The sequence below is a fragment of the Geotrypetes seraphini genome, chromosome 1, assembly GCF_902459505.1.
Source record: "Geotrypetes seraphini chromosome 1, aGeoSer1.1, whole genome shotgun sequence".
Taxonomy (NCBI): Eukaryota; Metazoa; Chordata; class Amphibia; order Gymnophiona; family Dermophiidae; genus Geotrypetes; species Geotrypetes seraphini.
Genome location: NC_047084.1, coordinates 468,718,527 through 468,790,615, shown reverse-complemented (window position 1 = coordinate 468,790,615; position 72,089 = coordinate 468,718,527). Strand labels below are relative to the sequence as shown.

The following is a 72,089-nucleotide window of genomic DNA, read 5'->3' as shown; positions in this document are numbered from 1 at the left end:
ATTTAAAAATAAAACTTGACTCACATCCATTCTACTAAAACTTGTAACTAAAGAGAGAGGTAAACATAGAGACTTAGCTAAGATTTGTGGTCTAATACTGAAATTGTAGGAGTGCTGCTCTGTAGGATTAAGGGGCATTAGAAAAGTTCTGTGAGTTATCTGAAACTGGAATGGCAGGTGATGCTGAAGGACAGAATTGAGGTGCCTTGGCAGAGTTAAGTTTTAAAAATAAAGGTGTAATATTGAGGGGTTTTGCTGGATGAAATTGTATAGTTAAAATATCTTTTATTCACAAATAGGAACTAGAAAAGTGAGAAAATCTCACAGTCTGAATGGCAGGATTTTGAAAAATCAGTTTTGGATTGAGTGATTTGCACAGGATCACAATGAAGTGCAGTAGGAATTGAACCCAGTTCTCCAGGATCTCAGTCTACTGCCCTAACCATTAGGCTACTCTTCCACTGTCTGCAGCTCTGAACATTGCCAGTAAGAGGAGAGTTTAGATACATTACATTACATTAGAGACTTCTATTCCGCCATTACCTTGCAGTTCAAGGCGGATTACAAAAGAGTTATAGAAGGAGGGTTACAAAAGAAGATTATTGGTCATTTCTAGTGAAGGTGGATTACAAAAGAGTTATGGGAGGAGGGTTACAAAAGATGATCACTGGTCATTTCTAGTGAAGGTAAAGAGTAGATCAGGTAGTATTGGTAAGTCAGGAAGAAAATGGGAAGAAGGAAAGGTACTCGTGATGTTTTTCAGGGATTTCTTGAAGAGTATAGTCTTTATTTTTTTCTGAACATCTTGTAGTCTGGGGTTGTTATCAGTAGACTGGAGATTTTGTTATCTAGTTTTTTTCCTTTTTAACTTCTTTGATTGGAGGGTGTGTGAATGGGGTGTGTGTTTTTCTGTGCCTGGTTGAGGTAATTTGGATGAGGCGGTTGTTCAGGTAGGTTTGGAAGTTTCTGTTTATAGTTTTGAATAGTATACAGTAGAATTTAAATAGTATTCTTTCTTAAATTGGTAGCCAGTGTGAGTCAAGGAATGCCTCTGTAATGTAGTTGTGTTTCCTCAATGAGTAGACGAGCCTCAGAGCTGTATTTTGAATTGTTTGTAATTGTTTTGTCATTGTTGCAGGACAGGGGAGGTAGAGGATGTTGCAACAGTCTAGAAGACCTAGGATTAGAGATTGTACTATGAGATGAAATTGTGTTCTTTTGAAGAATTTTTGGACTTGTCTTAGGTTTCTCATAACAGCAAAATATTTCTATATTGTTTTATTTATTTGTGGTTGCATGGAGCAGCATCTCTCTATCATCATTCCTAGTAGTGTTAGGGTAGTTTGAATGGGGTAATTAATTGAGTTTATTTCTATATTGGTTATGGTTGGGACTTTATTTTTTTCGAGGAGGATGAATTTTGTTTTGTCTGGATTAAGTTTCAGTTTGTGATCTTTCATCCAAGTCGCTACTGTTTCTAGTGTTCGGTGTAGTGTGTCTGTCATGGAGGGTTTTGGTTGATCAAAAGGTATGAGGATGGTATTGTCATCTGCATAGCTATAGGAGGTTAAGCCTAGTTTGTCCAAGTATACACCGAGGGAGGCAGTATAGAGGTTGAAGAGAGTAGGGGATAGAGGTTATCCTTGTGGTACGCTGCAGGGGTTGGACCAAGGTTCTGATTTTTCTTTATCTGATTTTACTCTGTATGTTCTGGATTTTAGGAAACCTTCCAACTATGAGTATACTTTATCTGAGATACCTATTGTGTCCAATATTTGCAGTAGGATGCTATGGTCTACTAGGTCAAATGCTGCAGTCATGCTGCAGCATTTTTTTTCCTGTGCTGAGGTGTCTAGCTGTGTCAATAAGGGAGCCTAGTAATGTCTCTGTGCTGAAGTTGGTTCTGAAGCCAGATTGCATGGGGTGTAGTATGTTATGGTCTTCCAGATAGTTGGTGAGGAGTTTGGCTACAAGTCCTTCTGTTAGTTTGACATATAGAGGTATTGAGGCAATGGGTCTGTAGTTGGATGGTTGGTCTGTTGGTCCTTTTGTGTCTTTTTGGATTGGGGTGATGATGATTTCGCTGAGGTCAATTCGAAAAAGGCCGTCTGTGAGCATGGTTTATATCCATTGTAGGAGTAATGTACATAATTTTGTGCTGGAGGTTGTTAGGAGATATGGTGGGCAGTGGTTGAGGTCACACAATGTGTGGCTGTACTTTTTGTAGAGTTTGTTGAGTTCGGACCATTGTATATTGGGGAATTGGGACCAAGTTCTGTCTGCAGCAATTGATTCTTTTACTATGGGAAGTATTTTGAATTCAATTAGGTTGATTGGGGTACAGTTGAGGGAAGTTCTGGCATTTGTAATTTTATTCATGAAGTGTTCTGCTAAGGTGGTGGCTGGGGGGGATATTGTTGATGGTCAGGTAGGGTTTGGTGTCAGTTAGATCTTTTAATATTTGGAATAGTTTTTTGGTATCTTGGGTTTCCGTGCCTATTAGGTTGGTGTAGTGTACTTTTCTCTTATCCTTTAGTTGTAGTTTGTATTGATTGTTAATTTTTTTCCAGGCGGTTTTCGTGTGATCTAGGTTAGTTTTTCCTCTATTTTCTTTCTAGTCATCTGTATTGTCTTTTGAGTAGGAGTAATTTGTTGTCAAACCATTGGTTTGATCGTCTGCTGGTTCTAATTTTGGTTTGTAGTGGGGCTAGTTCATCCAGGGTTTTAGTGCTCAATTTGCTCCAGTGTGAAATGAAGTCCTTGGGGTTGTATTCCTGGATTGTTTCATCTATTTTTTTTCCAGAATTTGGTGGGTTCAATGTGTTTACATGAGGTGTAAGTTACTTTTTTGGATTTTGGTGGTGGCTTTGTTTTTGATTCAGATGATGTTGAAGGTCTATGTAAAGTGGTCTGACCAGAGGGATGGGGACCAAGTTCCATTAGATGTTTTAATTTCTGAAGTAGATGGTTGATGGGGCAAGAAGGCTGCGATGTCAAATTGGTGTCCTTTCTCATGAGTAGTTTGTGGGTAGTTGGTATGAAGGATGGAGAAGATATACTGTAGTTGGGGATAGAGAGAGCAAGACAGGCTAAAGTAGGGAAGAAAAAAATGTATAGGTATGGACAAGAGGCATGGGAGGGGAGGTGATGAAGTGAAAGTACAGAATCAACAAAGATAAGGAAAAACATCAGAAGTGGGGTGATGGGCAACTGGAGTATGAAAACAGCCAGAGTTAGAGAGAATGAGAAAGTGTATGAAAGAAAGAAAGGAAGAAATATGAAATCAGGATGTGGTACAAAAAGAAGAAAAGGCCAAGCAGCAACAGAGATCCAGAGAGAGGTAAACATGCTGGATAGTGAGCATGTTTGTATTAACAGTGTAGAAAAATATCATGGCAGGAAAGTAGAAGTGGCTTTTGTAATCAGTGGATGTTGACGGAAATAGATTTTCTGTGTGGCTTCAGTAGCAGAGCATGACACCTAAGATTATTGTCACTGCTTGGCTGAGCCAGGGTGGGGTGAAGGGTTATATCCAACACAAAAATTGCCTTTTGTTCAAATAATTCATAGTGTTGCCTCCTGCAAAAGGATCTCACCCAGAATGACCTTGAACTAAAACAAATTTTCTTTAAAGCACTGTATATCCACACTTTGATTGAAGTTCATGGAGTTAAGAGGTAAGAAAATTTTGGAAGTTCGATATTTCAAACATTTTAAATGTATGTCATCAACATTAACAGAGAACAATGATGATCTTTGCTCTCTTATTATTAAGACACTGAAAGGGCAATTTTGAAACTGTTCCCTTCAGGACAAAATTTACTTCCCGATTCTATACAAAGTGTTAAAAGTTGTGGGTGCCAATTTCAGCATGCGGCCAATGTGCATATACAAATTAACTGAATAATGAGCCAAATGGTGCCAATTATTGGGATCTATATGAGCAATTATTTGCGCTAATTGGTTTTAATAAAAATTTTATATGTGATACAAAGCACATAAGTGCTCCTTTTTATATATATTTTCCTATATAAAATTAGCATTTTTGGTTTGCATATTGAAAAGAAGACAAAACAGATATAAAAAACTTAAAAGGGGTTCAATGATGAATTACACTACCCCATTAATGTTTACCCCCCTGGGTGTATGAGGACCCATATATCTGTATTAAGAATGAACATATATGTAGGATGAATAAGTTTGCTCTCAATTTATGAATCTAAATTCCAAGTATAGCATAGCGTTGAGTGGGGTTTTACAGTGCCAAGTTTTTAGGTGTCATATATAGAATTTAGTCCTTGTTGTCTGGTACATCTAAGAGGAAGCATTTGTATATTTTCATTATGAAACTTATTGTGGGTATAAAGTCCCTAGGAATATTTACAGCTTCTCTCTGTGGGTATTAGAGAATGACAAGGGGAAAACAATTATCACTGGTCCTGCCCCATCCCCGTGAGCTTGTCCCCGTCCCTGCCCCATCCCCATGAGCTCAGTCCCCATCCCTGCCCCATTCCTGCAAGCTCAGTCCCCGTGCCTGACCCATCCCCACGAGCTCAGTCCTCGTCTCCGCCCCGCAAGCTCGGTCCCTGTCCTGCAAACTGTCAGATCCCATCCGCAGAAGCCTCTAATAGTTATGATTTTATACTGAAATTATTTTATTAAAGTATAAAAAGAGACAATATTCTGTACAATTGTCATTTATAAACACAAATAATACAGAGCAAGGATCAACAAAGCATCTGTCTCCCTTCCCTTTCACAAATATCCCGTCCATTATTGTGAAAACTGATCAAACCAAATTATTACACAATGCTACATAGAAAAATCAAGCTAACAGAATACTTCAGTCACACATGGCAGGAATAGTGTTAGGGAAGTGCAACTAGGGCAACTGCCCCCTAGTCAGAGAGAGCCCTAAGCCAGCTGGAAGCTAAAGAAGCACAGCCTGGGCTTTGAAGTCCCCAGTTATGTCTAATACCAGCTCTAGCAGGATACATATTTCAAATCTGAAATTTTCTAATCACAAAATATAAAATAAATTAATTTTTTTCTATCTTTTGTTGTCTGGTAATTTTATTCTTCAATCACATTGATCTCAGGCTTTGGTTTTGGGTTCCTTCTGTCTTCATCGTGGCATGTTTGGCTCCTGAAGGTAAAATAGGCGCAAGAGGAGCTGGGGAGGAGATGCCGAGTCTGACATGGGCACAATTTTTTTTACCACAGGAGTAAGACTTTTCACCACTCCCACGGGGCAGTGAAAAGTCTTATCCCTATTCCTGCGATAAACCAGTTTCAAATGTCTCTATTCCTGCAGATTTACTGCGGTGATCATGGTTTACCATGTTAAACGGTTCCCGTGTCATTCTCTAGTGGGTATAAATTTTCAATTATCAATAATATGTATTGATTTGAAAATACACTATATAAGCATCATTTTGCAATCAAAAGTATACATATTTCTCTAAGACACATATATTTTTAGCTGCACTAAGGAAGATCTATTTTCATAAAGTCAGTTTAGAATGATAATTGCTAGTAATTTAAATGTCTTTTGAAACTGTCTTTTCATTTTAAACAGTATACAGAATTTGGACAACATAGTAGCCTTGATTCTATAAATGGCGCCTAAAACATAGATACTGGGTTAGGTGCTGTTTGTAGAATCATGCCTAGGGGTGCCTAAACTGGTCTTAGGTGCTAGTAGGCGCCTGCTATTTATACCAAAGTTTTCTTAGCCTAAATATCACTATCTAAGTTCTGTTTAGATGCTAAACAATAAAACACTTCAAAGATCTGCCCAAGATCTGCCCATAATCCACCCCTGGAGTTGCCAGATTTTCCAATCGGAAAATCCAGACCCCCCCCTAGACCCGCTCCCCACGGCCCACCCAGTTCTGCCCATCACGGCCCTGTAACACACTAATCACGCCCCAGTCCTGCCCTCACCCGCACTCCGCTGCCTGCTCTTGTCGGGCAGAGAGGAAATCCAAGCATGTGCAGATGCCACATGTGACATCATCACATAATGCATGCGTGGACTTCCTCCCTGCCCGATGCAATTTGAGGAGGCTTTTCAAAACCTGGATAAAGTGCCGGGTTTTGAAAAGCTATCCAGACCCCCGGATATGTCCTCAAAAGGAGAACATGTCCAGGGAAATATGGACGTCTGGTAACCCTATCAGCCTCTAACCAAGCCCACTTTCTGGTAGGCTTCTTTTACAAAGGCAAGGTAGAGGTGTCTACCGTGGGCCAGTGAGGTAAATGCTCCGATGCTCATTGGAATTCTCTTCAGTGTTGGAGCAATTATATACAGTAGTCATTATATGCAATAGTCATACAGTCAATACATTCCCTTAGAAATTTAAAAGAGAAAGAGATGCAATGTATAACTACATCAAGAGATGTGTCCAGGACAAAGAAAGTAGTTCACTGCCAACCAGTAGCTATTTGAAAATATATTTTATTTGAAGACTAAATCCTATACAATGACGTAGATCTGATTCAAACAGAAGTAGATATTTAACCTGCGGAGGTCAGCAATTTTTAATCTTCTTATAGCCATAGACTGAATTAACCCCAGATATTTGGTTCTAGGCTATTTCTAGGCTCTGGCCTTGAATACCTGGGTGAGTGTGATCACTCGGAAGTAAACAGCACCAGTTGATATTCAGATTGGTGCCCAGTTAACTAGGTATAAAACGTTAGAATAACCATTGTACTACCCTATCTTTATCCACTTAGCAGGTTAACAGACTGAATATCTCTGCTAACAGGTTAAACTCCAACTTTACTCATGCTCACTTTGGCACTGTTACAAGCAATATGCAGTAGCACTAAACACTTAACTGCTGCTGAATATTACTAAATGGTCATCTCAGCAGGATTTAACCAGACAGGAGAATCTCCTTCCCAATTAAAATCTTTTCAATATGAAGTTTTTAATTATTAACCCACTTGCTCAACATGTTTTGGCACCTCTGTGCCTGCATCAGAATTAGTATTAGCAATGCAGCCTACCTTCAGTGAAAGCACTAAGAATTCTTAAGGTTGCTAACAAAGACCTCTGTAAGCTTATTGTACACTTGAAATGCTGCCTCTAGTTAGTAGTGAGCTGCTCTTTGAAAATTATCTAACAGATAGTACCTGCAAGCAATCAGTTATTTATTTACTAGTATTTTAGCCCGTTACATTAACGGGTGCTAGAATATGTCTGTCTGTCTGTCTTTATTTCCATCTCTCTCTGTCTGTCCTGCTGGCTGTCTTTCTTTCTGTCTGTCCCTGTCCCTGGACCCCTTTGTCTGTCTGTCTTTCTGTGTCTCTCCCTGTCCCTGTGTCTTTCTTCTTTTCTTTCTGTCTCCCTTCCTCCCGCTGGTGTTAGACTATATGTCTGTGTTTCTTTCTGTTTCTCTCCATACTCTCACTCATCTTGTCATCTCCCTTTTGACCTCATACAAATGGCTCACCACTTTCAGAATACCCCTCCCTCTATCCACTGGTCAGGCTATATCTCCCTGTCCCTTTCTCTTCATCCCCTAGCATCTTCTTATCCCAGCTTCTCTGCCCTCCCATGGATTATTATTTCCTCCATTTGCTGTTGTTCTTCTTCCTTCCCCCCTTGATGCTGAACAATAAGATGGAGGGAAAAAAGAGATGCTGCATCTCTCTCCCCTTTCCACCCCCAGACCTAACATTTCTCCCTCCCTTCCATCCCTAGGTCCACCATCTCTCCCCAATAGTCCTCCCTTCAAGTATCTCTTTCCCCAGATCCAACTTCTCTCCCTTCAGACCATTACCTACCATCTCTCTCTCTCCTCTGTTCCTGGCCCCACAAGCTGTCCCCCATGCCCAGTATGGCACTTCTTTTAATACTCTCCCCCTTTGTACTTTTATAAAAATAAAAAAAAAGTTAGTCCAGGGAATTTCCTCGGACCAGAATGTTCTCCCTCTTCTCTCCATTCCATTCCGATATTGCCTTCACCTTCTGTCTCGCTGAAAAATCCGCTGGCCTCAGCTGTGATTCAGGAACGTTGGCCGTGGCTCCCCTTCCTGCTTTCAATCTGCCGCGGTTCTCTCCCCCCTCCCCCCCACCCGGCGGAATGTTTCTGAATCGCTGCCGAGGCTGGTGTATTTTTCAGTAAAACAGAAGGCGAGGGCGACATCAGACCGGTCCCTTTCTTCCTATCTCCTTCCCTACTTCCCTGTGCAGCAGCCACAGCATTCCCTCTCCTTCCATTAACCGCGAGAGGAGCCCGCATGGACCTAACAGCCCGAGCCCCCAGCAGTGTAACTTCCCGGCGGCTCCTCTCACGATCGCCGCCTTCTCTGACACAGGAGTGGCTCGTGAGAGGAGCCGCTGCAGCGTCTTTGAAGTTGAAAAAAACTTTGATCCGTCTCCGTGCTCGGCCATGGTGGGCTACAGCTGCCAGTGAAAGTTACATCAGAAGGAGGGACTCAGCCAGAAGAAGGTTCTGGAACAGCTCTGTGTGCTATATGCTGGGTGGAGTGGAGCTGGAAGGAGGGGAGAGATACCAGTCCTACACTTGGGCGCTGAAGGGAGGGGATTGAGGTATTGGTGCAAATGGTCACACATAACATTAAGTGCAATTCCCAGGTGTATACACTAGTCTATAAATCACACCTACCTTTCCCCACTTTTACAAAACTGTGCAAGAGGTATTTAGTGCCGGCTGGTGTGCTGAATGCTCTGTGCTGCTCCGACGTTCAAAGGAACTCTGTGCTTGTCAGAGCAATGCAGAGCATTCAGCGCTCTGGCCGGTGCTAAAACCCACTTGCATGGTTTTGTAAAAGGGGGGTTTAAGTGTGATTTATAGAATAGCATCTTTGTGGCTAGATTTTTTAGGCACCATAAATAGAATTTACCATAAGGGGGGCATTCATCAAGGGGCGCTAATCAATTTAGTATGCATTAAATGCTAAGATACCCTTAAGAATATAATGGGTATCAGCATTTAGCGTGTGCTCCTTGTTGAATTCTCCTCAAAGCGTTAAGCATGTTCGCGCATGCTAACTGCTAAAGATGCCCATAGGAATACAAAGGGCATTTTTAGCAATTGCACATGGTATTGCGTTAGTGCACACTAACCTGCTTAATACCCTTTTCATGAAACCATCTGTCTAAAATATCCATGGGTCAAAACAGGCACATAAACATATGTGTTGTAGAACAAAAACATGAACATTTATGTGCATGAACATAGATGTGTATGTTGGTCATTTTTCAGGGGAAATATCAATGCAGAAATGGTGGTATATCAAATTTTAATAAATATAAACATAAGCATAAGTGGGTTATGTTATCCTTGCTTATTAGTAACTAGTTCTCATTGCATATAACATAGGGCAGTGTTTTTCAACCGCTGTTCCGCGGCACACTAGTGTGCCGCGAGATGTTGCCTGGTGTGCCGCAGGGCCGCCGGGCCCGGAGCTGACAGGGGGCCCGAGGCAGGGGCGCCAGTAGCTCGCCAAGGCAAAGTGAGTCGATCACCCAGGATTCACTTTGTCTTGGCGATCTAATCTATCGAGCCGATAAGTCTTCTTCTCCCCGACGTCAATTCTGCAGTCGGAGAGGAAGTTCGGGCCAGCCAATCGCTGCCTGGCTGGGCGGAACTTCCTCTCCGATTGCAGAATTGACGTCAGGGAGAGCATGCGTCGGCGTCGGCTTTGGGGCCTGTTATCCATTGGTGGGTCCTGTTCCCCGAAGGCAGCGGCAGTGGCAGTGGCTTGGGGAATGGCAGGGAGAAAGAAAGAAAGGGGGCAGGCAGGGAAACAGAAGGAAAGAAGAAAAGAAAGAAAGAAAGGTCATGGAGAGAGGAAGAAAAAGTTGGGGGAGGGAATGAGGTGTGGAGGAGAGAAAGCATACAGGCTGATAGAAGGGAAGAAAGATTGGATGCACAGTCAGAAGAAGAAAGTGCAACCAGAAATCACCAGACAAGGTAGGAAAAATTATTTTATTTTAAATTTAGCAAAGTGGAGGCAGTATTACCACAGTTTTCAAAGGAATTTGCCCAAATAACTTAATAGTTAACTGGGTAAATTCCCAGACATGAAAACTTCCCTTCACTTACTATGCACAGTTCTGAATTTATATCTGCTGTCTATATTTTACAATATGGTCACCTTTTACTAAACCGCAATAGTGGTTTTTAGCGCAGGGAGCCTATGAGCGTCAAGAGCAGCGCTGGACATTCAGCGCAGCTCCCTGCGCTAAAAACTGCTATTGTGGTTTAATAAAAAGGATGGAGGGTATATTTGTCTATTTTTGTATGCTATAAAAACCAAATACAGAGAGAGACTGAGAGCTGTTGACGAAGAGCTACGTGTGTGTCTTTCTTCGATTTCAGCCAGAATATCAGCTTTGTGTTCAGCCAAACAGGCCCAGGTTTCGCACTGAATAAAGTATTTTATAATTTTTATAATTTTTATTTCATAATAAAGTAATTATAAAATACTTTCTTTGTGTTTATTTGATTCCTATTCAAGAGAATTACTTTATATATAGTCAATATAGGCAGAGAGTTAAATTTTTTAACATTTTCTAATGGTGGTGTGCCTCGTGATTTTTTTCATGAAACAAGTGTGCCTTTGCCCAAAAAAGGTTGAAAAACACTGACATAGGGCATATGCTAAAATAGCCAGGTTTTGGTAAAATAACCCATCTCAATGCTAGCTTTCCCTGGGGAGTGTGTGGCATAGTAGTTAGAGCTTCAGCCTCAGCACCCTGAGGTTGTGGGTTCAAATCCCTCACTGCTCCCTGTGACCCTGGACAAGTCACTTACTTCCTCCATTGCTCCAGGTACACTAGATAGAGTTTGAGCCTGCTGGGACAGATAGGGGAATATGATAAAGTACCTGAATATAAAACCACTTAGGATATAAGTGGTATATAAAATAATAATTGATAACTTTCCCTATTAGGGAGGACGTTATCAATATGTAGTGGCACATCTTTGCACTGAAGAATATGTTGTAAGATACAAATTTTTATGGGGTTCCTATCACATACCATGATTGTTCCTGATGATCTTGCCATTTGAGAAGTACACAGAGATATCATCTACTGCTCCCTTCCTTCAAAGGAATTAAATTGGCCAGGAAACTCAGTCAATTTTTCGCTTATAAACTGGTAGAAATGTGAAATGGGCTTCCTGACTGTCAGATTGATAAGTCAGTTACAACAATTTCGTAAAGTCCTAAAAACTTTATTATTTACACAATACTTGAACAGTTTACCTAAAGATTCAACAAATTGATTAGATTAGAAATCCCTATATGCAATGGAACAATTACTACAGCAGCAGCTGCTACCATGACTTTGTAAAAGGAGCCCAAAACAAGGGAAGGGGTATAAATGATTGGATAGATTAGTGACTTATGTTCTTTCTCCTTCTTATGATCATCCTGTCTTCCTTATCTTTAGGCGCTAAAATTTAGAACTGAGAAGAGGACTCTTTATTTCTTGCCCTTATGGTATGTTCCCTAATATTATTATGTTTGGTTTCTTTCGTAAGGGGATATAAATGGACCAGAGGAACCAGACAGCTGTGAGAGAATTTCTTCTTCTGGGCCTTACAGAACGAGGGGAGCTAAGAGGTTTCCTCTTTCTAGTGTTTCTGGTCATGTACCTGATCAACATATTATGGAATGGAACTATGATCTTATTGATCGGTGGGAATTCCCAGCTTCATACCCCCATGTATTTCTTCCTTTGTAACTTGTCCTTTGTGGACATGTGTTTCACTTCTGTCACTGTCCCCAAAATGTTGTGCAATCTCATCTCTGACAAGAAAACCATCTCTTACCCTGAGTGTATCACCCAGCTCTATTTCTTCATTGTCTTCACTACTGCTGAATGTGTTCTCCTGTCCATCATGGCATATGACCGCTATATTGCCATATGCAAACCACTGCATTATTACACAATCATGAACAAGAATGTATGTATAAGCATGTCAGCTGCTTTATTCATCACCAGCTTTCTCAATGCCTTGTTACACACATTGTTGATATCACAGCTCTCGTTTTGTAATTCTAATAAAATCCAAAACTTCTACTGTGACCTCACAACACTTATACAACTGTCATGCTCAGACACTACCGTCAGTGAGCTGATGATCTTCACAGAGGGCTCACTAATGGTTATGTTGCCCTTCTTGATCATTCTGATCTCATATTTCCGCATCATTATTGCCATCCTGAAGATCCAGTCCACTGGAGGAAGGCACAAGACATTCTCTACCTGCTCCTCCCATCTCATTGTGGTGATTCTCTATTATGGGACACTTATTTTTATGTATTTTAGGCCTTCTTCCACATATTCCTTGGAAAAGGACAGGATCACCAGTGTGGTGTATAATGTGCTGTCTCCCATGCTCAACCCGTTCATCTACAGCCTGAGGAACAGTGATGTGAAGATGGCACTAAGGAGAGTTCTACAGAGAACAATATTTTTTAGAGATAGACACTGAATAGACAGTTCTGTAATTACAGGCCCATGTTTTTGCACCCCTTGTTCTTATAATTGTAGAGTTATTTGGTATGTATGTGCTGAAGAACCCTACGCACTATTCTATAAGAATGTACACAAATGCTATAACTTCAAGGTGCTACGTGGAGCATAGTTAAGGCAGCCATTTGTGTTCACTACTTGCAGAATGCTATAGATGAGTGTTGATGATTAAGCTAGTATTCTATCATAGCATCTTGACAAATAGATGCCATTATAGAGTTGGCTCTCGGTATGTGCTTTTGTGATGCCAGTTATAGAACTGCCCCCTGAATTTTCAACCAAGTGTATAAATTAAATAAACTATTTTCCATTCTGCCTGACATTTCTGCCGCCTTCGACTCAGTGGACCACCATCTGCTCCTATCCAAACCATCTGAAATTGGAATAACAGGGATTGTGATGAATTAGTTTACCGACTTTCTACAGAACAGAGAATACACAGTTAAAAAGGGAGGGGAGTTCTCCATTCCCTGGAAAGCATTCTGCGGAGTCCCACAGGGCTCCCCGATATCTCCCATCCTTTTCAACCTATTTAGAAGCTCACTAGGAAACATCAAGTTACAAGAGAAAACATTATTATTCTATGCAGATGACATTCTTCTTCTCATCCCCTTAACAAACAACCATCCAAATGCAGTGGAGAAAATCTCAAACAACATAGCTAGAATCCATACCTGGGCAACTACAAACAAACTTAAACTAAATGCCTCCAAAACCAAAGCCATCTGCTTCCACACAGCTCAACAGAACGCCCCGTCTAGCATCAACCTTCAATCTGGTACCACCCTCGCAGTGGAGAAATCCTCTAAAGTGTTTGGCTTCATCCTGGATGGCACACTCACGATGGAACCTCAAATCTCCAGCCTCCAGAAAAAGCCCATCTTTACCATGCACCAACTAATACTCATCAAGCCATACTTCCATCAACATTATTTCGCTCAGATCAGCTAGCTGATGGTACTACCCCAGCTAGATTACTGCAACTCTGCCTACATGGGAATCAACACCACTCTAATTCACAAACTGCAGCTCATTCAGAACACAATTATTAGACTAATCTTCAACATAAAGAAATACAACTCGATCTCAGCCCTCTTCAAAATAATTGCACTGGCTACCTATCTTATCGCGGATACTATTCAAAATATCCTGCATCCAACACCACATTATCCATGGAAACTCAGCCACACCCCTCATCCAACTATTCTCAGAGGCCTGATCCACCTCTGGTAGGATCATAAACAGAATACAACTAAATCTGCCTTCTACAAAAAATCTCCACTACAGGGACATGTTCCACTCCATGTTTACCTTCATGGGTGCAAATGCATGAAATAACCTAGCAGTCATAATTAGAAAAGAAACCAGCCATACATCATTCCGGAAGAAGTTGAAAACCCTCCTCTTGAGAGGGAAAATCAAGATGGCATCAGAAGCGGATGCCTGAGAGGGGAGCTCTGTTACCTTGGCTGGTCAACATTGCCTGATATCTTCCCCAGTCAGGAAACATGGAGAAGAGAGAGGGAGCCCTCCATTCTAACCCTCCAGCGGCGGTAGCTCAGCAGCATTTGGTCCAAAATTTTCCCTCTCGGACGACTCAGTTATACCTATACTGATTTTTCGAGTAAACCTGTGTAGGCAGGAAGGGCGTCATTGAGCCTGGAGCAGCGGATAATACCACCCCAACCCGGAAGCACACTGGTGGAAGGAGAGCTGGGACTGACGAGTTCCAGGATGGAATCTTCTGATCCCGGCTTAGGAGGGAGCCCAGCACTTGCCTCGTCAGGAGAAGGAGTGCAGGGAGAAATCCAACAAAGACCCAGCACCAGTGTAGAGGTGAGAGGTGCTTCAGGAGGGTCCATCTTATAATTTGGGGTGTTGGAAAAGCCCACAAAAATAGATTTGGAGGCACTATGGCAAGCCATATCAGTTATGGATGCTAATCTAAAGTTATCCTTTTCTACATTATTGACTGACTATGGGACTATCTTTTCCAAAGTGGAACAACAGGGATTGAAAGAAAAAGTAGAGAAGCTGGAGACAAAACTCTCTGAAATGAAACAGGTGGAGGGGCATAATCTAAAGGGACGTCTATGTCCGTTTACGTCCATCTCACAAGTCGTCCAAAGTAAAAATCAGCTTAAGACACATTTTCGAAAGATACGTCCAACTTTTTTTTCGTTTCGAAAATCGTCTAATTATATGTCCTGCCGATCTGATCGTCCAAGCCACTAAATTGTCCATCTGTATACCACATTTTTGTCCAACTTTCCATCCAAGTCCAAAATGCCTAGAACAAGTCTTGTTGGACGTGGGAGGGGTCTGCAAAGTGATGGACTGCACACCCAGACATGCCACCTAAATAGTGGCGTACCTTACAGGTGATGATGGTCTGGAGGCTGAATTTTAAAGTTGTGATTAAAATTTTTATGGGGGTCGGAGGGGGGTCGTTGATCACTGGGGTAGTGTATAGGGGTCTGTTTTATGTGTTTTTAGTGCTTATCTGGTGAATTTAAGTGGGTTTTTGTGACTTAGACCATGTTTTACAATGTTCAAGTTCCATCTAGGCTCTGTTGTAAAACTTTCGGTTATACATGCTGTACGACTAAGTCTAAGCCAGCCCACATCCTGCCCAACTTCTGCCCTCGACACTTCTCCCGAAACGCCCCATTTAGCTTTGGTCGTTCAGCAGCACTATGAAGGCCTAGGTCATTTAGAAATACGTCCAAAACCCGGTTTTATTATCGGCACTTGGACGTTTTTGAGAAATGTTCGTCCAAGTGCAGACTTAGGCCGGTTTTTGGATGTTTTTCTCTTTTGATTATGAGCCCCATAGAGTTTGAATTGGTGAAGGAAAGATCTTATATTTCAAGGAAAATGGAGAGTTTTGAAAATCAATTGAGAAAAAAGTAACCCAAGACTTTAAAATTTTCCTAAATCCCCTGTGATCTCTCCTATAGAGATTGTTAGAAAATACCTCAAAGAAGTACTATGTATTCCACCAGAAAATTTACCTTTTATTGTCAGAGTTAATTACCTTCAGATGAAAAATCCTCTAGGAGTTTCTACTCCTAATGAGAATCAAGGATATAAAGGGGTGGATATGGATTTAACTTTTTTGGAGAGCTCGCTGGAGGTTGTAACGGAAAGGAGAACCCTGTTAGTTAAATTAGCTTTGGTAAGTGATAGGGTATATATACTAAGGGGCTCATAATCGAAAGAGAAAAATGTCCAAAAACCAGCCTAAGTCGGCACTTGGTTGAACATTTCTCAAAAACGTCCAAGTGCCGATAATAAAACCGGGTTTTGGACGTATTTCTAAACGACTTAGGCCTTCATAATGCCGCTGAACGACCAAATCTAAAAGGGGCATTTTGGGAGGCGTGTCAAGGGTGGGAGTTCGGTAGGACATGGGCCGGCTTAGACTTAGTCGTACAGCATGTATAGCCAAAAGTTTTACAACAGAGCCTAGACGGAACTTGGACATGGTCTAAGTCACAAAAACCCACCTAAACTCACCAGATAAGCACTGAATACACATAAAACAGACCCCCCATACACTATCCCAGTGATCAACGACACCCCCCACTCCTATAAAAATTTTAATCACAACTTTAAAATTCAGCCTCCAGACCATCATCACCTGGCCGCCTGGCATAGGAAAGCCTAGTCGTCCAGAACAGAGGCAGCTTAAATCATCTTGGGGGTGGGTTAGGGACCCATAGAGAGGAGGACCCATGCCCATAAGCCCCTGTAATCACTACATTGATACTTAAACATGTGCACTGTCCTATATACCCCCAAAACCCTTTTGTACTGGCATATAAGTGGCTCCTTCAGCCATAAGGACTATTGGGGTGGTAGATACGTGGGTCTAGGGGATTCTGGAGGTGGTTTGAGGGGCTCACCATGACCTATAAGGGAGCTTTAGGGAGGAGAAGCCATGGCACCCTTTTTGTGAAGTTCACAGCAGTGCCCTGTAAGGTATCCCACTATTTAGGTGACATGTCTGGGTATGCAGTCCATCACTTTGCAGACCCTTCCCACGTCTAACAGGGCTTGTTCTAGGTGTTTTGGACTTGGATGGAAAGTTGGACGAAAATGTGGTATAAAGATAGATTTAGTGGCTTGGACGAACAGATCGGCAGGACATATAATTAGACGATTTTCGAAACGAAAAAAAAGTTGGATGTATCTTTAAAAAATGTATCTTAAGCTGTTTTTTACTTTGGACGACTTGGAGATGGACGTAAACGGACTTAGACGTCCCTTTCGATTATGCCCCTCCACGATTGTATTTCCGGCACTTAAATGATCAGTTTTTGGGTTCTAAAATTTGTATATTTCCAGATATGTCTCAAAAATCCCAGAAGCGGAGAAAGGAATTCTTGACATTGAGGCCAAGAATCCTGGCCTTGGGAGGAATATTTTTGTTAAAATTTCCAGTAAAATGTTTTGTTACCTATCAAACTAAGAATTTTCTTTTTTTTAACCCAAACAGCTGGTAGAATTTATTGAATCAAAGGAAAGAGGAGTACCCGTAACAAATGATGTATAACTTGCTTTACGGCTTTAGGTAATGAAGAGTATTTCTGCTTCCCTATAATGTAAGCTAATTTCATTAAGGGTTAATTAACTGTTGATTTTCTTTAATATTAATATTGTGGACTAAATAACCAAATAGATTGTTTCCTTATTATGATTATGTTTCTAATGTGAAGTATTTGATCTTTTTTCAAGTTGTATTATGTTTGATTGTAAAAGTAAGAAGTTATAAATAAAAAAAAGAAAAGAAAACCCTCCTCTTTGACAGCTAAACCAACACACCTCCCTCAGCCTTATCTTATTCTGGACATAGATGATCCCCCATCCGGCAACTGAGTTTTTCTTCGCTCCCCTTTTAACTTCTCTATGTAAGTTGCCTAGAGCCTGAATAGGTATGAGCGACACACAAATCAAAGATTAGATTAGATTAGATTTCTACTTCAAAATAATAGAGAAGACTTAGGTTCCATTTTGATTCTAACTAGCATCTTATAATAACAGGATCTTAAGGTCCATCCAGGCCTTTGTAATTCGCAATGGGGCCCTTTTACCCAGCTGCACTAGGTGTTAACACATGCCTAATGCAGCAAAAACTAGAGTACTGTGGTACTGCTGAGGCATCGTGTGATAACTCTGAAATCTATGCAGCTAACCATGCACTAAATCTTTTCTTTTTTTTTAATTTAAGAGGATGTGTCAGGGGAAGAGAGTGGGCATCCTTTATTATACACTAACTACTTAGTGCACATATACAATGTGAGCCCTTATTGCCTGCAAAATGGGTGGCATTAAGTACTCAAGCAGCAATTTTACAAATGGTCTCATAGTAATGACAACATTAGCACTAGGCCATTAATACAAAAAAAAGGGCATTTTTATGACTGCAGTAAAAATGCCCTTGGTTTTGAGAAGGTCTCGTATAAATGCATTTTAAGGCCTCTTTTCACCATAGCTTATTAAAAAGGTTCCAATGTTAAATGTCTACAACTCTTCCAAGAAAAAAACAAACAAAAATAAAACAATACCCTGGGTTTGTGCCTTAATGATCATTTAAGTGAATATTATACTGGATGAAAAGTGTCAATGTTCTCCACTCATCATAAAAACCATGAATTCATAAGCAAAAGCAGCATTAAAAGAATGAAGAACACTACATGGAGATTCTCAAAAACTGTAAAATTATCTCATGATTCTATTCCACTTTTGCCCTGTGAAGTCTGTGATTCAATTATATAAAGGAGCATGCTCAGAACACACCAAGACCAAGAAAATACGTATTATCATTGAGATTGTGGCAGTATGAACAACACCAGTATAGAAAATAATCTTGCTTATAAAGGGCTATCAAGACTTTTGCTTTTTTAAAATACATGTTTAATGATTTGTGGAAGAAAGAACTATGCAGAAATATGTCTTAGTTAATGGCATTCACATTTTAACAAATAATGTAGGGGTATATTAAAGAAATGGCATTAAAGTTTAGATCTAAATATCAAAATTACTGTTTTCTAGTATCTACTAACTTTCTCTTTGGAATGGAACAGGACAACTCCCAACACATTTTACAAAGGTGCGCTTGCGTTTTTAATGCATGCACTGGATTAGCGCATGCTATAGCACGCGCTAGCCTAAAATCTACCGCCTGCTCAAAAGAAGGCGGTAGCGACTGGCGCATGCGGCAATTTAGTGTGCTATTCCACACGTTAAGGCCTAGCGTGGCTTTGTAAAAGGAGCCCTTAAACTTTAATTAATCTAGAGCATATTATCTTTTGTAAGTCCAGGGGTGCTAAGTGGTTGCTTAGACCCTACCTGAATGATGGAAAGTGGGGCACCAAAAAATTATTTGTCAGGACCATGGATGGGACCGACTCTAATGCTGGGACGTCATGCAAGCAAGAATCAGACTGTCCACTCACTCACTTAAAATAAATTATGCCACCCCAGATTTGTAAACTCCAAAATAGGAACTTTATTTTTTCTCAGTTGATGAAAGAAACAGCTTCCACAGAAATCAGTTCCAACATATTTATATTGAATATCTTTTACTTTTCTCCTCTTCTCCTCAAAAGATGTTACAAAATTAAAAGGTTAGCAAGTTCTACACAGGGTAGGCTGATGATATGTTAGACGGAAAATGAACAGTTAAAAAATAGCACAGTTAAGTGCTGTTCACCCAAATGTATCTTTGTAAATTCAAGTCCTTTGAGGTGGAAACATAGAAACATAGAACATGATGGCAGAAAAGGGCCACGGCCCATCTAGTCTGCCCACACTAATGGCCCACCCCCTAACTACCTCCATGAAGAGATCCCACATGCCAATCCCATCTTTTCTTAAAATCTGGCATGCTGCTGGCCTCAATTACCTGTTGTGGAAGATTATTCCAGCGATCAACCACCCTTTCGGTGAAGAAATATTTTCTGGTGTCGCCATGAAATTTCCCACCCCTGATTTTCAACGGATGCCCTCTTGTTGCCGTGGGTCCTTTAAGGAAAAAGAGATCCTCTTTCACCTCAATACAGCCTGTGACATATTTGAACGTCTCGATCATGTCTCCCCTCTCTATGCGTTCCTCGAGTGAGTACAGCTTCAACTTACCCAGTCGTTCCTCATACGGGAGATCCTTGAGTCCTGAGACCATCCTGGTGGCCATTCACTAAACCGACTCAACTCTCCACACATCTTTTTGATAATGCGGCCTCCAGAATTATACACAGTATTCCAGATGGGGTCTCACCATGGATCTGTACAACGGCATTATGACTTTGGGCTTACGGCTGATGAAACTTCTACGAATACAGCCCATGATTTGTCTAGCCCTGGATGAAGCTTTCTCCACTTGATTGGCAGTCTTCATGTCTTCGCTAATGATCACCCCCAAGTCATGTTCTGCTACAGTCCTTGCTAGGATCTCACCATTTAGGGTGTAAGTCCTGCATGGATTTTTGCCGCCAAGGTGCATGACCTTGCATTTTTTGGCATTTTATGGTAGAAACCTGGTATCAGCCTTTCCCCTCTGCCTTGGATGTAGATTCCCATGGGAGTATAGTATGGGCTACCTGGATAGTAATGCTGCACAAACCCTAAGGATCCCCTTAAACTCCCTCCAAATGGGACTCCATGGGGGTGAGAAGATTCCCAACACCTTCTCACTAAAGCAAGCAGTCACCGGGACTTGCCCCAGCCTCTGATTCCTTGCTCCTGTAGCAAGTGTCTATAATGTCTAATCTGGGTGAATAGACAGGCTGAATCCATAAATCTCTCAGGTGTCAGTTTCAGGCACAGGCATTGAAGGGGCTCTCCTTCAGCATATATGGTCAATGGAAGACAATTTTGGCACCAAAAAGCAGAGTTTAAATCATCTTTGGGTCAAAAATCCAGACTTTTCTAGAAGCCCCTCATATGACCCATGTAGGGTCCAATTTTAATTTCAATGATCATTCCTGTGAGCAATTAGTGCATTGCGAGATTTTTAAAATATATGTTATGTATTATGATGTCCTTATATGATATTGTATATTGGTCATAATAAACTTTGGAATTTGATGACTCCTGTAACATCCAGGGACTCTTGTTCCACTTTTGTTGTTTTGGATTTGCCCCTGATATAAGCCCCAGACAGTTAACTCGTGCCAGTGGAATTAGAAAATACAAAGAAAGGTGACAAAAATGATAAAAGGGATGGGGCAACTTCCCTATCTGGAAAGATTAAAGAGGCTAAGGCTCGTCATTTTATTTTTGACTTTATTTTTATTTATTTAACAAATAATTACAAGTACAACAATTCAGTGCCTACTTCCATTAGAATTATTACAATTAGGAATTTCAAATAAGAAACACATCAATTGAAATGTAGGCTCTTTCTCAGACCACTATAAGATGAAATAAAGGGGGAGGAGATAAAGAACTAAGGGAGAATTTATAATAAATAGTATTTCAGAAAATTAGCTACAACAGATTAACCTTGGTCTATTCTATCCATTTCACTTTATGTAGCTCCAACAGTTAACTTCTTGAGATCTCAAAAGGACCTCAGGTGCTCAGACAGGGGGGAAAAAAACATATCTCAAACCTAAATATTTAATCACACATTTGCATGGATAGGCAAGTTGTAAAGTTGCTCCTAATTTTCTTGTTTCCTCTCTCACAACCAAGACTTCTCTATGTCTCTCCTGGGCTGATTTTGTCATATCAGGATATAACCAAATTATCTGACCACAAAAAGTAGCAGCATTATTTTGAAAGTATACCCTCATTATTGAACTCTGGTCTTGTTCAAAAACAAAGTTCACAATAAGTGTAGCCCAATCTTTCACTTCAGAGAGAGAATCCTCTAGAATAGCTGTAATGTTCTGTAGATTTATCACTGACTCATGTGATCAATAGTCCCAACATCATTTACTAATTGGTCTCCTATTTCAGTCCTTTTATCTTTAGTAATAGATAAATAATATGCCTTGTTGATAGGCGGAATACTATCCAAAGGAAATTTCAAATTTTCTTGTAGAAATTTTTTAAAGACTTCTACAGAAGACATACCCAATCTTTTTGGACAATTTAACACTCTAAGATTAAATTGTCTATTAAAGTTCTTTATTTGTTCAATTTTTATGAAATGTATTTCTGATCTTTTATCATCATTAAAACTGTCTCTTTCAAAGTAGTACTCTCAATATGAATTTTCTCCAAACAATCTTGACGAACTCTATCTAAATTCAAATAAAAGGCATCATTTGTACTATCTTTCATATTAATAAGCCTATTTGCTTAAAGTTTTTAATTTTAAAATCATTATGTTTTCAAGGCATTCTGTTAAAAAAATGATTGTTATTTGTTTGATACTTTAGTAACTATAGGAGTTAAAACTATTTTAAATTCTTGGAAAAATTTACATTTAGTTTCTTATACAAAGTGGTGGAATATCATATGTTCTATATACAGATCTAAGTTATATTTGGCAAAGAAAAAAAAAAAAACCTGTCTACGCTATATACTGCAAGACTCTAGTGCCATACAGAAACTGAGCTCAAGTAGAGTCTTATGGTATCAGGGCAATATTTTTTTTTTAAGTTTTGCAGGGGTAGGGAGAGGGGTTAGAACCAAGGGGAATCAGGAACCCAGTGCTACTCCACCTAGTTAACCACACACCAGTTAATATTTAGATTAATGCCCAGTTAGCTTGGCAGCTAAAGTTAAGACAGCTTTTTTGCTCTCCTAACTTTATGTGCCTGCTTAACCAGTTAGCGAGGTGAATATAGTCACTAACCCGATTCCTCCCAGGTTCCACCCAAGATCTGCTTACTGATAATCTCGGCACTAACCAGACAATGAAGAGGCAGTCTGTGGTGATATTCAGAGCACTGTCTGGTTAAGTGCCGTTAAATATCGAGGCTTGGGCAGATTTAACAGAGCAGAAGCCTAACCTACCTGGTTAAATCTTTAGAATATTGGATGGTATAGTTCTATTAGGGCCATAGTGGTGATGAGATCAAGGTACCCGTGGAGTGCCTTACAGAAGATACCTAATTCAATTCCCAAGTCTGTTCTTCCACTACCCTGATCAACTGGAGCTAGAAAATCTGTTGAGAAAGCATTCAGAGCCCTGTAGGTAAGGCATCATGGCCATTGCTCAACAGAGTCAACTAGTGGCTGTATTCAGGGTCCATGATTATAGAGTCACTGAAAGTTCCCCCACCCCAAGACCACCACCATAATAACTAGATAGGTTTGTAGGGGAATATAACATAGGGGTGAAAATGACTGAGGAATTAAGACTGAGGGTAAATGGCACCAGCTCCTAGCCCTGGTTCCAATTGAGCTAAAAGTACAAAGGAATAAGAATAGTTCTAAAAAATAATGATCAGTAGGGGTAGTGGTAGTATGAATGAATATATCAGCTCTGCATTAAATATGAAGAGCAAATAAAAATGCATCAAAATTCTGTCACAAGGCTAAACATACTACTGAGAGCAAGTGCAACCCTGTGTTGAAGACTCCAGTGTTTTTTAAGACAGCTCTGGGGATTGCCCTTCTTCTGTGAGTGAGAACTTCAGGGACTCCCAGATATAAGTGTTGCTGTGTGTGGAGATTAGATAAATGCAGTACATCAACCAGCAAGAACCTGAGGCTGTTGAGCATAAGAGCAGTGCTCTCCGACAAGCACGGCAGTAAAATATTTTGTGTGAAAATCGTCAAATACAATTCCAGAAGCTTTTCTAGGGGCCTATTAGCTTATTCAGAGTTTATGAAATAGAATACACGATACAGATCGTCTCAGGTAAAACTGTAACTGAAGAGACAGTGTGGACAGTTTTAATGTGCATCAACAAATTTCTGTGTATGCTGTATATCTCTATGTGCTGGAATAGCAGGTGAGAGAAGCAGGGGTGGACTAAGGTGCATTAACAGAGAAGTACTTGAATAAGAGTGAGTGCTCCAGGGCACAACTGAGGTACACTGAGAATACTGTTGTAAAAGATAAATATGGCATATTTTTTTAGAACAGTCATCTCTCTATAGGAATATGATTGCACTTAGCATATCTCTTTTCATCTGAAAAAGAAACAGTAAGGTGAAAAAGTCCACAGTTTTATATAATTAGAGGGAACTTACAAAGACATTTCCATGCAAAAAAAAAAAAAACAGCTTTAATGTTCACAAAAAGTACTTTTGAAAATTGACAAGGACTAATGCATGTGAATGGTGCCTAATTCAGTAGACGCTGGCCATCCTCAATCATACGTAGGCACAGTTTACAGAATCACGTCCAACAATGCCTATCAAAAAGTGTAGGCAAAAGTAATTTAGGCCAGGGTTTTACTCACCTACATTGCAGGCATCTAAATTCTTTAGAGAATTACACCTAGAGGCACCTATGTTTGTCTCCACCCTGAAATACGCCTTTTATAGAGTCAGGTAGGCTATTGGCCAATTATTTTATTTTTTTTCCCAATTATGAAGTTAAGGTTGTTTGGACAATTGAGGTAGGCATTTAAATAGATGTGGCAATGCTGCGCTGGTTCTTGTGAAGCTTATAACATTGATGTTTCTGAACTTGCAATTGGGCTGATGTAGTCTTCATTATTGGGTCACAGTGAGAGGAAGAACTTCATGCATTTTGTCATGGCAGATGAGGAAGGTGTGTTTGTGAGAGGACGTCAGAGGTGCACGATTGAATTATGTGTTAAACTTGGAAGGAGTAGTAATGAAACAGTTGAAATGTTACAGCAAAGGATACGGCGGCGAGACAATTAGCCGTGCTGCAATATTTCATCTCTTCAGACGATGAAGTGAAAAACGCTATAGCTGCAGCGCTACAAGTAATATCGCAAAAGAGTCTACTGCACGTCTTTGAATCTCTTTTTGAAATGCTGTACAAAAAGTGTATTGAATGTGAAGGATGCTACTTTGAAAAAGAAAAAGGTTTAGCTCCGGTGGAGTCATCTGATTCTGAATAAAAAAACAAAACAATCTCATTACTTTTTCAATCAGCCCTTGTATGTGAACATTAATGCAGAACAGTCAGCAGAAGGAGGTTAGTGAGACTGAAGAAATATGTTGCTCCAAAATATCACTTGACATTAATATTTTGTTTGTTTGTTAATTTTTATTTCCATGTATTCATGTGGAATAGCACAGCAATCACACTATCGAGAAAATTAAATTAAATTATTAACCCCCCTTTTATCAAGCCACGTTCAGGTTTTTTTTAATGGCAGACAGCGGCAGTAAAAGCTCTGATGCTGAGCATCTGAGCTTTTACCACCGCGACCTGCGCATAAAAAACTCTAACACGTCTTGATAAAGTGTGTGTGGGGGGGGGTAGGGGTAAATATGCTGTTGAAATTTACTCTAGAATTAAGCTTTCAGGGAATAAGGTGACCTTTGTTGGATAGGCTTCTTTGAAGGAGGGGGATCTTCTAGGGCAGAGGTGTCCAACCTTTTGGCTACCCTGGGCCGCATTGGCCAAAAAATTTCTTTCTGGGGACACGCAAACACTGCAGAAAGACAGAGGGAGCCGGCAAGATGGTAAACACCCGGGGGCAGCAAAGGAAAACACTGCATCGCCCTTTATCGGGGCTGCACAAAATACTTCACGGGGCCGCAGGTTGGGCACCCCTGTTCTAGGGTGTTAAAGAATTCATGGTAGAGATGGATACCCTACTCTTTCCTAAGGATTGTGCTTTTATGAACCAATGTGCATGCTTAAATGCATGTGTGCCTTCTTGGGGAAAAAAGTATGCAAATGGTGCATTCAGTTTAAAAAGACTGCATATTGACCCCCACATTGTGTATATAGTGCTATACGTTATGAATACAAATGAACCGATTTGCATGTTTAACAAGACCAATCAGCACTGATAATTGTCAATTTACACCTCATAATTGAAGCTAATTGGAACCAATTAGAAGTTACATACACAACTTGATTGGCATATTCTATAAAGTGGTGCACGTCAGTTCTAGTGCACAAATCTCAAAAGGGGACATGGCCAGGGGAGGATTGTGGGCGGATCATTGGCATTCCTAAAAGTTAAGTGCACTGGTATAGATATAGAATATACCCGATTTGCGCACAACTTAGGCACAGATATTTATCCCTGGTTTATCTTTGCCTAAATAGGTACACCTAAATGTTAGTGACGCATATGGCCACTATTTGCAATTCTATATATGATGTGTGCCTGTTATGGAATTGCATTAAGCCTTTTTCTAGTCAGTGCAGATTTTTTAGGTGATGTATATATAATCAGGCCCTATGTTTGCATATTACACAATCTTATTGGCAAATGATAGTCATTAAGCACAAAAGCACACCCTTAATTTATGACAACTTACATGGGTGCTGGAAGGCATATTTTACTGTGTAACTGTTTTAATAAGAGCTTCACCTTAGTCAGAACTGTCTTCTGTATGTCCTTTCAAATAATTCAGATGGGATTTCTGCAGATAACAACATGGGTTATCTGTAACTTGATATAAGTTTGATTTTGATATTTAGAAAAAAAAATATTGATAAATTTGTTGATCTTACCTAGTTTGATAGCCTCCTTGCCTCAAGTGCACACCTACTATCCTTCCATTTTTATGTTGATTACTTTATGGAACAAAGCTTGATTTCCTGCAGTTCTACCAAATCAAAGTGGTCTTCAATTAAACTATACCAACTACCTTATCTTCTCCCTGATTTTACCAAAGAACATCTTGCCTAGTGGTATCTTGACTAGACTGTGAATTCCAAAGAGCAGGGACTACCTTTTATAAGCATTCTCACACTGATGCATGACTTTGTAGCACTATATACTGTAAATATTTAACAGTAATAGACTAGAATTTAAAGGGAGTGAAAACACAAGAAGAGAAAATGGATGGATGTTGAAAAGGAGAATAAAGGAATTAGAGAATGACACGGGGAGCGATCCCCGCAGCGAACCGCTGCGTGGCTGCGGTTTGGCTGCGGGTTATGGTGACCTCATTAGCAAATCGCCGCAGACGCGGGGACAAATCCTTTCACCGACCGCAAAAACGGTGAATAGATTTGTCCCCGCAGGCCAATGTCCCCCCCTCTAGGAACCGCAATTTACCTGTGTTTTCACCGTGCTCCTCATTTGTCAGATCAACCCTTCCTGCCAATAGAACCCGCCCCCCCCCCCCCGACGATCGCCCTCACTGGTAGGAGGGTGCCCAACCCCTCCTGCCGGCACCCCCAACGGCCCCCTATATCGCCAATAGGAGGGTGCCCAACCCCTCCTGCCGGTCCCTCCCCCAACAAACCCCGCCATCCCGAAACACCACCCTTAGTCTTACGCGGCCGCTGTACCTAATCGCGGCAAAGATCTCCCTGCCGTGATTAGCATAGTGACCGCGGCTACGGCTGCAAGTCTCCCCTCCCCCCAGCGATCACGGCAGGAGGGCACCCAACCCCTCCTGTAGACCCCCCCAACGGCCCTCCCGACAATCGCAGCAGAAGGGTACCCAACCCCTCCTGCCGGTCCTCCCAATGGCCTCCCCTAAGATCGCCGGCAGGAGGGTACCCAACCCCTCCTGCTGGACCCCCCCCCAACGAACCCTCCCACCCCGGAACCCCCTTAGTCTTACTTTCCAAGTTGGACCGGACAGCTCCTCGCTCGTCTGGCCAGCAGGCCTGCCTCCGTCCAAATGAGGCGGGCCCGCCCCTCCCCTCCCCTGCCTAACCCACAGGATCCTAGGGCCTGATTGGCCCAAGCACCTAAGGCCCCTCCTATAGCGGGAGTGGCTTTAGGTGCCTAGACCAATCAGGCCCTAGGATCCTGTGGGTTGGGCAGGGTAGGGGCGGGCCCGCCTCATTTGGACGGAGGCAAGCCTGCTGGCCATACGTGTGAGGAGCCGTCCGGTCCAACTTGGAAAGTAAGACTAAGGGGGTTCCGGGGTGGGAGGGTTCGTTGGGGGGGGGAGTCCAGCAGGAGGGGTTGGGTACCCTCCTGCCGGCGATCTTAGGGGAGGCCATTGGGAGGACCGGCAGGAGGGGTTGGGTACCCTTCTGCTGCGATTGTCGGGAGGGCCGTTGGGGGGGTCTACAGGAGGGGTTGGGTGCCCTCCTGCCGTGATCGCTGGGGGGAGGGGAGACTTGCAGCCGTAGCCGCGGTCACTATGCTAATCACGGCAGGGAGATCTTTGCCGCGATTAGGTACAGCGGCCGCGTCTACTTACCATATAGGCTAACATTGTAAGCATTTAAAGTACATGTCGTGTTTGTTTTTGCATTGCTAGCCCCAGGGGTGGTGGAAGATTAGTGATTGAAAAACTGTATGAAAAATAACTATTTTAAATTTAGTGATCAAAATGTGTCAGTTTTGAGAATTTATATTAATTAATTTTTTCTCTGCGTGTTTTGTTTTTGTATAGTTATTAACTAATATTTAACTAAGTTTTAAAGTTTTAAAGTTTTAAAGAATGTTTCCTTTATACGTAAATAAAGAAAAGTGAATGGGATTGCAGTGGCGGTGACGGGGCGGTGAATGGGGTGGCAGTGGCGGTGACGGGGCGGTGAAGAGGATGGTGAGACGGGGACGGGGCGGTGACGGGGATGGTGAGACGGGGACGGGGCGGTGACGGGGATGGTGAGACGGGGACGGGGCGGTGACGGGGACCAATTTTTTCACCGTGTCATTCTCTAAAAGGAATAACAGAGTCAGATCAGGAAAAGATGTAAGAGAGGTGAGCATATTGTCAATCCCCTGGTGGTGAAAGATGGTTCTACAGTTGGTGCATTTAAAATTAACGTCACAAGTTTTAGGGTTTCCCAGTTAAAATTTCACCAGCCAGCATGTTGCACAAGAAAAATATATATATTAATTTTTTCTAGTTGTTAGGATTTCAAAATACACACACACAAAAAAAATAATAATGATTATCATACAAACCAATTTCAATAAAAATAAACTTGTATTTCTCTAACAGGAACTCATTTTACATCTTAGCTGAAAATACTAACAGATTTCAAAGAAGCAATTCATAAATTGTTCTCTCTTAAGTTTCTTCAAGCCCAGATTTTTTTAAAATCGGTGACCTGGTCAGTGTGCACACTTTTAAAAATATATTAAAAAAAAAAAAATCTTTATTGAGTTTCTAAAGCTAACAAAAATGCAATACGATATCTAATAGTAATCATATATGCATTTATAATCAATCAGAATCCATACAACATTTTAAAAAAACCACCCAACCAACATTTTCATAAGGGAATAGAACCATACAAAAGAAATAACCCCACTTTTAAAAATATTGATCTCAGTCATTTAGCTTTCTCGTCTTCCCAGAGCTTTCTTGAATGTTGGGCGCCTTTGTCTTTGCTTTCTGGTCACCAAGGTCTGGAACCTCCAGTGTCGATCACAGCAGCACACCTATATACCAAATTAATTTAAAAAATATCTACTTCACTGTGAGTGTTGACTCAACATAACTGAATATCTAGCTAACCCCAAGAAAAGAAATTTAACAAAAACAGTCCCTGACTTTCCCACCCAGAACCAAATCACTCTATCATACAATCAGGAAATATAAAAATCAATATCTTGCAGTCAACCCAAAACAATTTAGAGGTACTGAATGTCCTGCTCTGTGCATCAGAAACTGAACTAACTCTATAGAGCTACCTTTGAGAACTGAGAGCTGATGGTTCTTGCACCTTTCCCTGGTAAGCCTTAACAAGCAGCTATGGGTTACTTAGAACAGCTTTACAAGGCTGGCCAGTTATCAAAGCTTCTCTGCACAAATGTATACTTATTAGGGACTTTTTCCCTATTTTGGAAATCCATATATCCTCTATAAACAGTCATCCAAGAACAGGTCTAACGTTGTGTGTTTCCTCTTTCAGCTACTCCTCTCTGTCTTTCGACATTTTTCTTACCAGGCTGATTTCTTTCCTTTAAACCTCTCACAGTGTCCCTTAAATGTTAAAAAAAAAAGGTTTCAAGGTGAACACTCAAGGAATCAACCAAATTTCATCCTTGAGAGCGGGACAACTTCAAACAGACTTCATACCCTATCATAGCGCCCCCCCCAACTGACTCTCACCAGTAACTCCAGCATCTGGAATGTTTATACCCTGGTTCCCAGGGCGACCAGCAAGTACAATGCAAGTGCATGGCTGCACAGAATGTTTTCACTCCTTTACAATACCTATACTTAATATTATAGAAAAATAGATCATAGGAAAGCATCTATGTGGTCTTGTTAATCAGTGGATACTGGAAGTCATAGATTCTCTCTATGGTTTCAAATAACATGGAGCAGGATACCAGTCCACCAGTCTATTTGAGATATAAGAACATAAGAATTGCCACTGCTGGGTCAGACCAGTGGTCCATCGTGCCTAGCAGTCCGCTCCCGTGGCGGCCCTTAGGTCAAAGATCATTGCCCTAACAGATTAGCCTTATCTGCATACATTCCGGTTCAGCAGGAACTTGTCTAACTTTGTCTTGAATCCCTGGAGGGTGTTTTCCCCTATAACAGCCTCCAGAAGAGTGTTCCAGTTTTTTACCACTCTGGGTAAAGAAGAACTTCCTTACGTTTGTACGGAATCTATCCCCTTTTAACCTTAGAGAGTGCCCTCTCGTTCTTTCTCCCTTGGAGAGGGTGAACAACCTGTCTCTGTCTACTAAGTCTATTCCCTTCATTATCTTGAATATTTTGATAATGTCCCCTCTCAGTCTCCTCTTTACAGTGGAAAAGAGGCCTAGTTTCTCTAACCTCTCACTGTACAGCAACTCTTCCAGCCCCATAATCATTTTAGTCGCTCTTCTCTGGACCCTTTTGAGTAGTACCTTGTCCTTCTTCATGTACAGCGACCAGCACTGGACACAGTATTCCAGGTGGGGGCGTACCATGGCCCAGTACAGCGACATGATAACCTTCTCCAATCCGTTTGTGATCCCCCTTCTTAATCATTCCTAGGAATTCAGGGGAAAGAGATCAGATTTTATAGGAAAATCAACTATGATTATCCCCTCCACCCCACCTTTCAAACACTCAGAATGTTTTGAAACAGAGATAAGTCATTTTCTGAATGGTTACCAAATATTCATGTTATTTATTTAAAATGCTTATATATCAGTTTCTCTTTCCGTAATAAAGATCACCAAAAGCAGAGGGTGAGAAAACTATAAAATAGTCACGGTAGTTGACAAATCACACACACAAAAAAAAGAAAAAAAAACCAAAGAGGAGAGAGATGATAAATAAGAACAAGAATATTATAATGTCCCTGTAATGCTTCATGGTATGACTTCACCTTGAATATTGCTTTCAGTTCTGCTCACCATATCTACTACTACTACTACTTATCATTTCTGTAGCTCTTTAGATGAACGCAATATTGTAAATTAGAACATTCAAGACAGAGTCACTGCTCAGAAGAGCTTACAATCTAATCAACAAACATGATAAGTAGGGAGTTAGAGTGTTCCTCAACACGAATGCCCTACAGCAAGAGGGGATTAGGAGTTAAAAGCAACCTCAAAGAAGTGAACCTTCAGCCTGGATTTGAATATAGTCGTGGACGGAGCTTGAGGTAGTGATTTAGGGAGTCTGTTCCAGGTGTATGGCACAAGAGAGAAGGGATGGAGTCTGCTGTTGGCATTAGTGGAGAAGGTACTAATGCGAGAGATTTAATTGATGGAGTTCCCAGGGAGTAATATAGAGAGGGATAAGAGAGGAGAGATATTGAGGAGCTATCTAAAAAAAGATATAGCAGAATTAGAAAAAAGATTCAAAGATCAAAATAATAAAGAGGATGGAATTGGTTTTATATGAAGAAAGGTTCAAGAGGTTAGGTTTCTTCAACTTGGAAAAGAGATGGCTGAGGGGAGATATGATTGAGGTCTTCAAAAACTTGAGTGGTGTAGAATAGGTAAAAGTGAATTAATTTTTTACTCTTTCAAAAATTATAAAGACTAGGGCATATTCAATTAAGTTACGTGAGAACGGGCTACTGGGCTTGATGGACCATTGGTCTGACCCAGTAAGGCTATTCTTATGTTCTTATGAAACACCTTTAAAACAAATAGGAGGAAATATTTTTTCACTCAACAAAAGTTAAGCTTTGAAACTTGTTGCCAGAGAATGTGTTGGCTGGGTTTTAAAAGGTTTGGACAAGTTCCTGGAGGAAAAGTCCATAATCTGCTATTGAGACAGACAGACTGCTTGCCGTGAGATCAGTAGCATGAAATGTTGCTACTATTCGGCATTCTGCCAGGTACTTGTGATCTGGATTGGCCACTGTAGAAACAGGATATTGGACTAGATAGACCATTGGTCAGACCCATTAAGGCTATTTTTATGCTCTAATAAACTACACACACACACCTTTTTTTTTACAAAGCTGTGCTAGCGGCTACCACTGCAGCAACTGCCCTGAAGCCCGTAGGGATTTAAAGGGCTTCCGGGCTTTTGCTCTGCAGCGGCTGCTAGTGCAGTTTTGTAAAAGAGAGGGGTCAAAAAAATAAAAAAGTAATTAAAAATGGAAAAATCATTGTAGTGTTGAAACAAAATAAGATAAAAAGAGATGAATTGGATTGTAAAATTGTTTCCATGTATCCACAATTTAATCAGATGCTAAAATCTAAAACAGCCGCCTATGATTTATCATCAGAAGGATCATTAAGTAGAGGCAAGTATCAACCAAGCTGATATACAGACAGGGGTGTAAGCTGCATGGAACCATAATTATAAGTCTAACCTCCTTACTGATGGACCTTACAGATCTTTTTCTACTGTCGTGTAAAATGTTACGTGATTGGATTCATCTTCTTTTTAAGGATGCTCTACAAAGTTATCAGAGTCGGTATTTGTGCTGCAGCAGCAGACCTGCATCCCAAATCACCAAACAAGACTGGATTGAAACCATGGGCAAGGCGACAAGCACAGCACAAATAGGGATTGTAAATATTTCAGAAAAACCTCTTACTGTGGAACAAGAACAAGGTAAAAGCCGGCGTTACAGTATACTCTCACTAGAGGGATGAGGGGGATATGATCTTATAGTTTCAAGTTTTTAAGTATTGGATACTCTGCCTATCATTATATCTAGGCGGTTTCCATAAGAATAAAAATGGTTACAAACATAGGGGGATAGAAAAAAAAAAAGTATTAGGACATATAATCAGTAGAACTTATTAAAATAGAGACACAAAAGGGGGGGGAGGGATAGGGAATAAATACAATATTCAAATAAAAGAAAAAGTCAAATGGGCTTACACAATAGGGAGGGGAAGGGTAGAGTACTGCACCTCCTATAAATAGACAGTTCCTAATGAGTGAAGGCATCTTTAAATAGTTTCAAGTTTCAAGTTCAAGTTTCAAGTTTATTATAATATTTGATATAATCGCAGTATCCAAATCCAATGCGATTTACAAAGTTAAAAGTAGGTAAAATAAAAAAAATTTCAACAAACAGGGCATTGAAGTAAAAACACTAAAGAAAATGAGGAAAAAAATGGATTAAATACAATATAAAAATAAATGAAAGGGTGGGTAAGGAAACAAAAGGTTAGGGGACGGTACCCATTTAATTTCTACTTAACGGTGTTCCTTGTCCAGATAAGTTCAAAGAAAAAAGTAATGATTAAGAAAGATCAGTTAAAGGCCTATATATGGGCAAGGAGGATTCATTCCTGATATGGCTTGGAAGTGTGTTCCATAAAGCGGGGGCGACTACAGAGACGATTGTTTTACGTGTGGTGTTGTAGAATGTAGATGTGGTCTGTATAGACTATTCAGACAGTTACGGTTAAAACTTGACAAATCAATAGTCAGTCACAGTGGGTGCTAGACCAGTAGTTAAATATAATCTGATTATTTATCAATAACCCCTGGATTCTATACAGCGGTGTGCTATCAGGGCCTTCAGGGGATTTAGTAGATTCCTAGCTCTAGAGCTCTGTATTATATTTTTTTTTTAGCTTACTTTTGCATCAAGCAAAAAGTAAACAAATATACAAACAAACAAGAAAAGCAGGCTCTATGGCTGGTGATTCACCCAACCCCCTGAAGGCCCTGATAGTATGTTTATGTTTATCTGTACTTTCTATATTGTCTTATTCTGCAAAGCAATAAAATTAAATACAGTACTGCTTTGAATTTGATTGGTTGATCAGCTTCTGCCTGCTGCCTTCTCAACCAATCAAATTCAGAGCTGTGCCCTCAGGATGTCAGGAGAATCCCTTGAAGGTCCTGACTGTATGCCACTGATTCTATATATGGCACCCCAAATTGGGTATGCGTGCAATTTAATTGAGTAAAGAGCTGATAACTAGCAATAATTGGAAACTAACAACCAATGATCACAGTAAAATTGACTTCAATAAGGATCTGTGCTCACTTCTATACTATTGTATAAAGATGAGTGTGAAAATCTTTTTGCACATAACTAAAAAGGGAGTATTGCCATGAGAGGGGCTTGGGAGGATCAGGAGCAGGGTCGGCATTAGGGGAAAGCAAACAGGGCAACTGCCTTAGGCCCCCAGCTCTGGAGGTCAGCATGTCTTCTCCCTTTTTTCAGTTCTGATCTGACGTTGCCTTCACCTTCTCCGTCCAGCTGACAAACTGACCGTGGCAGTGATTCTGCAGCGCTGCCTGTGGCCTGTACCCTGTTTTCCTTCTATCATGGTCTGCTCCCAATAATGCAACTTCTTGTTTCCTCTTCAGCAAATCGTGGCATAAGGAAAGCACGGAGGAGGCCACAGTCAGTGCTTTAGAAACACTGCCACAGTCAGATTGTCAGTGGAATGGGGAAGGTGAGGGTGACATTAGACTGTTGCTGAAAGAAGGGAAAAGGTATGCCGGTCCAAGGAAGAACTCTGGACCAACTGGCTTTTTTAAAAAGAAGTGCCAGACTGGGGGCAGAGGAAGATGAAATAAAGGGGAAGAACTTGTAGGGCCTGGAAACAGAGGAGATTTAGAAAGATGGTAAGCAATAGTCTGGAGGAATAGAAGAGAAAAGAAGTTGTGCATGGGGTGGGGTGGATGGAGTGAGAAGGGGACACTTGAAGGGATGACAGTTTGGAAGAGAAAGGGAGAGATGATGGACCTGGGGATGGAAAAAGGGAGGTAGAGAGAGAGAAATGTTAAGTCTGGGGCTGGAAAGGAGAGAGTGATGTAGCATCCCTTTTTTCCTTCCATTCTATTGTTCAGCATCAAGGGGGGGGGGGGGCAACAGAAGAGAGGGAGAAATGCTGGACCATAGGGGGGCAGAGAGAGAGAAGGAGAGATGGAGAGAGAGAAGAAGAGATGGAGAGATGAACCCATGGGAGGGCAGGAGGGATTAGAGGTAGGATAAGAATATGGTAGAGGGTGGTGATGAGAGTGGAGAAAAAGAGGGGGATTCTGGAAATGGTGAAGCCATGGGGAAGAGGTCAATAGGGGCATGAGAAGAGGGTGAGTGAGACAATAGTAAGAGAGTAATGAATACAGTGGTAGAAATCTGGTAATGGGGAGAAGATAGAAGGGAACAAGAGACTTGGAAAAGAGTGAGATGGGAAATGGGAGAGCTAGAGCATGAGAAAGGGAGTTGAAAAGTTGGTATGTAGTTGAAAAGTATAAAGAAGGGTGAAATTTGAGTGGATGGAGAGGGAAAAAGAAAAAAGGGTGGGAAGAGCTGACAAGGAGCAGTCAGTTTATCAAAGACAGGTGTAGAGAGGGAATGGAACAAGACAAAAGAGGAAAGAAAAGACATATGGACAGCAACCACTAGAAAGAGAATTATCAGAAGACACAGAAAAGCAGAAGTGACATAATGAGGCCAACATGATGGAAAAATAAAATATCCAGACAACAACGTAGAAAAAGTGTTTTATTTGAAATGTGTTAGCTTTGGGATATGTTTATCACAGATCTTTGTATTGTGTTCAGTGGTTTAGCAGAGAGCTGATGGGGATAGGGGGAGGGTAGGAAGGGTGGGCAGTGGCCCTGAGCCCAAATTGGGTGAGCACCAAATTTTCTTCCTGCCCTCCCCCATGCCCCTTGCCACAATGCAAAATATAAATACCTAAGCTGATGGGGAATCCCAAATCCCTGTCAGCTGAAGACCTTTTCCTCCAGTCCATTAGCCAGAACTCTCCAAGCTTTGCTACTGGTGGCAGCTCAGGCATACTTCTGCTAGCTGCAGAGCTTAGAGAGTTCTGGCTGCCAGACCAAAGGATCCCCACCAGCAAGGGAGGAGATCCTGGACCCAGGACCCTTGTGGGTTCAGTGCAAAAAGTACATATCTGTTTTTATTTCTCTTGCTGAGTTTAATTTCTTGGGGCTCCCAGTTCTGTATTTGGTAAAGGTCTATCTGTGATTTGTGCGTGAAGAAGTCATTTAAAGTTCTTTTTATGTGTGGTAGTAATGGTCGGGGGCAGGGAGGAGAGGGGATCAGGTAGGTTATCAGATGTCTGGAAAAACCAGACATCATTCTGTCACATCCATGCATGCTCGGAGGTCCTCCAGACGCAGCCCTGAGCTTGAGGAAAGAGAAGAGGTTTGTGTAGAGGCAGGGCCAGGGCAGAACTGGAAGCTGGGCTACATGTCCATTTTTTGGATCCATGAAATCTGGTAACCCTGTGATCTGGAGCCCCCTCCTTAATTTCTGCCTTGGGTCGCAGCACATCTAAAACCGGCCCTGGTCAGGAGCATTCACTAAAGAGTGTGCAATATTACAGAATTCAGTGATCCACACCTAACTTACTCACCAGGATTTATACCAGCTTTCATTCGGTGTAAGTCCTCATGCCCAAACATGAGTGTGAATCCCAATACTACACACTAGTCTAAAACCATCAACAATCCCAGCATACTGTGTATAGAACAGTGTTCAGTGCACACTTTTTCAGTGCCCAAATTTGGGCGCCATTTCTGAATCTAGTCCTAAATATTCAGAGAGTGTAGGCAGCAGCAGAACTAACTGCATAGCTGATACTGTTAGGACAGCTTTTCCTGTTCAGACAGTTATCCAGAAATCAGGAGCAATTCTATAACTGGGCACATTCATATAGGCCAGTATTTCTCAACAAGCGGTACGCATACCCTTAAGGGTATGCAAGCCGCTTGTTGGGGGTATGCGCCGTCGTGGATATTGCCTGCCTGCCTGCGCTCCTCTGCCACAGCCAGCGCCGGGGATCCCTCCTTTTCTGCTCACCTAATCTGCCGCTGCCAGGGATCCCTCCTTCCTGCCCACCCCCCTCCGTCAAAGGCGACCCAACCCCAGCCCCCACTCCTCTCAGCTGGATCCGACCTCTCCTCAGTTCCCAATTCCCCCACCTACCAGCTCCCCACCCTGTATTTTAAATCTTCGGGCAGACGGCAGTGCAACAAAGCCAGCCTCACGCCATCTGTCTGTCTGTCTGCCCGCCCCGGAAGTATTCTTTCTGCAGCGTTCTGCTGCAGAAAGAACACTTCCGGGGCAGGTACTTTATCTAGTGTACCTGGGGCAATGAAGGGATTAAGTGACTTGCCCAGGTTCACAAGGAGCAGTGAAGGATGGTACATGTTGCAAGTCACATTAAAGTTTTTATACAGTAATAAGTTGTTTTACATGCATTTGCCTGTTGTGAATCTCATTCATATGTAACCCACAGCATGCAACTTCAAGGGGGTGGGCACATAGGAAAATGACAGGCATATTGGGACATATGGAATTAGGCAAGAAAATGATAGTATTCTAAAATTTGCATACTTAACTGCCTACAATTATTCCTGCAAAGTTAAACAAGGTTGGAATATTCAAAAGTAAATGGTTTTTCTAAAATACCTCAGCCCCACCACTCCACCGCTATGTTAGCTTCAAAACAGCGGGAGATTTACGTGGCAACTCATCATAGGTATTATATTTATCTAAATGCTGTGATAGTTTTACAAAATTATTATCATTTTTATAAACTGATATATTTTATTAGTGTGTATACTTAGCTTTTAACCACACAGCTGGACCTGGGAGTCAGACCCGACATGTTTCGCACAAACAGTGCTGTTTCAAGGGTCTCCCTAGTGTGAAAGTAAAGAGAACAAGCCTTAGGGAAATGGCAGAGAAATCTAGCCCTACATGCCACCCCCCCATATAAACCAGTTTAAAAATCACTTAATCAAAACGCTTACCGAGGCCGCCGTTGTCATCCGACTCATTTTGCTATCATTTAAGAAGGGTTGGTGTTAGAACTAACAACTAACACACTGGTATTGCACTAAAGCTAATACAATTATTCCTGAGCATTTGCATCAATTTTGAGCTGGCATGCATGTTTGCACCTACCTTTTGGCTGTCGATGTAGACTATCACAAGTATTTTATAACAGCAGTTCTAGCCAGAACTGCCTTATAGAATTTGTGCTCAGCCTGCATCATACCATTTCTTGAATTTACCACTAGATTTATATACCAACATGGGTGAATGAAGCAAGCAAGCACATATTATGAGTTTTAGCCTAGATTAATGGAAGGGAATATTGAATGGCAGTAATTCGAAAGGCATTATTTTCAAATAGGCAACTACATTTACAGAGCTGGCTAAAGAAAGAAATAGACTGTGGGAAACACAGAGTTGCTTTGGTCAATGAGATGAAAAGTTAAAGATGAAAGGTTAATCTTTGCAGCACAGGATAGTGGACTACAAGCAAGTTATTTCACATCCAGTACAGAAAAGGAAAACAGACATTTGCAGATTTTGTAGTATTAGATTGAAAGCAGTCACACATTTTATCACAGGGTGTGATATGCTAATGTCAGAAATACTGTACAGTATACATACTGCCAAATAAGGTAGCACATCTCTCATCCACTGGAGGCTATATAAACACTGTAATGCTGCTGTGCCAGAGAAATGCTAGGATCATGACCCTGACCGAAATATGGAGAATGAAGAAGTTGTGATCCCTTGGGACATTGCTATTCCAACAGATAAAAAGCTTGGTGCAAGAAAACTGGTCATTACATTAAGGGAGAAAAGTACACCACCACCACTAACAATTGAGGTGTCTGAACCAAGAGGCTGTTTTGTACTATCCACGAAAAAAGACGAAATCCTCAAGTACAAATAAACGGAGCCAGAGACTGAGAAAATCAGAAATCATGTCCCATTGTTTTGGATGCCACCAGCCTGAGTAAAAAGAATTTCCAAACACAGTTTGTTATCCGGAGGAGATGCTTTTTGGTGCATTGCAAACAGCGAGACAGGCATTAGCAATGAATTTGGGAGACAGAGATAACATTACATTACATTACATTAGGGATTTCTATTCCGCCATTACCTTGCGGTTCAAGGCGGGTTACAAAAGGTTAATTTAAAAAAGACAGAATTACAATGATTAGCCAGAGAGGTAAGTTGTAGATCTTAAGAGCATTTAGAGGTCTTGTTGTTATTGCTGTTTCAGGAATTTCTTGAAAAGTGTGGTTTTTATTTCTTTTCTGAACGTCCTATAGTCTGGGGTGGTCATCAGAAGGTTGGAGATCTGGTTGTCCAGTCTTGCGGCTTGAGTGGCTAGGAGGCCGTCGTGTAGTTTTGTTCTTTTTATTTCTTTGATTGGGGGGGGTATGAATGGGGAGTGCGTTTTTCTGTGTCTGGTACTGGGTGCTTGGATGAGGCGATTGTTCAGGTATGATGGGCTGTCTCCGTGTAGGGTTTTAAATAATATGCAGTAGAATTTGAATTGGATTCTTTCTTGGATTGGGAGCCAGTGTGAGTTGATGAAGGCTTCAGTGATGTGGTCATGTTTTTTCAATGAGTAGATGAGTCTCAAAGCTGTATTTTGGATTGTTTGGAGTTGTCTTATCGTGGTTGCAGGACATGGAAGGAAGAGTATGTTACAGTAGTCCAATATACCTAGTATTAGGGATTGTACTATAAGTTGGAATTGTGTTCTTTCAAAGAATTTTCGGACTTGTCTCCTCCATCATATCCCGAAATGGAGACAAGGTTCATTTCTGCAATAGGATGTGTAAAATTAATCTATTGAGAAAAACTAACTCCCGGAATTGCTTTGTAGAAGACAAAGTAGGTAAAGCATACAATGATTCAAACCATTTGCATGCAATTCCACTGATTTCAGACCTAGACAGACATTTGCAGCAGATTATCATGATTCAGGGTATCAAAAGCTATTGTCAAATCCAACAGGACCAGGGAACAGATTTTACTTCGATTTCCCTCAACCCATAAAAAGTTATAGAGATCTAATGGCAATGTTTCTATACTGTAAATAATTCTAAAATTAAACTAATAAAGATGAATAACATCTATAGAATTCAAATCACCAAACCATGTGTTTTTTTAACACCTTTCCTAAGGAGGGGAAATTGGCAACATGATGGTAATTACAGACAAAAGTAACACCTACGGCTCCTTTTACGAAGGCGCGTTAGGGCCTTAACGGAATAGTGCAGGCTAAAATGCCACGTGCGCTAGCCGCTACCGCCTCCTCTTGAGCAGGTGGTAGTTTTTTTGGCTAGCGCACGCTATAGTGCGTGCTAATCCGGTGTGTGCGCTAAAAACGCTAGCGCACCTTCGTAAAAGGAGCCCCTAATAACCACCTGCTTTAACAAATCAAGAAAAATCCCCTTAGTCAGGGAAGAATTTATAATACAAGGTAAGGCAAAAAAAAAAAAAAAGTATCCCTCTACAGTTATTTCCAGTTTTTTCAGCAACCACTTTGAATTTATTTACATACTTTATCAAGCTGCACTAGAGGTTTTAGCATGGGCTTCTGTGGTAAATACTCCATGGCTCATAGAATTCCTGTGAGCATCGGGGCATTTACCTCACTGGCCCATGTAAAAATCTCTAGCACAGCTTGATAAAAAAGGGGTTAATTACTTTAAGTTAGGTTGATGTTGCTGACATTTTAGCATTATTACCAAGTGATTTTTGCACATTAAAAATGTTTGAGCTAAAAAATAAGAGTAAAATAATGTTATTCAAATAATACAAAGAACAATGTGTCAGAATTTTGCAGTCATGCCAACAAATTTTTTGCTGACGGGACAAAAGCACGCCAGACAAAGCCGCACCGACATTTCGGCCCAGACAATTGCATGAAAGACTCCAGCGCGCCACTGTAAAAGTTAATTTTAGAGAGTTCCAATGGGGGGTAACCCAACCCAACCCCCCCTCCCACTTTACTTAATACTGTTTGCGCTGCTGTTGGAGGGTGTGTGGGGGGTGCAACCCCCCACATTATACAGAAAACGTAACTTTTTCCTAAAAAATCAGGAAAAGTTAAGTTTCCTCTATAATAGGTGGTTCCAACCCCCAAACTCCCCCCCCCCCACAACGGCAGCGTGAACACTATTAAGATTTCCCCCTCACATCCCCCATCAGAGCTCTTTAAAATTAACTTTTCTGGCGGCGCACTGGAGTCTTGTGCCCAATTGTCTGGACTCAAATGTCGGCGCAGCTTTGTTCCTCACGCGAATGACTGTGAACCAATTTTTTTCACAGTGCTAAGCTTCCAGTTCTTGAGATGATATGCAACCACTATCGCCTTTGTTCCAAAACCTTGTTTGAATTCTCAGTGTCTGAATTCTCATTTTGTCCACTCCTTGCACCTTACCCATGATTGCCATTCCAGTGGATTGGCCACCATGAGAATGGACCATTGGTTTTACCCAGTAAAGCTCTTCTTATGTTCTTAATCTGAAATGCTTTTTAAGAAATTATCTGTAAATTATTACATTATTAAATGCAAATTACTTAAATTCAAATTATTATTTACTGTGACATCATTGAAATTACACTGGTACCCCATTTTATTTGTATATCGCTTAGAAATACTAACACAAGAAACTTAATACAAGAAGCTTAACGGATAGTGTGGAACTATGATGCCAGCGGTGATGATTATTTAGCTGCTGTGCTGTATGCCTATGCTCCACTGTGCGGGTTTTTCCTGCTTTCACGTCTCAGCACTACATCAAAGAGCATTTGGAAGACTACATTTTCAGATAAGTGATGATTTTGAAAGACTGTGTTATTTTATAATATAATTCCACTTATCTTGGAGTTTTTGACCGAGGATGTGCTGGTCTCAAAGTGGTGATTTTGAGATTGGCTTGTCTATGTGGGAAGTTTTTTGGAACCCCTATTAGACACTGAGGTCTTTTCTCCTTTTTTCTACATATTATCGGTAGTGCTGAATAACTTTAGATGTTGCTTTTTGATATTTGGTACTTGTACAATGCCAACATGTTTGCATGTGCAAAAATCACTGGGAGATCACATAAAAAGTCTGTAACTTCACCAAGTTTAAAGATAATCTCATTGCACATGGCGCACAAATGTAGACAGTAACAATAAATAAACCTTTATAATTTCATATTGAAGTTCCAAGTGGTTGCTGAGAAAACAGCATAGGGAAAAAAGTTCTTTATTGGTTATGTTCACTTAAAAGGAATACAGTAGAATCATTAGAGGCAGTTGTGTTCTATAATGCTTTCCTAATCTGAATTTGTAATGCTGGAAAACCGCAACCAGCCAGGAAGAACAAGTCCTTGTTCAGGATGTAGGTTACCTAATAAATTGATGTTTTGGGTTTGAAGGTTCTAATAAACTTTAAGGTCTCTTTTTACGAAGGTGCGCTAGCATTTTTAGCGCAGGCACCGGAGACGGTAGTGGAGGTGGTAGTGGCTAGCGCATGCAGCATTTTAGTGTGTGCTATTCCGCGCGTTAAGGACCTAACGCGCCTTCATAAAATGAGCCCTAAAACTTTCCCCCCTCCCCCGCCCCCAAATAATAATAATTGTCTAATGCTGGTTTTTGCTAAACTATGGTAGAGTTTCTTACTGCAGGCTGGTGAGGTAAATGCCCCGATGTTCATAGAAACTGAATGAGCATCGGAGCTGTTCCCTCACTGGCCTGCGGTAAAAAGCTCTACCGCGGTTTAGTACTTTTGGAATCTTCTGAGATAGAGGTGTTAGGCCGTGCCACATTGTTAGTTTCGCTTGTGTTTTTTAACAAGATAAAGAAATGTTAATGAAATTATACTTTAAAATGAAACAGGTCTCTTATTTAGGTGAAAAGGTGAATATCTTTCCAGATGTTTCTAAACAGACACAATCTCACAGGAAAGAATTTCTTACATACCGTACAAGAGTGATTTCTTGGGGGGCAGGTTTTCAATTAAGATTTCCTTGTGTTTTGTTTCTTATCAAGGGAATAAGTATATTTTCTTTGAACCTGCTCAATTGGGTTTCTTTTTGGAAGGTAAAGGAAGGTATTGCGGTCCAGAGCGAAATATGGATTATGTTAAAGAATATATTTCTCTTTTTTCTTTATGTTCTGTATTCAATTGTTATCTGATGGATTGAAGAGATCTTTCAGTATTCCCTGTACAGTAGTGTATGTAATTATCTGAAATAAATAAAAAATAATAATAAAAAAAGTTCCCTAAGTTATCTGCAGCCAGCAAGTTGCTTATGGCCTCGCCTTTATTGTGTTGATCTATAAGTTTACAAATTAAACTAAAGAAATCTTTTAGTCTGTTCAAAGAGGTAGCCAAAATATTATCAACAAGAGGGGAAATTACTTTGGATGGAGTTCTCATTAGAATGCAAGACCTAGTGCAAGAATTATGGAGGAAATACAGTCTGGGTTACTATTAAAATAGATTATTTTACCCAGGTTAACAGTACAATAACCTGATTTAATGGTAGCCCACATTGATAACTTCCTCTATAGTTTTTTATCAGAGAGAACTCTGGACTCATTTCGACACAAGAAATATTCCTTGACAGTGAGAATTCAGAGCACCTAAAGCAAATCACATGAATTTGCATGCTCAAATAGGAGACTGTGTCCTGTTGTAGACTGATACAAGACACGGAACAGAGAGTGAGACTAAAAGATCAGTTTTCCAAATGGAAAAAAGGTGAATAGTGGAATGTCCCAAGGATTTGTAGTAGGGTCTTGCTGTTTAACATATTCAGAAATTATCTGAAGAAAGGATTAGTAAGTGAGGTGACCAAATGTTTAGAATGCACAACATTATGCCAAGTGGTTAAAACAGCAAAGACTGAAGAATTTTCAGAAGGATCTTGTGAAACTAGGAGACTGTTCATCTAGATGGCAAATTAAATTTAATGTGATGTGCAAAGTGATACATATAGGGAACAATAAACCCAAGTACAGGCACAAAATGCCAGGTCCTATATTAGGAATCACAACCCAAGAAAATGTTTTCAAAGTCATTGTCATCCCAGTTTGCTGCAATTGACAAGGCAATTTGAATGTTAGGGATTATTATCCCCCTCTTCTACAAAGTCGTGCTAGTGGCTGCCGTGTGATAACAGCCCTGAAGCCCAAAGAGATTTAAAGGGCTTCGGGGCTGTTGCTGCGCGGCTTTGTTTCTATCTAGGTTTATGGTGTAACTATATCTTGAATATTCTCCAGTTGATATTCAGTCAGCAGTGGTCAGTGTTTTGTTTTGTTTTTTAACTCTGAACAGAATTAGCCCCATATATTCTGTGCTGAGCCATGTCCAGCCACTGGCATTGAATATCCAGGGCTAATTCAATGGTGTTGGCTGTCAAAGATTAAGCAGGTCCTAGCTGAAGTTCAGCTGGAGCCCACATGAGACAATGAATATCATCTGAGAATTTCATTAAAAATAATCCAGTCAGATTGCCCCCTCCCATCTTTATTCCCTCTCTTACCCCCCAACTCTGTATAATCAAAACATACCCCTTGTAATCCCATTCCCAACCCCTGAAGAAAATAGGAAGCCCCATTTCCCCAACCTGGAGAAGTCCCTGGTGGTATAGAAGAAATCAAGCAGAAGTTATGCCTACTTTTTCCTTATTGGGCCTTGGCACAGGCCTGAATTCCAAAATGGTTGCTATGACTTCTAGAAGCAGGCTTGTGATACTTCAAATACAGTGTTACAAGCACTCATGGTACTTAAAATACCATGAGGATGCTGCTAGCGGTTATGGAATCCATTTTGGAATTCAGGAACATCTTCATATTGGCCCAGGGGTTCTAAAGGAGGGAGGAGGCCTTGGGCAGCCTTCTATTTATTTTTTTTGTGGCGGAGGGGGAATGTGAGGAGGGGGTCAGCAAACCTTATTTTGTTTAACAGAGCACAGGCCTTTTTCTGTTCTAACTTATGCACTTACCTAGCCTGAATATCACCACTAACAGTTAGGGCCATGATCTGCCTGATCTCCACCCTCAGCCTGCCCTTAACCTGGCAAGATAGGATTTAGCCATTTAGTAGTAATATTTAGCAACATTGTCTGGTTAAGTACTGTCAAATAATGCTAGTAAGCTCTGATCAAGTGATTTTTTAAACATCTAGTTGAGACTTTAAATATCTAGGCCTCTATGTAGTTCTAATATCCCCACCAACAAAAAAAAAAGTAGTATAGTGGAACTAGATAAGGTTTATAGAAAGGCATGAAAAATAAAAAGCAAGGTGGATCATTTCCTTATGAAGAAAAACTAAAGAGGTTAAGTTTGCTCACCTTACAAAAGAGACAACTGTGAAGGGATATGAGTGGTGTGGTATGGTTGAACAGGGAATTATTTTTTAAAAATATTTAAAACAATATAACAGCTTGACCCCTAGCTTGAACCAGAGCCTACAAGGAGCTCCATCACTGACCCTATTGTTTTTCTTGGGGGGAGGGGGGAGTCTGGAATTGAGAAGTGTCAGTGGAATTTTGACTGAGGATCATCTGAGGCTCTCTTGGCTCAGGCACAGGCCATAGACTAATATTTTATTGAATTAGAGTTTCTTAAATCTAAAGTTCAGACTAGGAATATACTAAGGGCTCCTTTTATCAAGCCGCACTAGCGGTTTAACGTGCATAATAGCATGCGTTAAACCGCCGGCTGCGCTAGTCGCTAATGCCAGCCTTGAGCAGGCGGTAGTTTTTGGGCCAGCGCGGGGGTTAGTGCATGATTAAAAGTCACGCGCGCTAACCCCGCTAGTGCGGCTTGATAAAAGGAGCCCTAAATATTCATATTTGATTTGATTTGGCCCTAAATGGTGCCCCAAATACATTATTTGTATTCAGCTGAATAATGATTTAAATTTGAATACAAATAATCCAGGGCTCTATTGTGCTGAATTCTACTGGACACTTGATCTCTGATTTCACGTTGCTTCTTTTGTTATTTATTACATTAAAATTCAATGCCTATTATTCATATTTGGTATTTGTATTTGGCCAAATACTAAAATATGCTAATCGGTACAGCTGTAGAAGACTGGAAAATTTTGAAGTTGTTTCTATTAAAGACAAGAGTTATACCCAGTGAAGATTGGAATATATGGAAAATCAAGTAAGGAGTAACAATTTAATAGTCTTAAGTTTTCCTAAGTCACTATTAATTTCTCCTATAGATATAGTAAAAAGTAGGAGATTCTAAAGATGACTGCAGAATTGTTGCCTCCTATAACAAGAACCCAATATATATTGAGCCCCAAAAGGTCAAATGGACCTGGTTCTCAGGCCCATGAGAAAGGCAATATGAATCTTACATCATTTTTGGAGTCTTCTTTGGATATTATTATATAGAAAGCTACTATGATTGTGAATTTTACACTTGAACTACATGGCAAAACTGTGTTAAAGTTTTCCTTTACAGTAGATACTTAGATACAATAGACTCAAAGATCAGAATAGTTCCTGATTTATCTATAGGAACACAAATGAGGCGAAAATTATTTTAGGACTCTTGCGTAGGGCTCAGGTCCTATGTACCAATCTTGTGTTACATTTTCCTTGTTTATGTAATGTTATTCCTGGGGATAATCAATTTCAGTTTTTTTAATACAAGCATTTGGAAAAATTTCTTAAGGCAATGAAATATGTAAATGTGATTTATAGGACCAAACGTTAACTGTAAGTGATGTCTAAAGAGGGATTGAATATTTGGGGCTAATTTTGCCTACAGAGGTCAGCATTTAAAAAGAAAGCACTGATTGCTACATGTTGAATACTGACTAGATGGTTGATGTATGATATTGGATGTCTAACTTAATTTTCATTATTGAATACCTTAGCTTAGGGCCCATATTCAAAGTGATTTAACCAGGTAGTATAGACTCCTGTTCTGTTAAATTATGCTTTATCTGCCAGACACCAATATTCAGTGTTACTTAATCAGGCCATGCTGCTGAATATTAGATCTGTCTATCGCAGCAATGCTGGGTTAGACAGGCCATAGGCGGAGCTGGCAGTTATGCAGGCATCAGCCATATTCATAGCATAACTAAGCACTTGTATAACTTCCAGGTCAATGAGTGACCCGGATATCCAATGCTAGTTCCCAGACAAGGCAAAGCATTGAATGTGCAGGTTTAATTCTACATACAGCTATCAGCAGCTTAAAAACTGCTGGCCACTGTGGGTTGAATATTAGCTTATTAGATGCTAGGTAAAAAAGACAAAAAGTTCACATTTCTTTTTTTTTTTCCTCAGACATGTTCACATTTTTCCTAACATAGAACGAGGACTCTTCATTTTGCTGCCCTTCTGACATGTTTTCCTCAGTTTAATGTTTTCTTCGATTTCTGTAATAAGGAACAAGAAATGGAAGAAAGAAACCAGACCACAGTGACAGAATTTCTTCTCCTGGGTCTCACAGAACAAATAGCACTGAGATATTTTCTCTTTCTAGTATTCTTGGTCATGTATCTAATCAATCTACTGGGGAATGGAACCATAATCTCAGTGATTGGTGGTTACCCCCACCTGCATACCCCTATGTATTTATTTCTTTGTAACTTGTCCTTAGTGGACATGTGTTTCACTTCGGTCACTGTTCCTCAAATGTTAAGCAACTTTATCTCTGGCAAGGAGACCATCTCTTTCTCTGACTGCATAACCCAGCTCTATTTTTTTATTGTTTTTGCTACAACAGAATGTGTACTCCTCTCCATCATGGCATATGACCGTTACATTGCCATATGCAATCCACTGCATTATGTCACAATAATGAACAAGAAGGTATGTCTGAGCATGTCAGCTGCTTCTTTTATCATTAGCAGTCTCAATGCCTTGTCACATACTCTGTTGGTAAACCGACTCACCTTTTGTAAGTCCAACAAGATCCAGCACTTTTACTGTGATCTCACACCACTGCTTCAGCTCTCCTGTACAGACACCTCCATCAATATGTTCATGATCTTTTCAGAGGCCACAGTGCTATTAATGCTGCCTTTCATAATCACCCTTATCTCCTATATCCAAATAATCAAAACCATCTTGAAGATCCAGTCCACTGGTGGAAGGTGGAAGACCTTCTCCACCTGTTCCTCTCACCTCACTGTAGTGATGCTTTACTATGGGGCCATTATCTTCATGTACTTAAGACCTCCTTCCAACTATTCCTTGGAAAAGGACAAGATCGCCAGTGTGGTATACAATGTGGTATCTCCCATGCTCAACCCTTTCATCTATAGCCTGAGGAACAGGGATGTTAAGAGAATATTGAGGAGAGCCTTACAGAGAAAAATCACTTCTTCCAGAGGGTAAACAATGACCACAGAAGGAAAATTCAGATTTATCAATCATGGCACATCATGGCAAATGTTTGATCAAAATCACTGAGAGATGGTAGATATCTAAACTCCAAGTATACCCTGCCAAAAATACTAAGACCAGGAGGAATCCAATGAAATTAAATGTTAGGTGTTTCAAGTTAAGAATAAGAACTTTTTTTTTTCAATCTATTGTTTGTGGAATCTGCTGTCCTGGGATGTAATAACAACAAGTAATATGAAAGGTTCAAAAGGGTCTGGATGTGTACCCAGAAGAGAAGGATATAAGCAAATATTAGAGACTGAGAGTGGTCGAGTTGCTATATACTTACATACAGTATCTACTAGGAACACACAGATGAGCTCTGGCTAATGTCTTGGGTGTTACTACTAACCACTTCTGCAGACTGGACGTTGGACCCGATGCCCACTTTGTCCAAGCCAGATATGTTTCTTATATTCATCTCAGCCCTGCTTTGTATCTCATTTTAGCAAGGTCTTGAGTTCTGTCCTGTCTTTTTCTCTCAGCTTTCTCTCTTACAAGAAAAGACTACAGTGCATTGTTTTTGTACTTTCATGCAGAATAAGATCAACTTTGTATTGGAAGAAAAGCATCAATGTTATCCACTCAAACCATTCAGGAAATTCATAAACAAATGAGGAACTAGAAGAATGCTTTGCATACCAGATAAAAGCACGAAGAAGGGAGGGGTTATTAACATGGGCCACCATTAAGATGTGTCCTTTTACTGTTCACCTTAGTTACTGATGACAAAGATATAAAGTTATTAACTAAGGCATAAAATTATCAGCAGGCTAGTGTTTGCAAGTCAGGAGCCAGGCTTCCAAAATTTGACAAGTATCGTACAGCTTCTGTTGCACCATAATTTGAGGCTGTACTTGAATTTAGAAGCACAATGTTAAGATTTGAGCCCTGACAAACTGGTAATAAAACAGAGGCTCCACTGGATTTTGGGTTTTCACAAAAGTTTAAGATAAGTGTATTTGTCATTATTATAAAAGCTAAACAATTTTAAACAATTTGATAAAATTCATGATACTCAGGAGTCCTTTTACTAAGCTGCCCTAAAAAGTGTCCACTGCTATCACCAGTGCGGGGCTTTCTCACACACTGAGGACACTTACACCACGGTGGTAAAATGGCCCCATTTTCCATATTTTCTATTAATGGCCATGCGCTAATTCCTCTTTAGCGCTTGGCCATTAACATGTGAGCACTTACCGATGCCTATTTTCTAGGCAGTTGGTGTGAGGCTATTTTATTTTTTTTTTAGCACATATCAATCACAAATCTACTGTGGAATGGCTGAGCGCACCCCCACTGTAGCGATCTTTTTAACCTGTGATAAGCATGTGTTACTAAGGGCTCCTTTTATCAAGCCGCGCTAGCAGGGTTAACGCGCGTGATTTTTTATCACGTGTTAACCCCCATGTTGGCCAACAACTACCTGCTCAAGAGGAGACTGTAACGGCTAGCACATCCGGCGATTTAGCGTGCGCTATTACACGTGTTAAACTGCTAGCGCAGCTTGATAAAAGGAGCCCTAAGCGCTTACTGCAGTCTAGGGACAAATGCTTGAGTACCTAATAAATTCATGTAAAACCATTCTGTGCTCCTCGGGGAGAATGGTATAGAAAATTGAATGAATGAATGAATGAATAAATAAATAAATAGTAAAAGGGTCCCTTTAGGGGCTCCTATTACAAAGCCGCTCCTTTTATTGCCAGTCATGGCGGTATTAGCTCTGACGCTCATAGGCATTCTATGAGTGTCAAAGCTAATATCGCCACGGCTAGCAATAAAAAAAACTAACACGGCTTCGTAAAAGGAGCCCTAAGTTGATGCAAGGAAGTTTTTTTCTGACCAGTGATTCGTAAAATACAGCCCCCAGCTATGAGCACTTTGGGTTGAAGCACAGCAGAGTACCTGAAGTTTTTTCCTTCTCTCTCTGAAAATTACAGTGGAAAAAAAATTAACATCGGTGTATGCAACCAGGCTCTGATTTTTGATGCTATGCAAGTTTATTGAGTCTTTGGCAAATTTCTGATCTAATTATTTTACTAGCAACTCATGCTATTTTAACACAAGTGCCATTTTAGGCACTGGGACCTAGTTACTAATAATCCTGCTTATGCCACATCAATAACATCCCCTCTAAGGGATATAGTTGTCATCCTCCATACTTAACTTGCCCTCTGATTTCTCCTGAAAAACTTTTGCTTAGAGACACCTGTATTAGAGACACTAATTTGGGCAGAAACGTTTTTGCATTGACTACCGTATTTCATTTAAAACTAATAATGATTTTAGTGCCACTCAAGCAATAAGACAGTATTTAAATCCAGACTAAAAACACACCTTTCCGAGGCTGCTTTTAACTCCTAACCCCCACTCACTTATAAAGTAATCAAGCCTGAAAAACTCCCTAATCCCCTACTTGTCCTTTTTGTCTGTTTGATTAGATTGTAAGCTCTACTGAGCAGGGACTGTCTCTTGAATTTTTTTTACTGTTCAGTGTTGCATATGTCTAGCGGTGTTATATAAATGATTAATACAGTAGTAGTTAACATGACTACTGTTAATCCCAGTAATTAGTATCCAGTTCTCATTACAAGAGGGAAAATGATAAGATAGGCTATCATTCAGACTTGTTATTTTACTATTAATATGGGCTATTAGTAACAGGTCTCAATGTGCAAAATAGGACTTGTGCTAAAATGGCATGAGTTAGTAGAACACAATACCTATACCCCTAAATTAATATTGTATTATCACCCAGAAATGTGCTCCTGTGTTGCCCTTTCATTACATCATAAATAAAATAGTATTTGTTCACAAAATGGATGATGTATTCATTGTACATAACTGTATTTCCTTTTATAAAAACTGAGGCTTCTGTGATGGTATGTTTGTTCATGTTGTTTTTTCTTTAATCTTTGATGCAGCAAATGCTGGCTGAGCAATATATAAAAATATAGAAACAAAGAAAATGAAGCCAGATAAAGGCTACTCCTATCTAGTCTGCCTAACTATGTCATCTACTATCCCCTCCTCATTCCTAGAGATCCAATGTACTTGTCCCAAACTTTCTTTAATTCAGATATATTTTTTGGCTCCACTACCTCCACCAGGTGGCTGTTCCAAGCATTCACAACCATTTCTATGAAAAAGCATTTTCTGAAGCTACTTCTGAATCTATCCTATTTCACATCTGCGGGGAGGGGGAGGGACACCAAGAAACAGCTTGGGCAGTTATGCATAACTACTAGGCATGCTTCTGGCCTTCTCATGCCCCTAGAAGCTTTAAACAACAGAAATTGCACGAGCATTTCTAGAATCAGGATCGGCTCAACCTATGTACCAGGTAAGGCCCTGGCCCAGGGCACTGGTGATAAAGGGTTCCAGAATCCCAGTCTACATCTCTCCCTTCCCTCCCCTAAGCAGAGTGGAAGGGGGAATGGGGGACTGGGTTGTGGGTGGGTTGTGAGAATAGCTGCCTGCTGTCCATGGATAACACCTGTTATGATAAGTAACTGTGCTCTATCCCAGGACAAGCAGGCAGCATATTTTCAACATATGGGTGACCTCCAAGCTAACCAGAATGGGATGGTGGGAGTGTTGGCAATTCAGGAGAATAAATTTGGTAATACTGCCTGGCCAAAGTGGCTTTCCTGTCTGGAAAAAGAATCCAGACAATAATGAGAGGTGAATGTATGAACCGAGGGCCAAGTGGCAGCTTTGCAGATTTCATCAATAAGAGTAGATCTAAGGAAAGCTACAGATGCCGCCATGGCTCTAAATTTATGGGCTGTGACTCGACCCTCTAGATGCATAAAAGAATTAGATGAAAGCAGCCAACCAGTTGGAGATGGTTCGCTTTGACACTGGATGTCCCACCTTGTTTGGATCGAAAGAGATAAAAAGTTGAGGAGAAGATCTATGTGGCTTAGTCCTTTGTAAGTAGAAAGCTAAAGCATGCTTGCAGTCCAAAGTATGATGAGCTGTTTCTCCAGGGTGAGAATGAAGCTTTGGAAAAAACACTGGAAGTACAATGGATTAATTTAGATGAAATTCTGAAACAACTGTTGGTAAGAATTTAGGAATCCGTCATGAGGACCTTCTGATGAGGGGGCATTTGAAACAGTAAATCTCTGGAAAGATTGGAAGAGAGCATCCACCAGTGGAGAGACTGTTTCAACGAAGGAGTCACTGTAATGTGCTGAGAGAGTGGGTAGTAAGCCTGAGCCCACTAAGATGCCAGGACCCACTGAAGAATTCTAAGGTAGTCTGGCAAAATGAGTCAGGTGAACTGTAAAGGCCATGTGACTGAGGAGAATCATCATGTGTCTCGCTGAGATTGAAGTGAGGGATGATACTTTGTGACAAAGGCAAACAAGAGCATCCTGACATTGTTGAGGAAGGAATGATCTGAACTGCACAGTATCCAGTACAGCTCCAATGAACTGTAGAGTCTGAGAGGGCTGGAGCTGGAACTTTGGAAAGTTGATTTCAAACCCTAGACTTTGGAGGAACCAAGTAGTTTGTTAAGTTACTACAACAACCCCTTGAGATGTTGAGTCCTTGATGAGCCAGTCGTCCAGGTACGGAAAAACCTGAATACCATGGTTGCGCAGAGCTGCTGCCACTACCAATAGGCACTTGGTGAACAATCTGGGAGATGATGCCAGGCCAAAGGGAAGCACTCTGTACTGAAAATAATGATTTCCCACCTGAAATCTGAGGAACATGCGAGAGGCTGGATGAATGGGAATGTGAGTATAAGCCTCTTTGAGATCCAGAGAGCATAACCACTCGTTCTGATCTAGAAGGGGATATAAGGATGCGAGGGACAGCATCCAAAATTTTTCTCTAACAAGGAATTTGTTGAGAGCTCTGAGGTCCAAGATAGGTTGCAGATCCCCCGTCTTCTTTGGAACAAGGAAGTAAAGGGAGTAAAACCCCCTGCTCTGCTGTTCCAAGGGAACTTCCTCGATGGCACGGAGACAAAGCAGAGCTTGAGCTTCCTGAAGAAGAAGGGTGGTCTGCGATGGGTTAGAAGGATACTCTCTTGGTGGAAGATATGGAGGAATCTGCATGAAATGAAGAGAGTAACCCTCTCTGAGTATCGAGAGAACTCAGAGGTCGGATGTGATGAGTTTCCATCGTTGGTAAAAATGATGGAGAAAACCCCCAATGGGAAGAGGGAAGGACAGAGGCAGAATGATTGAGGTTATACTCTGTGTTAGCTGGTCAAAAAGACTGAGAGGCCTTGGGTGCAGCAGGCGTCTGAGGTTTTTTTGTCTTTGTTGCTGCTGTTGTTTCTTAGGAGGCACCCTCGAATAAGGAGCTTCCTTCTAAGGAAAACGCCTGTGGTAGGATGAAACAGGCCTATAGCCCTTGGCCGTAGAAGGTTTTGGCTTTGGTCTAATTATGGAAGCAAAGGACTTAATTTCCAATAAACACTTGGTAGCTGCCTTGATAGAGTCATCAAACAATTCATTGCCCTGACATGGGATGTTAGCAAGTTGATCTTGGAGATTTGGATCCATGTCTACAGTACGAAGCCAAGCAAAGTGACGCATGGCCACCAAAAAGGCGATGTCTCTAGAGGAAAGTTCAAATGCATCATAAGCTGATTGAACAAGATGCATGCGAAGCTGACCCAGAGTGTTGTACAGTTGTTGAAACTCTGGAAGGTGATGTTGCAGAAGATATTTGAAAAAATCAGGCATGGTGTTAACCAAATGCTTGAGATAAACTTGTAGTTCAAAACTCGAGTGAATTTTGATACAAGCGACGACCAAACTTGTTCATAGTCCTGCCTTCTCTTCCAGGCAGGACGATGGTATAAACCTTGGAAGGATTGGTTCTCTTTAAAGAAGACTCCACGAGAAGAGACTGATGGGATAATTGAGATTTCTCAAATCCCTTACAATGAATCATCCTGTAGCGAGATTCCAACTTCGCTGGCACAGCGGGAATGGAATATGGTGTCTCAAGATTTCTTTTGAAAGTTTGAGAAAGAAGACCATTTATGGGTAATTTGAGAGGTGAGGCATACCCATTTCTTCCAAATGCTCCTTAGAGTATTTTGAGTCAGATTCCAATGAGAGATTGAGATCTTTACTCATTTGACAGAGAAACTTAGTAAATGATACCTGATCTGAAGAAGGATGACCTCGTGAAGGTAAAATTGCCTCCAAAATATTTAAATATCAAAGGATTCCAGTACTTAATATTCACTTTTAATTTTTCAAGTAAGATCTTCAGAAGTGCCTCTAAAGGGCTCTTAGTCATGCTCCATAAGATACTGTGCATTCAAATCATCATTTGATCTGCTAACTTCAGCTTTTTGTAAACGTATACTTATTTTCTCATTAGTATAAAATTTCACTTGAAAGAATTAGAAAAAATTATTGAATAACTTAGCTTATGTAGCTCTTTAGCTCAGCATCGGGTGGGGACACAGTTCTCAGACATGTTTCACCTGAGGGCTTTATCAAGTAAGTCCCCCCCCCTTACTTGCCATCCCGACTGTGTTTTTCCAAAGATCTTTCTTTGACTAATCTGATCTGCATGTCTTTTAATACTCTGTTTTTTCAAGATTACCTGGGAGCTAATAGAGGCACAGTCCAAATGCACCATAGATATAGCTTTTTTTTAACGTTTTTTTAAGGTTAGAGTCCATGGTAACTATAGCTTTCCACAGGTCGTCCATATTGACTTTTAATAGGCTTAACAATCTCCTCAAACTGTTCATTTAGAGTAGGTAAGGTCTCACCAGCTTCTGCGTTGGGTTCCGTTGGTCGGGAATTAGCAGGAGTCTTTCTCTCAAATACCTCACTGCTCACAGCTCCTCTGGGGCTTTCCAATCCTGTCTCCATTCGGGCAGATTGATTTGCCTCCTCCTCCACAGAGCACCCACTCCCAGGCTGGAGTACAGCCTTCTGATGTATCGGGCTTTAAGATAAAATCGGCGTTCCTCCCGAGGTCTGGGGTGTCTCTGGTAACCGGCGCATCATTCCAACGTTCAGCACTGTTTGCTTGAGATTTATGAAGCCACCGACTGCTGGAGGTCCTGGCCGCAAGGCTCCCTTTCTCTTCCACATAACAAAATCACACAGCCCTCAATAAGGCGGTGCACAAGGAAAGAGAACGATATTGAAGTAGCTGTCAAAGCAGGTAAATTAGATAGGAAGAGAGCTTTGAAACAGGGCCAACAAAGAGCTCTGCATTAAATTTCCACCCACATCGCCATTTTGAATCTCTTTAGTTAGGCTCGACTTGCTCATTTCTGATCTGAAGAAGAAGGTATTGCCTTTGAAAGCTAATCATTTTTTTTTTTTATTAATAAACTTTAAGCATGGACTAACACAGCTACCACTTCACAATATCTTTGTCAAATCTGCAAATAGCTTCAACTACTTTTTAGTCTTTGAAACATCTGTAGATGGAACCAGTTCCATTTTTCTGTCTTTCATTAAGAGAGATTCATTCCTGCCATCTGAATACAAAGGGGTCAGTAGTGAATTGGGATTTAAGCAGGCAGAAGAGGAAGGCTGTGGCAGCTTTCTATTTTCTTCAGAGGGGGTGGGAGGGTGCAAGATCTATGTTTTTTATGTGGGACCTGAATGCCATGGAGGTGTGGACTATGGGATAATAGGTAAGGGAAGGAGAGATTTTTTGGTTAGTGGTGAGGCTGGAGGCAAAACTTGTGCACCCCAACCAAAAATATGTTAAGCTGCCTCTTAGTGACACTATCCAATTAATGCTGGGGCAATCAGAGAAAGGGATGTTCAAAGCTAGCTGTGGAAGTAAGACTGGTTGCAGTCAGTCTTACTTACAAGACTGCTCAGCCTTCAGTGTTCAAAAGGGTTCTTGGGGGCTTCTTCCAACTGTTGTAATGAGAACCCTATGCAAATGCATTACAAGGAGCTCATTAGTATTAAAAGGAACACTCCTTGTAATGCTCATTGGAAAACGCCTACCTCTTATCAGGTAACATTTTCAGGCAAGTCTGGAGCTGCCAGTATCTGTTTGTGCATCTTTTATGTCAGTATATATAGAAACATGATGGCAGATAAAGGTCAAATGGCCCATCCCATTTTCCCATCCACAGCATCCACTATCTCCTCCTCTCCCTATGAGATCCCACACACTTGTCCCACACTTTCTTGAATTCAGACATAGTTTTTGTCTCCACCACCTCCACAGAGATACATCTACCACTCTTTCAATAAAAAAAGTATTTCATTAGATTGCTCCTGAAACTATGACCTCTTAACTTCATCTTATGCCAGAGTTTTCCTTCATTTGAAAAAGGTTCACCTCCTTGTACATTAATACCACAGAGATATTTAAACGTCTTTATCATATCTCCTCTCTTCTACCTTTCTTCCAGAGTATACATATTGAAGTCTCTAATTAATTTTGTAGCAGCACTCTGGACCAACTCCATCATATTTATATCTTTTTGAAGGTATAGTCTCCAAAATTATAATAATTATAATGATAATAATAACTTTATTCTTATATACCGCCATACCCAGTGAGTTCTAGGCGGTTCACAATGATTAAACATAGTTACATGCAGTTAAGTATTAATTGAACAGATTTACATTGGTTAGACATAGTTACATGCATAGATACATGCGGTTCACATTAATTAAACATAGTTACATGCAGTTAAGTATTAATTGAACAGGTTGGGTGGCAGGATAGGGTGAATCGGGGGTGGGGGGGGCGTGAATAAGAAAAAGGGGGGGTTCTTTAAGGAGGGGGCAATTGAGTGTCGTGGCGTTGGAAGAGGTGTGTTTTGAGTAATTTTCTGAAGCTGAGGTATGTTGGAGCCTCGAGGATTAATTGGGCTATCCATGGGTTTAGTTTGGCGGCCTGGACGGCGAAGGTTTTGTCGAAGAATTTATTGGAGTGACAGAGTTTTAGGGAGGGGAAAGCAAATAGCTGGATTCTGCGGGAGTTCTTGTTTCTGTGATTCAGGATGAAGTGTGGGTTGATGTAGTTTGGGGCTAGGCCGAATACTGTTTTGTAACAGAAACAGGCAAATTTAAATAGGACTCTGGATTCCAATGGTAGCCAATGAAGTTTGTGGTAAAAAGGGGTAATATGTTCCCATTTTTTCAGGCCAAATATAAGGCAGACAGCGGTGTTCTGGATCATTCTGAGTCTTCTGATAGTTTTCTTCGTGGAGCTCAGGTAAATGATATTACAGTAGTCTAGTATGCTGAGAATGGAGGATTGCACTAGCAGGCGGAATGACGTGTCATCGAAATATTTTTTTATGGTGCGTATTTTCCAGAGCACCGAGATGCTTTTCCTAACTGTGATGTCGGTGTGCTTCTCCAGGGTTAGGTGTTTGTCCAGTGTGACTCCTAGTATTTTTAGGGTTTGTTCAAGGGGAAAGGTCGATCCTTTTACTTGAACTGTGGTGTCTATGATTTTGTCTTTGGGGCTAGCCAGGAAGAATTTTGTTTTGTCGGGGTTTAGTTTTAATCTGTAGGATTGCATCCAAAGTTCTATCTGATTGAGTGTATTTGAAAGGGAGGTGAGGAATTCTGGTGTGAAACTGGATAGCGGGATGACTATTGTGATATCATCGGCATAGATGAAGAATTTGAGCTTGAGGCAATGCAGAAGATTACCCAGGGAGGTAAGGTAGACATTAAACAGGGTGGGGGACAGGGGGGAGCCCTGCGGAACCCCATAGGAGTTATCCCAGCTGTATGAAAAGGAGTCATTCTTAAATACTCGGTATGATCTGTTTCTTAGGAATCCCTGGAACCAGTTGAGGACCTGGCCGGAGATGCCGATGAATGCAAGGCAGTCTAAGAGAATGTTGTGGTCGACTAAGTCAAAAGCACTGCTCTGATCGAGTTGCACGATCAATGCGCTGGAGCCCTGGCTAAAGAGTGTGTGTAAGTTGTCTAGTAAAGAGGCTATGATGGTTTCGGTACTGTGGTCGGAGCGGAAACCTGATTGATTGTCATTTAGGATGTTGAATTTTTCCAGATATGTGGTTAGCTCGGTATTTACCACCCCTTCAGTTATTTTGGTGAATAGTGTGATACTTGCAATTGGTCTGTAATTAGACGGTGAATTGGGTGTAATCCAAATAGGGCCTCATCAGAGACTTAAACAATGGCACTATTACCTCCTTTTTCCTACTGGCCATACCTCTCTCTATGAACCCAAGCATCCTCCTGGCTTTGACCTTTTTATCCCTGTTTTGCCAACTTGAGATCATCAGATACAACTCCCGCAATTCCCACGGGAGTCAGAGACACGCACACGCACACACGCGCACACACACACTCTCGATTTAAGGTCCTGCGATTCATGATTTTTTATTTGAAAAGTAAATGAATAAATCTTTAACATTGTGTTTCATCTGGTTCGGTTGTAGTGTGCGGTGCCGCCGACAGACAGACACAGAGAGACAGTCAGACACAGAGGATTTAAGGTACTGTGATTCGTGATTATTTTTTGAGAAAAGTAAATGAATAAATCTTTAACGTTGTGTTTCCACTGGTGGTACACAGAAGTACTTCATCCCTATACTATACTGTCCCCTTGGATTTTTGCAGACCACGTGCATGACCCTGCACTTTTAGTACTATATCTTAGTTGCTAATTTCTGGACCATTCTTCAAGCTTTGCTAGATCCCTCCTCATGTTATCCATACCGTCCATGGTATCTACTCTATTACTCATCCACAAAAATACCAGACAGTCCTTCTGCAATACCACTCACAAAGATGTTAAGAAGAGCCAGTCCAAGGACAGATCCCTGCGGCACTCTACTATCCCGCTCCATATTATTCTCTCTTTATCCCGCACCTATGGTCAGAATGCAGCTGTTAGATGCAGGGCACGCACAACATCTGCAACCATATCACTGTGAAACAAATAAAACACAAAAATGAATTGCTCATCAGCTCCAGTGAACAGGAGCTGTACTGGGCCTGCACAGAAGAGCTATGCACAAGCGCCTGGCAAAGTTTCTTCTTCTTTTACTGGACTACTCAGCAGAAATAGTTTCATATGATTGCATGTTATTTGTGATGAGCATGCCTCATATAATCAAAATTGCTCCCAACCCAGTATTTTTATTGAGTTGCCAGAGCTTTGTGCATCCTGCCCTAGGTCTACAAGGCTGGGGATACTGGGAGGAAGCATTCAGTTTCCCAGAGGACTCCTCCCTTATGCTGCTGGCACTAGCGCCAGAGTTCCAATTGGTCCCCACTGCCTTTTCTGCCTCTTGGAAGTCTGTCCACTTGGTGTTGTCATTGGCTGATGTTCTTCATGACCTAGAATGTGGCACCATGTGAGGGATCTGCTCCCCCCTCCCCCCCTCCCCCCGGTCTAGTACACTGTCTGGTAACCGGGCCCATGTAGCTGGGGATTTTCCTACCCCAGCAGTCACTGTAGTAGAAGCTAAATATGGTGCAGGTGCATTGGCCTGTGTGGCCTACACAGCTATAGTCAAGACCTGCACATTGCGGTGCAGACCCAGGAACTGGCACCAGATATTTTTGGAGGCCTGGCAGCTCTCCTCCAACATGCAGTGCAGCTATTCTCCAGTTTCTCACTGCACCTCCACCCTGTGATGCAGCAGCTGTACCTTCTGCTGGTCGTAATTTGCTAGTTGGACATTTTATGCAAGCAGTGTCTGGGTGAGGCAGAGCACCTTGTGCCTGTGGTGGGGACCCCTCTGAGTGGTGTGTGGCCCCTCATCAGGCTCATTATCCAAGCAATTTTAAAATATATATAGATATACTTCATTGTATTTTTCTTATTTAGGTATTTGATCATAAATTTACTTTAACTATTGCTTAAAAACTTTGACTAGTTCTTTGAACAAAACAGTTTTTCAGAGACTACTGGGGATTCCTTTCCTTGAGAGCTTCGAGGACTCCCAAGGATGAACTTTACTCTAGAGGGAAGATTAGAGAAATCCAGAAAGTCAATCAGCAGCTTCTTAAACCCTCTGAATCTGGGAAAGGAAAGGTTTTGTATGATAAAGCATCTGTAGGATATTTGGGTATCGTATGAAAATCAAGCAGAGTTTGGAAATGTTTCTAGGAGGATTTATGAAACGGAACTTTTCATACAGATTTGTACTGGTAAATCTTTATAACTGAAGAGAGAGGTAAGAGAGGTTGTTTGATATTGGAATAATAGATGGTGCTGCAGGATAAGATAAAGAGGCATTGGATATCTGTATTTGTCTGAATTTTTTAGAACTAGAATAGTGGTGGGAAGGAAGTTTTATGAATTTCTTTGGTGGAACCACAGGAGCCACAGGTGTACAGTGAGAATAATATCTTAAAAACTAGATGTGAGAAAGTTTAGAGAGGAGTCATGTCTTTGCTTGACTGAAGCCAGGACTCCGAGGACTTGCTACTCAGTGGCAGCTAACCATGTTTTCTTTTTCACCAAAGTGTTAAGTGTTAAATAATGCACCTGGATTTATAAGATCCACACCGATTCTGATGCATGAGTCATCTTTCTTTCTTTTTAATTTGGTCTGTTTCCTACAAATAATTTTATGCATAAAACACACATATAGAGTTGACGGTGAAGTTAAGGGCAGACTTGGGGGCAGCATAGGTTACAGGTAGAACATGAAATTAAGCTCTTCTGAATATAGCTTAAGCCAACTAAATAAAAGATCTACTTTATATGCATGAATAGTGACAAAATTACTGTTTACATGGATGAAGGGCTCCTTTTACTAAGCTGCGTTAGCATTTTTAGCGTGTGCTAATCCCCACACTATGCAGAGAATCTAACGCCAGCTAAATGGAGGCATTAGCGTCTAGTGCGCATGGCAATTTATCATGTGCTAAGCACGCGCTAAAACCGCTAGCGCAGTTTAGTAAAAGGAGCCCTAAGTTAGTTCAATGAAAAAGATATCACATTCTTTTTGTTTGCTTTTATCATTTGTTTCCATGTTTTAAAATAAACTAATGGGCAGTCACACTATTTTAGCCATGCATATTGAGTGTAGCAATTTAAATGAATGGAACCACTGAATATGAACATAAAGATAAGAGCTAGTGGTACAGAAAGAAATAATTTATAAAATAATACACATCTCCCTCATTATTCGCGGGGGATAGGGCAGAGCCGGACCGCGAATAGGGAAATACCGTGAATATTTGGCTCTGACCCACCCTCGCCTCCCTCCCGCTTTCCCCCAGCATCCCGGCCTTATCTGGTGGTCTAGCGGGCTTTCGGGGCAGGAGCAATCTTCCTACGCTCCTGCCCCGTGTAAATCGCCAATAGGAAATGGCTGTGGGGAGTTCCCGTCGTAGTCTCGAGAGCGCTGACATCAGGGAAGACTTCTGGTCAGTTGTGTGCTGCAGCAGGGCAGGTAGGAAAAAGAAGACGAGCCCGCGGCTCGAGCTCCATTTTACTGGTAATTTGCTTGTAGATGAGGGCTGGGAGACGAAACTCAAAAGGGGGGGAGGGAGTGCATTTTTGGCTTAAGGCATGAATTTGGGAGAGAGGATGGAGGAAGGGAGGTAAAGAGGTTGGAGAGGGAGTGCATTTTGGACACAAGGTATGAACTTGGGAAAGAGAATGGAGGAAGGGAGGGAAAGAGATGCTGAAGTGGTGGAGGGAGTACATTTTTGGACACAAGGCATGAACTTGGGAAAGAAGATGGAGGAAGGGAGGGAAAGAGATGCTGAGGTAGAGGAGGAAGTGCGTTTTTAGACACAAGGCATGAACTTGGGAAAGAGGAGGGAAGAAGGGAGGGAAAGAAATGTTAAGGTGGGGGAGAGAGTGCGTTTTTGGACACAGAAGACATGGACTAGGGAGAGAGGAAGGGAGGGAAAGAGATGGTTGTGTACCCGGGAATGGAAGAAAGGAAAATTTTTGGTCATAGGGAGGGAATGAGGTACAGATAAGAGGGAGAAATATTGTGGTGGAAAGGGAACAGTGGGACAGATTGAAATGGATGCAAGAGGGTGGAATGTTGGACATAGTGGTGAAGGAAATGAAGGGAGAGATATGGCATGGTGTTGGAGAGGGGTGATAGAAGGAGAAATGTTGGGCATGGGGCTGGTGGGCAGGCACGAAAGATGAGAAAGGGATAAATGCTGGACCATGGTAGGAGGAACCAATGGACAGCAACAGAATAATTTACAGAAGATGGGAAAGCGGAAAAAATAAACTGGGACCAACTTTATGGAAAAATATTGACTAAAATATGTTAGCTTTGGGAAATGTATATAGCAGATGTCTTTGTATTGTGTTCAAAAGAAAAGGAAATGCATTTCTGGTTTTATTTCTATAGTGTTGAAGTACTTGCTGATCCTTGCTGTGACTGGTGGGGATCCCCAAGCACCGCCAGCAGAGGACCTCCTCTAGAGACAGCCAGAACTCCCCTCCACCAAGCACAGCAGTCACTGGCAGCATCCATGAGCCACTGAGGTGCCAGCATCTGTGACTCAGGGACGCTACTGCTGCCTGCCAAACTTGGCAAAAGGGACCCCCGGCCAACTACAAAGGAAGTCCTCAGCTGACAGCTTGGGGGTTCTCATCAACTGAGTATTTATATTTTATATTTATATTAGAAGCTCTGGTAGAAATCCATTTACAAAGTATGTATTCTTCCCAATTAATATTTCCAAATTAATAAAGTCTCTTTGCTTATTTGTAAATGGGTCTCTACCAAAGCCTTTAATTCAGTAGCATAATTAAATTAAATAACTATTTCTGAAGTTTATAGGGATGGGCGGGGATGGAAGGGATTCCTCGCAGGGACGGAAGGGATTCCTCGCAGGGAAGGGTGGGATTCCTCACGGGGGACAGGTGAGGATGGGTGGGATTTTGGTGGGTACAGGTGGGATTTCTGTCCCCGCGCAGCACTCTATTCTGGAGTTCATGCCACACAAGACAACCATAACTGGGGAGAGTTATGTCAACACAATGATCACTTTACAAGAGTCAATGAAGGAGAAAAGATGAGCAAAACTCACATCAGGCATACAACTTCTTCATGATAATTTGCTGGTGCACATGTTATGATAATCACAGGCTGCCATCCTAGAACGTGGGTTTCAGTAGCTGAACCATCCACCCTACAGTCCTGACCTGCCTCCCTGAATTATTTCCTGTTCTGAGTTTTGAAGAACTCTCATCATGGACAGCAGTTTTCAAGTGATGAAGACGTCAAGGAAGCTGTGACGTCCTGGTTTGAATGTCAAACAGAATTATTTTCAAAGGAGTTAGTCTTTGCAGGAAAAGTGGATGAAGTGTATGGAGCTATCAGGGGACTATATTGAAAATTATAACAAAAATTTTTTGAAAACTCTTTTCCTTCCTAGTGAGGTAGATAAATTATTGAATACCCCTCATATCTCTATCTTTGGTTCCCAGCTTCCTTCCTGCTATGGTCATCGCCTTGTCATGTTGTTAACTGCCTTGAACTACCAGGGCTTGTATTCGATGACCACTTCGCCTATTGCCCAGCACTTCTTGTTGTAAACCGCCTCAAACTTTCATGGCTTTGGTGGTATATAAGAATAAAATTATTATTATTATTATTATTATATTGTGTATTATTCTACATGACTAAAAGCTGATATATGTAAATGGAGATCCTAAAATGAGTGCTTTAAGCATTTAAATTCTTTGTAAAGTGCTAATATAACTTGCAAAAGTCTTTTATACCTTACAGACATGGACATTTACACCAGCTCTCAAACCCCATTTGAGTAGGTGTACAGTCCTGTGCCAGATTATTCAAATATTCAAGTAGATTAGCATATTTTATCATCAATATATGTACTGTCTATTAGTAAAGAATGTGCCATCATGTTATAATGTGTGCTTTGTTTGGTCAGTACAAAATTACCTCCATAATGTGTGAATGTCATAACTCTACATATAGCTGCATCAGTGAGCACATTCCACTAGGGAGATCCACAGTTGTAGTATACAAAAAAAAAATCAGCCTTGTCAAATCTTGTCTCCACAAGGCTTATTTTGGTCCACTTGGTATGTATTACTCATGTGTCAAATTTTAGATTGATTAGATAATATTTAGAGGTCACACCAGCATGCACAGTTTGCATGTGAGTTGTGTATATAGATAATTGTGATATGCACCCGAAAACTGGCTCCTTGGAAAGTCAGTCTGTCAGCTGTCAATTGCTAGACTGCCATGTGGACTGGATGTTCTTCACTGGTTAATTTTCATTACTATGATGAAAGAAAACCTTTACTAGAAAGCTTTACCAGAAAGCTATAAGTTGGCGCATGAGTCAGTGATGGCTGTATGGGATTGAGTCAGGATACCAACACAACACATAGACTCTTGTATTAGGAAGTTGAAGAAATTACACGAATAAAACTGTTGCAAACAAAGCGCTCACAACCATTTCCATCTATGGTTTCTGTCCAAACACCTAGCAGCACCTGCCTTTTTTAATGACAGAATCATACCAAAATAAAGCTGCAAATGGTGCAAAATTTACAGTGTCCACCATTGCCAGACATTCCATGATGTCTCATGCATACAGATGAAATGGAACCTGTGACCTTTGAAAGTCTTGTAACACAGAGAACACAGTCATTTTTTGATCTCCTGATTGAAGGAGGATCAGCAAATGTGAAAATGTTCCTGAAGAAACATCCTAATGAGTGGATTGATGATCCAATTTTTAAGAAACTTTGGAATCGGGCATCCAATCTGACTGTTGTTAATGATGCAGCAGAATGAGGGATAAGCCTCATTGAAAAATACAACGATATTTTGACAAAACATGAAGAACAGAAGCTAGTGACCAGCCACTGAAAGAAGTTTCCTTCTGCATAAAAGGTGGCTTTTAAGTCATAGACCATTCATTATTTGTTGACTGCACAAGAATTACAACATACTGTTAAGCTTAGCAGTAGTTATAAAAAAAAAAACAGCGAGTTGGGGCAACCCCTAAACTTTGTTTTAAGGAAAATTTTGTGTATTTTTCAATTTTTATAAAGGAATAAAATTAGCCTTCTGGACAAACAAAATGTGTTAATTAATTCTTTGGATCTCCCTAACACTTCACTTATACTCAGTGCTGTCATTTTTCCACTCACCAGTGTTAAATATAGACATTGTAAATGGCACTCAGAATCCATCACCAATAAATATCAGTACTGAACAGTTTTCTATAATGGACATTCAGGGATTGGTACCCTTTATAGAGTAACGCACAGTCCTGGGATCCATGCTCAACTTTGAGTACAAGGAGCTTCAACAATTGAAACCAGGTATAAATCCCGGCCCGGAAATTGAATGCAGATTCGCACTATAACACTGCACATTTTAAGAGAACCTTTCTGCAGATCCACATGAAAACAGATGCTATTCCATAAGAAGGCAAAAATTAAGCTAACTCATAGTCACCTGTATCATCATTGGTGTCCCATATTTTTTCAACAACCAGATCAATATTTCATACAAAAACTTAGCCTTGTGCAACTGCTCCACTGGACCACTGGATTGATGTAAATGGGAGAAGCTACCTACATAAAATTGAAACCTCAAATTCTCCCATTCAAGTCTTCACCCTGAAATGTCTACTTTTTGATTAGGTGAAATATGTCTACATAGTGAAACAAGTCTAATGTATTTAGCTGTTCTGATAGGGCAGTTTGACCTACTACTTTGACCTATCTAGCTTTTGTTAGATTGGCTAGTTCATTCTGAAAACTGCATATAATGTATGATTGTTGGACATGTGTGATAGGGTATGCTTAATTTTATTATCTTTATCAGATAAGAAAATGTAACAAATATATAAATATATTTTTCTTTCTCATTTTATTCTGAAATTTCCATGTTTTCTTCTAATTTTTTCTTCAGCTGTTGGAGTATTATTTCACCTGTGACCCCCTTGAAAAGAGGTCTCTCCATGTTACAGCCATCTTGACTCATTTCTCTTTGGTAAAAGTTTTCTTAGATTTCCATAGTAAGGGGCTGAAAATGGAATGGAGGAATGAGACACCTATTACTGAATTTCTTCTCCAGGGACCTACTGATCATGAAGAATTAAATGATTTTCTCTTTTTTATATTCCTGGTCATGTACTTGATCAATCTACTGGGGAATGGGACCATGATCTCAGTTATTAGTGGGAATTCCCAATTCCATACACCCATGTATTTATTTCTCTGTATCTTGTCTTTTGTGGACTTGTGTCTCAGTTCAGTTACTGTCCCCAAAATGTTAAGCAACCTCATCTCTGGCAAGAAAACCATCTCTTTCTACAATTGCTTTACCCAACTCTATTTCTTCATTGCTTTTACTATAGAAGAATGTATGCTTCTGTCTATTATGGCATATGACCGTTATGTTGCCATATGTAATCCTCTACATTATATCTCAATCATGAACAAGAAGGTATGTCTCACCATGTTGTTAACTTCTTTCGTCATCAGCATTATGCATGCTTTCTTGCACACACTGTTGGCATTACGTCTTTCCTTCTGTAAGTCCAACAAAATCCAGCACTTCTTCTGTGATCTCGCACCACTGTTAAAGCTCTCTTGTACAGACACCTCCATCAATGAGCTGTTGATTTTTACAGAGGCCTCACTGCTAGTAATGGGGCCCTTCGTGATCATCCTGATCTCCTATGTCTATATCATCAAAACCATTCTGAAGATCCAATCAACTGGTGGAAGGCACAAGACCTTCTCCACCTGCTCTTCCCATTTCACTGTAGTTATACTCTTCTATGGGACAATAGCATTCATGTATTTCAGGCCCTCTTCCAGCTATTCATTGCAAAAGGACAAGATTGCCAGTGTGATGTACAATGTGCTATCCCCCATGCTTAACCCATTCATTTATAGCCTGAGGAACAAGGATGTTAAGATGGCTCTGAAGAAAGCTCTACAGCAAAAATTTACTTTTTCCAAAGGTAAACATTAATTAAAGAATATGAACATTTACAACAAGAAGAATTTTTTTCCCATATTGATTAGCTTCTACCTCTAAAATACTAGGATGGATACTGCAGTATAAAAATAAATGTTAGGGGTTTAAAAAATGGAACTTGGTTCAATGAGATATAGTCATAACATGCAGATTGAAAGGTTCAGAATTCTCTGAATTTATTCCAAAAATACAAGGATATAAACAGATATTAGATTATGGAGTGGGACAAGTTGATTGACACTTACATATCTCTTTAAAGCACACAGATGAGCTCAGGCTTAGGTCTCTTGTAGGAATATGCACAGAAAACATTTTTGATTCTTTTTCAGATCAATGTTAATGGATTTCTCAAATTTTGACTTTTTTAATGAATTGATACCAACATGCATGTAAATAATAATACAAAATATTTCTCATTTAAACTTGTTAATATTTTCCATCTTATTCTAGATGAACATTGGAAGTGTCTATAGGTTCACCCTGTATTTTTCTCTGCCTATCTGAATTCCCATGAAAATTTAATTGTTTTTATTTGGTTTAATTAGAGTGGTAATTGACCATACCATTAAAAGCTACATTTTTGGAGTATCATGCATTATGGCACTTAAGTCACGCTCCACTCATAGGAATCCCCTCTTAGCATTAGGTGCCATTAATCACCATACAATAGATATCTATCTTTTATAAAAACAGACAGGCACCTATTGTCCAAATTATTGATGATACTAAGGGTGTTTTGCCAATTAAGTTAGGCACTTAAAAGGCACCTAACTTTAAGCACCCTTTATAGAATTGGCTTCTTTGTAACTATACACATATATTGTATTTTAGTGTGTAGTTTGCAAGTAAGTTAAAACATGGATGACATTTGGACAAGGTGCACAATTATGTGCATAACTTACAGAATTCTTTCAGCTACTTGTATATCACTGGAACTTAGGCACATACAAGTACATCAGTATTATGGCATACTTTTCAAATGCTCTGACAAAGAGCTGATGCACTAACGGTTTGTCCCCAATGGGACTTTATTATTTTTCTGGCACTGCTCTAGAAAATTGTACAATACATTCTTATTTTTACAATCGTTAGCACTGACGCAGGTGGCTCAAACCCCGCCCACAGGAGGGGCCTATGGCTACTGGGCCTGTGGGCGGGATATTAGCCGCCTGGGTCAATCAGGCCCTAAGGCCAGTCATTCAACGAATAGCTGCCTGCTGGACGGATGGGCTTGGCACCCATCCGTCTGGCCAATGATTTTAAGTATGGGAGGATTGGGGGGGGGATCGAGGGGTCGGCGGGGGATGTCGCGGGTTGGCAGGGGGGTGATCGGGGCATCGGGGGATGATCGAGGGAGGGGGGGTGCATTGAGGGCAGGAGGGCCTGGGATCCCTCCTGCCTGTATTTTAGTGGGGATAGGGGTAGGGGGTTCACCTGGGAAGGAGAGGATGGGCTCCCTCCTGCCCAATCTTGTTGGGGGGTCAGGAGGGCTTGGGCTCCCTCCTGGCCCCATCATAATCAGAGGGGGAGGGGGGTTGAGGAATCACCGGGACAAGAGGGCTTGGGCTCCCTCTTGCCTCAATCGTAGTCGGGGGTTCAGGGAGTCACCGGGGCAAGAGGGCTTGGGCTCCCTTTTGCTCCGATCGTAGTTGGGTGTTTGGGAGTCGCCGGGGTAAGAGGGTTTGGGCTCCCTCTTGCTCTGATTGTTGTAGGGGGGGGGGGGATTCTGTAACCGGTGTTGTTTTTGACAGACACCGGTTACAGAAGCTTTTAGGCGAAGGACTGGCTCCTCCTTCGCCTAAAAACCCTGGTTTTGGGCGTTTGGGACTTAGGCTTTTTTTAGGTTGATGATATGGTGTAAGTTTAGACATAGTGGTGGTCTGGGCGTTTAAACGGCTGAACGCAGAGGCAGGACATTATAAAAAAAAAAACCTCCTTTGGGATGTTTTTTTTTATAATGGACATTTTCCCTGCTTCTCCTTTCAATGTTTAAGGCCTTATGCCAAAAAGGGACTTAGACTTTTTTTTTATTATGCCCCTCCACGCCTGTTTCTTTTTTATTTATATCTTTATAATTTTACATATCACAAAAAAAGTGATTTCAGGAAATAGAAAAACTATTAAGAGCAAAATGAAAGTCTATAATATACATTCAATCAGCAATATTCATCCAAAATTAACAAGAAACAAAGGATACAAGAAAAAAAATTCAAAGGAAAATTAAACAAAAAGCAAGTCATCTGGAAACATTTAATGCAGCCGATAACTTTCTCTTTTGCCTCTAAGAAATCAGTCAGTTGTTTTGGCTAAAAAAAAAAAAAAGGTACATTTTAAATCCAAAGGAAATTAAACATATACAGGGAAACCTTAACAAAAAGGAAGCATTTAGTTATATAAGCTACACCTGTTTACATAATTTATTTATTCAATTTTCTATACCGTTTTCCCAGGAGAGCTCAGAACGGTTTACAAGAGATTATTCAGGTACTCAAGCATTTTCCCTGTCTGTCCTGGTGGGCTCACAATCTATCTAATGTACCTGGGGTAATGGGGGGGGGGGAATTAATTGACTTGCCCAGGGTCATAAGGAGCAGCGTGAGTTTGAACCCACAACCCCAGGGTGCTGAGGCTGTAGCTTTAACCACTGCGCTACACTATGTTCAAAGTAACCAATTTACCACAGAAGGGATTAATGCATGACCCCATCTTATACCTTCAGTGGTCAGTGACCCCCCCCCTCCAACCCCCAAATATGTGAAAGAAAAAGTATACAGCAGCCTATATCACTTCCGATGTTATGGCCAGTCCTATTAAAGCAGCAAGCAGGTTTCTGGAGTAATCAAGAAGTCGGTACAATGGACTATAGAAAAGATAAGGCCCATATCCCACTGTAACTAGTACACTTGTGGTGAAACATTTGAGCCCTCTAAACCCCGCACAAAACCTACTCTGTCTATCTATCTATCTATCTATCTATCTATCTATCTATACTGTATATATTTGACTAAGGCAAAACAGGGGTAAATCAAAAAATGTAAACCCAGGTGTATAGTGCTATAAATAGATCAAATAAATACACTCTAGGCATACATCAAAACATTCACAGCATTTACTAAGTCATATTTATATTGTGCTCAGAGAACTGTTACAAGATAAAAACACCTTGTCAGTGAGCTAGAAAGCCCATCTTTGAAAACAGCTCAAGTTCTCAATCATTGCACAACAGTGCATATATAAAGTGCTTTTTTTTAATTACTTAATATATTTAATGGAAAGACAAAAAGTCAATTCACCACATCAAAAAGTAAAAAATTCAAACCGCATGTGAACATGTGAGTAAGTTCAAATGGGTCTCAGGTCGTGATGCGTTTCACAATCAGCTACTTCAGAAGACCCTGTTTGATGCAGGCAAAATTGCTCACATTTCTTTTTGTTTCTGTTCTCCCACTTTTCTTTTTGCTCAAGATGTGTGTAACACATGCAAAATATCTATGTCATGGAAAAAAACGAATAAAAAAGACAGGCAGACATGTAATAAAAACGGCAGACCAGTCGGTAACACAGTTACCAACAGGTCTGTAGTAGTCAGGTTTTAGGATAGTAAAACCCAATTCAAAATAGCCAAGCAATTGGCTATTTTGCAAGGGATTTTACTAATTTGCAGGGGAGATGAGGCATCTCTCCTGTCACAATCCTCACCCTGAAGTGCCACGGTTCGCGGCAGTTCAGGGATCGTTATCGTGGCAGGGGAGATGAGGCATTTCTTTTGCCACAATTGTTGAGGGGGGTGTTTGAATTCTGTTACCGGTGTTGTTTTTGACAGACACCGGTTACAGAATCCAGCTTTTAGGCGAAGGACTGGCCCTCATTCGCCTAAAAGGTCGGGTTTTGGGCATTTGGGACTTAGGCTATTTTTGGTTGATAATGTGTTGTAAATTTAGACATAGTGGTGGTCTGGCCGTTTAAACTGCTGAACGTACAGGTAGGCCATTCTCAAAAAAAACCTCATTTTGGACTTTTTTTTTTATAATGGACATTTTCCCTGCTTCTACTTTCAATGTTTAGAGCCTAAGGCCAAATGGGGACTTAGACTTTTTTATTATTATTATTATGCCCCTCTAAGCATCAGATTTTGTAAATGGCCCTTAAATCAGCCACCTTGAAAAAGGGTGCCAGTGGTATTTCAATCACACTTAGACACCGTTTACAGAATCATGCCTTATGACACCTATCACAAAACTTAGGCATCAGTAATGTAGGCCAGAGTTTTACCTGCTACATTGCAGGCACCTAAGTTCTTTTGAAAATTATGTATAGCCATGCCTACTTCTGTCTCCACCCCCCAAACAAGCCCATTTAGGCATTAGGTGCCACTAGGATCGCCGGACTAGATGGACTCATGGTCTGATCCGGTGCTGGCATTTCTTATGTTCTTATGTTTTTATAGAATCAGATAGACACCTATTAGCCAATTTTTTTCCCCCAATTATGAGCTTCTTAAAGCTCAGTTAGGTAATTACGGTAGGCCCCAATTTAGATATTTCTTACAGAAACTGGCCCTAAATGCTAAGATGCCCATAGAAATATAATGAGTGTCACGAGAACTGTCAGCAGCCATTCAGGGAATGGAATGGGCGCAGGCTGGAGCGTTAAAAGCTTGCTCCTGCCTTGTGCATTGCTGGCCGTGAGATCTAAGGCAGTTGTCCATCAAGAGAGGGGCTCAGCGTGGGGCAGGAGCGCAGAAAACTCACTCCTGCCAATAAACCGCTGGACCACCAGGATTTAAAAAGGTGAAAAAAGGTACCATATATACTGTAAGTTTCCCTGGCAGACATTCGGGTGCTCACATATATTAGCCGGACACTAGGGAGAACACTTTCTGTGATGTAATATTTGCTCCATAAAACGCACAGACATTTCCACCCAGTTTTGGGGGAAAAAAGTGCATCTTATGGAGTGAAAAATATGACAAATACAATTAAAATAATTGAAAATTTCCAATTAAAAATGCATTTAAAAACATCCTATTTAAAAATTGTCCAATGTTTAAAA

General features: G+C 40.9%; 1 protein-coding gene and 1 pseudogene across 1 annotated transcript; both read left to right on the top strand.

Moving 5' to 3' along the window:
• Window positions 1-32,436: 32,436 nt before the first annotated feature.
• Window positions 32,437-48,117, top strand: LOC117368507 (annotated as a pseudogene).
• Window positions 48,118-66,080: 17,963 nt separating this feature from the next.
• LOC117368500 (olfactory receptor 1019-like) lies at window positions 66,081-67,031 on the top strand. The gene has a single exon (XM_033962232.1). The coding sequence runs from the start codon at window positions 66,081-66,083 to the stop codon at window positions 67,029-67,031; it is 951 nt and encodes a 316-aa protein (XP_033818123.1).
• The last annotated feature ends 5,058 nt before the right edge of the window (window positions 67,032-72,089 follow it).

Coding starts and splice junctions, on each gene's coding strand:
- LOC117368500 (XM_033962232.1), top strand. CDS start 66,081: ATGGAATGGAGGAATGAGACACCTATTACTGAATTTCTTCTCCAGGGA.